General features: G+C 43.6%; 5 protein-coding genes and 1 pseudogene across 6 annotated transcripts; 5 read left to right on the plus strand and 1 right to left on the minus strand.

Moving 5' to 3' along the window:
- The first annotated feature begins 6,965 nt into the window (after positions 1-6,965).
- LOC133896737 (uncharacterized) lies at positions 6,966-21,297 on the plus strand. Its single transcript, XM_062337341.1, has 18 exons — positions 6,966-7,276; positions 8,326-8,499; positions 8,609-8,790; positions 9,242-9,347; positions 9,467-9,543; positions 9,988-10,075; positions 10,507-10,696; positions 11,666-11,792; positions 11,883-11,963; positions 12,510-12,611; positions 12,747-12,842; positions 12,984-13,058; positions 14,535-14,654; positions 15,095-15,223; positions 19,749-19,826; positions 20,550-20,636; positions 20,791-20,877; positions 20,964-21,297. The coding sequence occupies exons 1-18, from the start codon at positions 7,222-7,224 to the stop codon at positions 21,012-21,014; spliced, it is 1,905 nt and encodes a 634-aa protein (XP_062193325.1). The 5' UTR covers positions 6,966-7,221; the 3' UTR covers positions 21,015-21,297.
- Positions 21,298-27,644: 6,347 nt separating this feature from the next.
- Positions 27,645-38,786, plus strand: LOC133897536 (uncharacterized). Its single transcript, XM_062338296.1, has 18 exons — positions 27,645-28,142; positions 29,806-29,976; positions 30,656-30,837; positions 31,266-31,371; positions 31,724-31,800; positions 32,371-32,458; positions 33,101-33,290; positions 34,050-34,176; positions 34,264-34,344; positions 35,206-35,307; positions 35,458-35,553; positions 35,728-35,802; positions 36,368-36,487; positions 36,822-36,950; positions 37,433-37,510; positions 37,933-38,019; positions 38,187-38,273; positions 38,382-38,786. The coding sequence occupies exons 1-18, from the start codon at positions 28,088-28,090 to the stop codon at positions 38,430-38,432; spliced, it is 1,902 nt and encodes a 633-aa protein (XP_062194280.1). The 5' UTR covers positions 27,645-28,087; the 3' UTR covers positions 38,433-38,786.
- Positions 38,787-41,033: 2,247 nt separating this feature from the next.
- LOC133897978 (cyclin-dependent kinase inhibitor 6-like) lies at positions 41,034-42,544 on the minus strand. The gene is made up of 3 exons (XM_062338822.1): positions 42,345-42,544; positions 42,065-42,163; positions 41,034-41,314 (listed from the first exon to the last, which is right to left on the minus strand). The coding sequence occupies exons 1-3, from the start codon at positions 42,428-42,430 to the stop codon at positions 41,245-41,247; spliced, it is 255 nt and encodes an 84-aa protein (XP_062194806.1). The 5' UTR covers positions 42,431-42,544; the 3' UTR covers positions 41,034-41,244.
- Positions 42,545-57,251: 14,707 nt separating this feature from the next.
- On the plus strand, positions 57,252-59,184 carry LOC133897539 (uncharacterized). 2 transcript variants are annotated; one of them, XM_062338300.1, is made up of 2 exons: positions 57,252-57,668; positions 58,449-59,184. In XM_062338300.1, the coding sequence occupies exon 2, from the start codon at positions 58,465-58,467 to the stop codon at positions 58,987-58,989; it is 525 nt and encodes a 174-aa protein (XP_062194284.1). In that variant the 5' UTR covers positions 57,252-57,668; positions 58,449-58,464; the 3' UTR covers positions 58,990-59,184. The 2 variants fall into 2 exon arrangements, with proteins under 2 accessions (XP_062194284.1, XP_062194285.1); XM_062338301.1 differs by having other exon boundaries at positions 58,457-59,184.
- A 3,542-nt stretch (positions 59,185-62,726) lies between these two features.
- Positions 62,727-63,920, plus strand: LOC133897538 (uncharacterized). The gene is made up of 2 exons (XM_062338299.1): positions 62,727-63,076; positions 63,170-63,920. Exons 1-2 carry the CDS (start codon positions 62,879-62,881, stop codon positions 63,692-63,694), a joined length of 723 nt encoding a protein of 240 aa, XP_062194283.1. The 5' UTR covers positions 62,727-62,878; the 3' UTR covers positions 63,695-63,920.
- A 4,054-nt stretch (positions 63,921-67,974) lies between these two features.
- The window catches only part of LOC133897831 (protein transport protein SEC23 C-like), a 6,638-nt pseudogene continuing 3,844 nt past the window's right edge, over positions 67,975-70,768 (plus strand).

Below are 70,768 nucleotides of genomic sequence, written 5' to 3' on the forward strand. Positions count from 1 at the left end.
GGAGAAAGAGAGAGAGAGCGGGAGCTCGGGCTGCACGGTGGGAGGGAGAGAGAGCTGGGAGAGTGAGGGGGAGAAAGGGAGTTGGTGGGGGATGCTGCCCCAAGAGGAGATGGGGTGGTTGGCCACCCATGTGGGCCCCACATACTAGAGAAAGAAGCATATTTCAACTGCAAATTTATTTTCTCTCTCCTGAATTTCTCTCTCTCATCCAATTGACTTAAAACCATGTGCTCTAATGCTCTGAAAGAAAATTACTCAAAATTAAACCTAATGCTTATGAAGCATAATTAGGCTTAATTACGTAATTATGGCTTTGGGACGTGACAATAGCACTACTTTTTCCTGTCGCCAACATCGACGGACATGAAGTAGTCGGCAACTACCTTTCCTCGCCTCCAAACCTAAAAGAGTATTGTGAGTACGATGATACTCATAAAACTTAATCCATATTGGGTACATATAATAATCTGACTTCAAGGATTATGCAATTGAACCATTAGTAAGGAGTAGGCCATATGGTTAAGTAAATTCATATGCGTAAGCAACCTTAACACCTATGTGTGGGTACTTAGACTTAACTACATATATCTTTCTACCCTGTAACCAACAACATGAGCATAAAGGTAACTGGAACCATAACAGTCATAGCTATGAACATAACCATCTCAACCACAACCCAACGTACCCTACATTCCCAAAGTCGAAACTCTACAACTATTGTAAATGGACAAAAAAATATGCTCATGACCGAGAGCACGACAATTCGAATTATTTTACACCCTACAAGGGGTACTCCTAGACCCACATGACATGAGACTACCGCCCACACAACATGTAAGTTGCGAGTGATGATTCACGTACTAACCATTCACGTATCCACCACGAATCTTTCTTCCCATATCGAGTAATGTGGAGGTCACCTAGATCCCGAGCGTACGACGACTTACCAGACACAATCTCAAGCGCCCCTAACAGCATTCTCGCTCACACCTCGACTCATGGGTCAAATGAACACGATGTCTTATGGTAGTTGGCATACCCATCCCATATCCGGGTATGTGGTAAGTACGTAAAGTGCTTAAGCCAACTGCAACAACGGTCGATGCTTAACCGATGCAAGCGGTCTATGGTATCCGGGCTCCTCTCCCAACCTACCCCTAGCACCGCCCATATCTCGTCTCATTCTCACATCTCATATCTCCCAACATCATAATTAATATTATTGTGAAAAATAAGTAAGCTCTAAGGTCGCGAACAATGGTTGAACTATCGCTTGACTTCTACCGAGGACCTAAGCATTGCTAAGTATTTTGAATAAAACTTGTAGGTTGGAGAACAACATTGCTAACCAGGTTACAAGGATAAGGAGCATCAACAATTCAAGGTGAATGCAATGCATTAATATAGGTCCTACCCATATAATCCGACATTGGATCACTGGCATTCCTAAGCAAAGACTCATCAATTTAGACTCCAAATGATTCAAATTGTAAGGTGCAATATACTTAGATGCTTGTCTTGCTACTCAAGGTGCTTTGCTCATGATCAGAACTGATCCGACGTCAATCTCAACCACAAAGAATGACGGCACGTCACTCTCTAAACAAAATATGAATGCATCGAATAAATAATCAAACGATAAAAAAGTGTGCATATGATGCATGCTTGAACAATAATAGAGCACCATATTTCAAAAACATTTGCAAAAAACCGCCAAAAGATTACAGTTTTAAAGTTTGAAACTCCAAACAATGTAACCTAAGTACATACAGCTTTGAATGGCTAGCAGTCATATCGACGTCAAAGTGGTGGTCTGATCGACAGCCAACAGAGAGTTTTGGCGCCTGGCGGTCTGACCGAAGGCATGGTAGTGGTCAGATCGCCGACCAACGGTCAGACTGACCCTAACTGCGGTCTAACTCTTGTATAGGGGTTTGAACTCGGATGTTCTGGTCATAACTGGCGGCCAGACCGGCCCTAGTGGCGGTCAGACTGGCATACGTTGCCAACAACACCTTTGTGGGTTCGCTAGCGAGGACTCTGGCAAAACCTTTGACGACGAAGGGCACCAAAGTACTCCACAAAACTAGGGGAATGTTTTACGTGGTCGTTCAGATGACATGCACGGTACGAACACGTAAAAACCCAAAATGAGATCTAGATCTAGCTTTCACTAGGGTTTCACGGTGAGAATCACAACGACGATCTCCTAGGCCAAGGAAACGATGGGAAAATGGCAGGGGGACGTTTAACTTAGTGTAGAGGAACTTCCTAGCAGATTGGAATCCTTCAGGAGAGCTTCGATTCACGGATCAGGCTCTCAGAGCGGTGTTGGAGCTCGCAGTGGGAGAACGCCCAAGGAGACGATTTCGGTGGTGAAAAGAGGGGGAAGAACTTAAGGAAGCCTTCAGGAAGCTCGAACAAGTCTTCACCGACGATCTTCGACCTTCAAACGCGACAGACAGACCTCACCTTCTCTCTCTAGGGTTTGGGGAGAAGGGGGAGTGAGAGAGGGAAAATGAGAGAGAGAGAGAGCGAAGAGAGACCGATCAATCCTCTTAAGTGAGCCTCTGTGCTTCTCGTAGTCAAACCACGGAAAACCCTGGTTAGATCGCGAGAACAGTCTTGTGCTGAAAACTTGATTCTATTCCCAAATTTCTATTCTTCTTCATCTCTGAGATATTTAGGGTTTTCCTACAGATATCTAAACTATCTCCAAGTACTTTTGAAACATGTTTAACTCAATTTAACAACCAAATACGTATAAAAATAATGTCATAATGATTATGCATGCTTAATTACGTAATTAACATGTTGGGACATGACATACCTCCCCTCCTTAAAAGAATCTCGACCAGAGATTCGGCAAACTCAGAGAAAATATGATGGTGATGAAGTTAAAGGGAATCTCCCACAAATGGAAAAGAACTCTTGTTGAATTTCATCGATGGTCAGACCACCGCTAGGCTTGGTCAGACCGTGGCTCGGTTAGATCGCGAAAATGGCGGTTGGACCAAAATCTATATAGAGAGTTTTGGGTTCTGGCGATTGAACCAAAAGATAGCGGGGAACCTTCACATGAGCTGGCGGTCAGACCGCAGCTACGCTTGGTCAGACCGCGGCTCGGTTAAATCATGAAAATGACGGTTGGACCAAAATCTATATAGAGAGTTTTGGATTCTCGCGATTGAACCAAAAGATAGCGGGGAACCTTCACATGAGCTGGCGGTCAGACCACGGCTCGGTTAGAACACGAAAATGACAGTTGGACCGAAATCTATACAGAGAGTTTTGGGTTCTGGAGGTCGGACAAACGTTATGCCGACGGTCAGACCGCCGACCAACGGTTAGACCGCATGCCTCGGGCGGTCAGACTGCCCGAGAACATAGAGCTTTTGGGTTCTAAGCAGCTCTGGCGGTCAGACCGGCAAACCAACAGCGGTCAAACTGCCCAGAGTATGGTTCTCCCGGTTGGATGGTTTCTAAGTGTAATCCTTTGGGAGCAAACTTTTCATTCAACATGGTGATAACTATAGACATGTGAGATGCTCCAATTGTGCAAAATTACAATGATATTCACAAGTTCTAAAAAAGTTCGGGATATTCGGAGTGGATTTGATCCTCACGCTTCCAAGTCGCTTTGTCTTTTGAGTGATTGCTCCATTGGACTTTGATAAACTTAATAGAATATCGTCGAGTTTTGCACTCGATTTCATCCAAAATCCGTGTTGGTCGCTCACAATAAGAAAGATCCAGTTGTAACCCTTGATTTGCAATCTCGGTGACTTTAGTTGGAACTCGAAGTCACTTCTTCAGTTGTGAGACGTGGAAAACATTATGAATGGCGGAGAGGGACAAATGCAAGTCCAATTGATAGCCCACCTCTTCACGTCGAGCAATGATTTGGAATGGTCACACATATCGAGGTGCTAGCTTCTCTTTAACTTGAAAGCGTCGAACTCCATTGAGTGGGGAGACTTTGAGATACACAAAATCTCCAATGGTGAATATAAGCTCTCGGTGGTGGTGATCCATATAGCTCTTCTGTTGGGACCGAGCCGTGAGGAGACACTTTCGAATAGTCAAAACATGCTCTTATGTGACCTTAACCAAATCCGGACCTAGAAAAGATCTTTCACCGGATTCAGACCAATTCAACGAGGTCCAGCATCTTCGGCCATAGAGATCTTCAAACGACGACATTTCAATACTTGATTGATAGTTGTTGTTGTAGAATAATTCCGTAAACGGCAAGCAAATCCCCACTTCTTCACATACGTGAGCGCACAAGCTCGGATCGTATCTTCCAAAATTTGATGCACCCTTTCGGTTTGACCATCAGTCTGAGGGTGGTAGATGGTACTGTGAAAGAGCTGAGTTCCCATGGCTCATTAAGGCTCTTCCAGAAATGAGAGACAAAGACGGAGCCACAGTCAGAGACGATCTTCACCGGAACACCATGAAGACAAACAACTCGTGTGAAGTATAGCTCTACATACTGCTTGACCGAGTATGTGGTTTTGACCAGAAAGAAATGAGTGGACTTCATCAACCGATCCACAATGACCCAAATCGAGTCATAGCCTTGAGAAGTCTTGCGTAACCTAGTGATAAAATCCATACCGGTCTCCTCCCACTTCCATGAGGGGATAGGTAGAGGCTGAAGTGTAACGACCGATTTGAAGTGTTCGGCCTTCACCCTCCGGCAAACATCACACTCGGCGACATACCTAGTGACTTCTCGCTTCATGCGAGTCCACCAAAATCTCTGCTTCAGATCTTGATACATCTTCGTGCTCCCGTGATAGATGGATAGCAATGAATCATAAGCTTCATCTAGAATATTCTTTGTCAACTCCAGAACTTTATGAACCACTAGTCTCTTCATGAACCATAAGACACCCTCATCATCCAGAGTAAAGCATCTAGCTTGCCCCTCCTTGAGCTTGTTACGGATCCTTTCCATGCCTCTATCTTTCTTTTGAGCTTCCTTGATTTGGTCGAGGAGGGCAGATCTTATCTCTAAGTTGGAAAGATAACCCCCCGGAACCATCTCGAGTTCAAGCCTCCGAAAATCATCACACAAATTGGAACTCGCGGGCGAAACTAAAAGACAACTGCATTGAGCCTTTCGGGTCAAGGCATCGGCGACAACGTTCGCCTTGCTCAGATGGTAATGGACCTCCAACTCATAGTCCTTGGTCAACTCAAGCTATCTCCTTTGTCTCATGTTGAGATCGCTTTGGGTGAAGATATATTTGAGGCTCTTGTGGTCGGTGTAGATGTTACAAATATTCCCGAGGAGATAGTGATAGGACAATGATATCACCTACAGCGGGTTGAATATGCGTTTTTAATAAAATTCACTCCTTTTACCGTTGGCCTAAACTTGCAGCGGAAAATAAACTAATAGATTTTTCATAAGTAAAAATTCTAAATATAGTAGGCTCAACTAGTGCACAATCATCCTAAATAAGTGTAAAAGTTACAATTTTAAGGTGACAAATATTATTCAAAACTAGCAAAAGATATGCAAGAAAACGTTAGTTGAAAATCCTAAAAATACTGTTCACCGAAGGCTCCGGGTTGACCCAGATACTTTGGGTTCAGATCTGATTTTACAATTTCCGGAGTTTCCGGGTTAAATTCAGAAGCTCCGAATTCAACATTGAATGAACTGAAAACTGAAATTAAATGACGCATGAGGAGTTCTAGCTCAAACCAAATGAAGTCTTATGTTCCAAATGATGATTCCAAGTAGATTCACGAAGAACATACAATCAATTTCACACGAGCAAGTAGATCGAGCAATATGCATAAATATTGAGCAAGAACTCAAGAACAAGAAAATAAGAGAGGAGACACAAGATTTATTTCTCGAAGTTCGAACACCTCCTCTAGAGATTCTTATGTCTCCGTTGAGAAGCTCGATCACACTTGAGTTTGGGTTTCCAGTCTTGATTTCGTCCCTTCTGGAGCAAAATCAAAGCATTCACAAACTTTCCACGGTACACCACAACCTTGAGTGCTCGTTGACGCCACCTAGCCACCTAGGAGCTTCATGCTCCAAGAGTAACAAATGTTTTGCGAACTTCTTATCGATGAACTCCAGTGCTTAAAATGGGAGTTTAGCTCACTTGTACTTAAACTTGCAACCTCTCAACCTAACTTCTCAAATCACACACTAAATTAGCGTGTGAGTGAGTTCTTTTGGTTCTAGAAGGTTTTTATTTAGCCGCAAACATTTTAATAATGGTTATACATTGATAAAAAATTTAAGTCATCAGGAACTAATTAGGTTTTAAGATGATAGAGTGCGGTAGTGACTAAGTACGAAAAGACTCATAAAATATGAATAGTATATTGAGCTAGAATATATTAAGTAATTTTAAAATTTTAACGACTACTGACATCTACGACTATTATATATGATATGTAGTCAACTTTTTGCAAAAAAATATCATTGTCCGGCACCGGATGAGCCTATAACTAACTAGTTACTTCCTCCACTCACAACTACTTTTCGTTTCGGACAAGATCTGATCAAAGTGATTTTTTTATTAATAATTTTTAAAATATTTAGTTTGAAAATAAAAAATCACTTATAAGTGTATATTTGTCTCGAAATACACTTTCAGAATCTCATAAAATTATTGAAGTTTATAAAACTATTTGAATAAAAAATAGTGACCAAATATAATATACTGCATAACGAGTGCCAATATGTGATTTTGCCGTTAAAAAAATGTCATTTTCTTATGTCGCACATGAGATCAAATTTGCTCATGAAATTTTACATGGATCCATAACATAAGCTCACTTATATTAGTGCATTTTTTGTCAATTTTTTTGAAAGCTCACTTATATTCCGTGTTACCCAACAGCACATAACCTATCCGCATCGAAGTCCTTGAAAAGTAGTTGGAGCACGCTGTCATGCGCTCGCTAATCATCCGGTGCGTGCTTCGGCCTTCGGCTTCCGAGATCGAGCTGTCACGCCGAGGCGACGCGAATCGGACGGAAACCAGCACAGCGACGCGAACACACAACGCAGATAAACACAAGAGGCGGGGGCGCCGAAGATCCACCTCGTCCTTCCCCTCGGTAGTTCCGCGTGCCGTCCTCCCTCGTCTCGTCTCGCTCCGCATCTCTCTCCGACTCTCGCCTTCGCCCTCGGCAGACGCTCTTCGGCGGCCTCTCCCCTTCCCCGGCTCCGGCGAGATGGAGCTAAAGCCCGGCATGTCGGCGCTCGTCACCGGCGGCGCCTCCGGCATAGGTAAGGAGCGCCCCTTCTCTCTCCGCGTCCGCGCGCGGACGCCCGCGAATGCTGAGTTGAGTCCTGATGCCCCGTGCCGCTTGCTTTTACCTGTACGAAGGGGGGAGATTCCTGCGAGCCGGGAGATGCTTGTTTCTGCGTTGACTCGTGGGCTGATTTGGTTTTTTTTTTTCTCGTGAGTTGAGAGCTTCGTGTGGGAAATGGGAGGGTTGGCCTAATTATGCGTTGTAGCACTTGAACTGGAGGCGAAATTAACGAGGGCGGGGCATGTTATTGCGGTTGAGCACCGCTTATGGTACGGTAATGGGTTAAAATTGTTTCAGGCAGAGCTAAAAGTGAAGTTTAAGCATCACACGGACACCATTCTTAACTTGTGAATGATTGTTGTGCCCGTACACAATAACAACGAGCTCAAGAGTATTGTTAGAAGAGAGTACTGTAGCAGGAACCAGTACCCATCCCCACCTTTAACGAAGTCCAGCACATGCACTTTTCGAGTTGTATCTGGATTTGGTGCCTGGCAATTATTCTGTATCAAAATGATCTGCTGACAATCGGAGCAGTTTGCAAACTACAGTAGCATATAGCTGATGGGAGAAGCTTTACTGGGGAGGTGCACACTTCAAACTGAAGGTTTGCTTGAAACGAAGTTGTGTACTAGAGTCATTACATAACGTGAAACCATGCAGGAATCTCTGTCTATAACAAATCTTGGCGAGGTTGCAACTGCAAGCAGAGGATAGTTTAAAAGCAACTGAAAGTTGAGGAGTACAAGCAAAATTAGATTAAACTAGCCACCATATTCTCAAGCTGACCATGGAATCAGACTGTACTCTCTTATACTGAGCTTATAATAGTGAATAAATAGGCTCGCTATTACTCTGATATGATGTAGATTGTAGACCGTGAGTTTAATGCGAGGAAAATTTTATGGTAGCTTCTACTCCCTTGAGTGTATGGGAGTATGGATTAAATCTACCCCTTTATTTCAATAGGATAATATAGATTCCTTCCAATGTATCAACTGACAATTCTTTTCTGTTTTTCAGGGAAAGCACTTTGCATTGCTTTTGCACAGAAGGGTTTATTTGTGACTGTTGTTGATTTCTCTGAGGAAAATGGAAGAGAAGTTGCTACATTAGTTCAAAAGGAAAACAACAAATTTCTTGGAGATCTTAGAGTCCCATCTGCTATATTTGTTAAGTGTGATGTTAGTAATGCAGGTATGATCTTTATGTTTAGGTTTTTGACTTTTAAATGTTAACTGAAAGCACAACTTTGCTTAAGCTCCAGGTTTGCCATGATCTTAAAGCCACACTATTTGATATGTAGATGATCTTGCTGCTTCTTTTGAGAAACATGTACGCATGTATGGTGGACTAGATATCTGCATTAATTGTGCTGGAATTGCCAACAAAACACTAGTTTATGATGATACATCTGATGGAACTAGAACATGGAGGCATGCTGTAAATGTGAACCTTGCTGCTGTTATTGATGGTACTCGCATTGCAGTAAGTCTATTGTTATTTGTTGGAATGAATCTATCAAGTTGATCTTTCAGTATCTCAAACTGTTAATTTGTAGTAACGCACAGCTTTGGCCACCAGTAAAAAATATAATATTATGAATTTGTCGAGACAAATCTTCATATGCAGCTTTTGTATGTCCAATTAAATATTCATAGAGATATTCTGCTAAAAATATTGATTTTCACAATTTACAAAGTTTGACTGCATGCATTTCAAAACATCACTTATGTTTTATTCCAGGAAGTAATAGTTTTGTCAGTATGTAGCATGTCCTTAAGGTTTCCTTGAGAGCAAGAAGTAGGATAGTATTTCAGATCAATTACAATAGACAGATGAGGCTTGCATTATTGATGGAGTTTGAATTCTTCATTTCTGTATCACTGTTGCCAATGCCACATGTACGCTACTTATGGTTTGATTTTTTAATCACCAGAGTCAAATAATGCGATCCCAAAAGAAGCCTGGTGTCATAATAAATATTGGTTCAGCAGCAGGCCTTTATCCTATGTTCTTCGATCCCATATATAGTGGGACAAAAGGTGCATATATGATCCCATATGTTCTTCTGGGCACCAGATTGCGATTTTGTAATATACAGCCAGTTCAAATATATTGATTTGTGTAAAATAATATGACCATAAAACTTCATTTTTGGCAGGGGGCGTGGTTATGTTTACAAGGTCACTTGCTCCATTGAAACGCCAAGGTGTTCGTGTCAATGTGCTCTGCCCTGAGGTATTACAAAATTACATGCCTGGATGCAAATCTTTATTTATTTTCTATCATTTGCTTACTTGCATTTGCTGTAATATTGTACATATATTTTTTAACCTTGTGAGAATTTGCTAGTGTTATATTTCAAAATATTAACTTGACAATAGTACAGTAGAGCACATTGTATTCTCCATTAGATAAATCCGTATTAATAGATAGTTCAACACAGGTGTGGACATGTACTTGAGATAAATTATTAAATCAAGATGGGGGCCAGAATTGTTGATAATTCAATCCAAGAAAGTCTGTGGATAATGGGCAAGAATTGATATCCACAGTTTTAGAAACTAGCGTATCATTTTGTCTGATGAATCATGATTAATTGCTGGTAGGAACAAAGGTGGCGTCGATATTTTATTATTATTATTATTTAGCTTGACCTATGTAATGGACTAATTTGTGCAGTTTGTTCAAACAAATCTGGCGGAACAAATCAATCGCAAAATTGTAGATGCAACTGGTGGATATTTGAAGATGGAGGATGTTGTTAATGGTATATCATTTCTCACATTGCTGAGCTGTAATTAACTGTTTAACACTTTCAGCTTTTTACCATAATTTTATGTGGGGACCAAAAATACTACATATTACTGCAAGCCTATGATGAGCTGTTCTAATATTATGTTGGGATGGGGTGTTTTAAATGATCTAATTGAAGACAAAATTATGTGTACATTTTTTTCTATGTAAAACACAGGTGAATCTGTTGCTACAAATTGAATTAAGTACATGTAGGTTACTAAACTTGCATGAATATGTCACTTGGATCTCTGAGCTTGAGAACTGTTGCGAATGATAGTGGGCCCATACCCTATCTGCCTGGTAAAGATGGTCTAGGCACATATCAATAATTTATCTCTTGCATATGATGTTTTATATTTCTCTTGTAATGTTATCTTTGAAGAACCATTTTATTTGGCTCAGGCGCATTTGAGCTTATAAAGGATGAGAGCAAGGCTGGTGCTTGCCTTTGGATAACGAAACGAAGAGGGATGGAATATTGGCCAACGCCAGAAGAACAAAGAAAGTATATACTGAATCCAAGCAAGTCAAAAAGGATGCTGACAAACAACATATATCCCAGTTTCCAAACACCTGAATTCTTTGAGAAGATGTAAGTACTAGGTAGTCCTGTCCTGCTCTGTTATATTTTTAGTTCTTAAGATGTGCTAGTCTTGCTCCCTAGCACTTTAGCTGGCTGTTCTTTTTCAAGCACTTCCCTAACATGGGTTAGGTCACTGATTCGACCACTAAAACAGAAAGTGAACAACATTAGGTCCCATGTTTCTCAATAGCGCTGCAACATTTGCTAGCAGGAAAGATGTCTGTACTGTATACACCAGCTGACATATTGCTTATTTTGATCTTATGAGATTTACCGTCCTATTAGAAAAATCTTTTGAATATTATGTTCTACATTCAACATCAATATAAACAGGTTCTTGCTATTTGTTATTTGCATCCGATAAAAACAGAGCTCTTCCAAGTTCTGTATTTTCTATGTGAGGGAATGAATATTTCAGATTCTTTTCCTTGGTGTTCTTTTGTTCTTCACTTGTCATTTTATAGAAGGTTATTTGATAAAATGGCAGAGCTTAGACTCTATTGCCTGTCAGTTATCATGTTTCACATGAAAAAATTGATGATTTGCCACCCAAAACTTTGGCCCCTTCGATTATAATGCCACCCAAGTCAATGACATATGGGACCGTCTGAGTGTATGACTGTGGACCAGAGTGGCAAATAAGCGAAGCCCATTTTTAGCGGTGGCAAATCATCAATTGGCCCGTTTCACACACCAGAAAGTTCCTCTGATGGCAATAGCCTGCCAGTTATATCTCACATAGGAACTGAGCTTGGCTTAGTTGGTTGGAGGTGTGGGTGTACACACTCACCACTCAGGTTCAAGTCCTCTTTGGCTTGAATCTGGGTGTCTATTTCTTCTTAATATGCAAAGTTTCCTAGTTCCTCTTAGGTGATTGATATTTTTTTGTTATTATATCTCACATGCTGGAAAATTCATCGGGGTATTCAAAATTGCATTTACTTTATTAATGATTGTCTCTTAATGATGTTTGTGTAGAGTTGTTCATACACTCAGCCATAATTTCCGCAATGCTACAAGACTTGACCGTGTGCGATTGAGATTGCCTATTGAACCACACAGTGCTCTGGTTAAAATAATATACGCTGGTGTAAATGCTAGTGATGTAAGTCTTTGGTTCTGTATTTCCAATTGCTTTCTTCTGATTGCCCTGTGCCCATTATTAACCTTTGGACAATTTAATGGTCTTGTGCAGGTAAACTTCAGCTCTGGGCGCTATTTCAGCGGTAATGCTAAAGAAGTTGCCACACGCCTTCCATTTGATGCTGGTTTTGAGGTAATTGATGTTCTCACACGTCCATGTTAATAGCATGCTCAGTGTTGGATAATGCTTTTAAGATGTATTACTCTGTAGCAACTTGCATTGTCATTCTTATACCATAAATTCCCAAGCATAACAATGTTACTGATAGTTCGATGGAGAAAGTTAATCATAGCAGTGAGCTCGCTAACAGCAGCAGGATCAGCAGACTTTTGTTGTCATCGTTCCACATGACACAATAGGAAAAACGGACGAAGTATGGTCATAACTCTGATTCATCAAATGCATCATGACATAAACTATAGTTGGTCCACTAAAAGAAAAACAGGAGACTCCATGGCATACAACATACTTATATCAATACCTGATTGCACATTCTATAATTCCATATGCATAGGCATTACGATATATAATTGAGTTACTGCATAGCCCTCCAGAGAAGTCAGAATTATTTCTGTACAAATTGCATTACAACTTTCTTTCTGGTCACCTGGGATGCTTTGACTTTCCTCATTAATTTTCCTTACCTTTTTTTCTCATGAGGAATCTTAATATATGCAGGGTGTGGGAATTGTTGCTTCTGTTGGAAATTCAGTGAATCATATCAAAGTTGGCACTCCGGTGGCCCTTATGACTTTTGGAAGCTATGCTGAATTCTCTCTGGTGCTGCGTTTTATGTCCATTTGTTACACATTAAATTACCTGCTAGCTCATGTCCTCCTTGAAATGAAAATCCCCAGCCTTTTGAATTCTCTGTCTGTCAGTAATGATTTTTCGCTTCACATCTTTCTTATGAAGGTTCTAGCCAAACATCTTCTTCCAGTGCCAAGACCAGACCCGGAGGTTGTTGCTATGCTGACATCAGGACTGACTGCTTCAATTGGTCTTGAAAAGGTTAAATTGATACACACACACACACACACACACATATATGTTTGTTTTCATTGCCTCCTGTATGGTCAACCAAACTTTTGTGCACTGAAATATTTATTTTGCATCCTATTCTGATGTGGTTGAATTTTTTGCTGGCTTTAGGCAGGCCAAATGACATCTGGGCAAGTTGTTTTAGTTACAGCAGCTGCTGGTGGAACAGGACAATTCGCTGTTCAGGTCAGCCGATGCCATTTTGATAACATTATTATGTCTTATTTGTTTGATGTAATGCTCAATTGCTCATAGTCATATATTTGTATATATTGCAAGGAGTCCAAACTTTAAAACCGTTTATTTAACTCCCCGAACTTTAAATACTAGATCACATAACCCCCTGAAGTGGTTTGCAACAGTAGTTTTGATGACGTGGCGGAGGTTTTGGTGATGTGGCTGCCATGTCACCTGTTTTTGATGACGCGGCTACCACGTTTTGAATCCCCTAGTGGCTGGAACTTTTTACACCGACCGTATTCTGGCCATTGAAGCAGATAGTGGGACCGGATGGTTTGACCAGGTCAAAATTGACCATGGGCTGTGGTTGCACAGGGTAGCCACGGCAGCAGTTCAGCGCAAGCTCGCTGCTGACGGCTTGGGTGACGGTGCAGCCGGGGGAAGGCGGCACAAGCGTCGGCATGAACTTGCGAATCCATTTGAAGGGTTTTCGGCCAGAGGGTCCGATCGGAGCCTAGCCGGCGATGTGCAGCAGGCGACGACAACGCTCGACGCATGCAGATAGCCACACTGGTGTCGGGCTGACTGCACCGCAACGCGCACACAAGATGTGTGATGGCCCCTCGAAGTTCACCTTGGTCACCAATAGAAGGAACGAGGCTCAGCAGGAAGGTGTCGATGGCAAGGGGCGGAGAAGACGTCAGACTTAGGGAAGAAGGCGCGCTGCTTGTTGATTTGCTCGGGGAAGGGGCGGATTGGCGCGAAGGAAGGCTGGGAAAGCTTCATGCGACCTCCTGCTTCTCTTCCATGAACTCGGTGTGTGCTGATCTGGCTTGGGTTCACCAGATTTTTCACCGCGGCGGTGTGGATTTGCGGCGGCTGCTTCGTGTATGCGGTGCGCTGTTGCTGCTGGCTCTCGGTTCGTGGCTCAATGGGAGGAGAGGGAGCAGGGAAAGGAGTGGAGGGGTGGCGCGGGAGGGGCACGCACGACGGTTGCGGCGTGGGAGGGGCACACATGGCCACGTGTGCACTGCCATGTCAGCGAAAATGATATCGTGGGCAGCCACGTCATCAAAACCGCTGCTGCAAACCACTCTAGGGGGTTATGTGATCCGATATTTATAGTTCAGGGGGGGTGTTAAATAAACGGTTTTAAAGTTCGAGGGGTTATCTAGACAACAAGAATAGTTCAGGGGAGTAATTTGGACTTTTTCCTAAATATAATGTTTTATATTATTTTTTGGAACTTGAACAGGATAACCATTCCTTGTAAGTTGGATAACTAGCTCTTAGGGCCATGCTTTAATCACTAAATGCACTTTTTGCTGCATCGAGCAATGAGCATGATATTCTAGGGTATGGGGATGACCATCTTTTGTTCTGTGTACATGTTATTCTATTTTGTTAATCATTTGCTATTGTTTTTTTAACCCTGGACCATATCCTTATATTCTGAATTGTTTCTTTACATATCTTCACTAGCTGGCAAAACTAGCAGGCAACAAGGTTGTTGCGACATGTGGAGGTGAAAGTAAGGCTGCACTTCTGGCTTCCTTAGGAGTTGATCGTGTCATCAATTACAGAAATGAAAGAATCAAAGATGTATGTTTTTGTTTCAGTTTTCCAGATTTACGTTCTGTACATTTACTGCACAGAATGCAATTTTACTATGTAATGTTTTATGCGTCATCAATTTTACTGTACATCACCTTAGGAGTCAGCTTGATAGCATATTCTTGTGTTGGCATAAATGTGCTACGTTTATTTTGTAGTCTATTATAGGTTTCTGTTATTGAGTTTTGTCCTACCTCTTGTGTTACCCTTACACTAGTGTAACCTTTCATGTAGCATGCATAATGCTAATGCAAAATGTTTGATGCACATGCTTGAATTACACTCATGTTGTGATGTGTCTGTAGAAAATGTTTAGTCACTAGTAGTATTGCTGAAATTATCAGTTCTAACTTTCAAGTGACTGTAAACTATTTAAACCGATCCCTTATTTGTGTTTTTCTCAATGCGTTTATTATGTTTGAATTCAGGTTCTGAAGGAAGAGTTCCCAAGAGGTTTAGACATCATATATGAATCTGTAGGTGGGGAAATGTTTGGCTTGTGCTTAAATGCACTCGCAATCCATGGGCGACTCATTGTAATTGGTATGATATCTCAGGTAATGTTGGCAGACCTCGAAACTCATGTCTTTTATTTATTATATTGTGAGTGGCAACATCCGAGGGGGGATATCCGGATATGTAAAAATTGTTTCGCGCTCCACCAAAATGAACATCCAGACTTTTAAGACAAATGATAAGTTTGTTAGACATATGTAGTTGGATGTTATTAGCCCTTAGTATAGGGGGTTCTTTGTATATGTACACAACTGTACATAGCCCTTTGAGGTCCTGGAATACAATATGAGTTGTTCATTTCTATCATGGTAGCAGAGCTTTAGGGATGTTCTCGATCCACACCGGACCTTCCATCCCTGCCACCGACGTGCCGCCAGCGAGTCGCCGGTGAGCCTCCGTCGGCTGTGGTCAAGCAACTCCACCTTCTTCCCTCTTCCCTTTCCTTGTTCCTCTCATTCCCCACCCGATCCCATACCCTTCCGCGCGGGCGCCACCATTGCCGCTGAGGCGTGCTTGCTCGAGCTCGCCGTCGCCTTCCGCTCCCGTGTCCGCTCGCGGTCCGCCGCTACATACGCCCAAGGAGGCTGAGAAGCTGGACCCCATCAAGCTTGTGTTAGCCTACGCCGCCACCTACAAGGAGAGGGACAGCCCGGTGCCGGCCCCGCCTTTGCGATGTGCGTGACGATGACGAGAGCCGCCACCCCTCCTTCGACCCATGTTGTGTGCTCGATCTGCTTAGGGCCGCTCCTGCTATGCCCCACCTCCCCATGGGACGTCGTCACCCAATCTATGCTCCCCTTCTCTCCTGCTGCTGATGTGTGCTGTTGTTGCTGCTGATGGTGTGCTGTGTGCATTGCGTTGTGTTGTGTAGTAAAGACACTAGTGGAGGAACACGCACCAGCGAGCATGGCTACTCCTCCGCTTCCCTCGCAGACCACCCCTATCGTCAAGTTGGATGAGACCAACTATCAGGAGTGGGCGGCACACATGTGGGTCATCCTCGATAGCTATCACCTACTGGGACACGTCACAGGTACGAGGCCCTATCCTCCGATGCCCGTCCTGCCGACGTCATCGGCGACACCATCTCCTGTCATGATGGATGAAGACAAGGTTGCTACATAGGCGACTAATGATGCCTTTGCCATTGACATTGCGGATGCTGAGGAGGCTTATCAGGCTGCCCTCGATGCTCTAGAGCAGTGGCATGCCGATGAGGCTCGAGTGAAGGCCATGCTCGTTCACAGTGTCAGCCGTGACATTTCCATGGAGATCATCAAGCTCCCTAGCTCGTGGGCAATCTGGATGTACCTTGAAGAGCACTATCACTAGGGTGGTGAGGCTCTCTACTAGTTGGGGCAGCTTGTGAGCTTTCGGCAGGGTGACTCCACTGTGGACGCATTCTACTGGCAGTTCACTTGTCTGTGGCGTCAAATCGACGATACGGATCATCCACTCTACTCCAGCTGCTCCACTTGCTGGCGGATGCAACAAGCTCAGCGTGACAGGCGGCGCATGTACGACTTCCTTATGTGACTTCGGCCTGAGTTTGAGCCCGTCCGTGCTTAGCTTGTGAGCATATCGCCGACCACTGTGGAGGTGCTTATTGCTCTTCGAGCCGAGGAGACACGGCTCTGAGCAACCATTAGTAGTTGTTCTGGCTGCGTCTACTGCTGCTTCGCAGCCTCTCTGAGCAACCATTAGTAGTTGTTCTGGCTGCATCTACTGCTGCTTCGCCTTCGGCTTCCACTTCGATGACTCGAGCTACGACTTCGTCTTCTGCCTCTACACCGACAACAGCTTTTGCACCTGCCTCTACTTTTAGAGACATCCAGTGCACCTACTGTAAGAAGTGGGGGCACTCTCGCTAGGAGTGTAGGATCCAGATGAAGGAGCTTCAGGCCCGCAGTGGTGGTGGTCCCTCCAAAGGGGGTCATCAAGTGGCTCCTCAAAAAGGGGGTCCCCAGGTGGTTCCTTTCAAGGGGGCACCACACTGTCACCGAGTGACATTGCTCAGCGTGTCTCCATTCTTCAGCGTCTCACTCACCCATCCTCGTCGGGATCTGTTGGCATTGCTCAATCTTCTCCAGGTATTTGGATCCTGGACTCTGGTGCCTCATTTCACATGACACCAGATTCTTCCTCTCTCACTTCTACATGGCCTCCTGCTATTCCTATCTCTGTTCAGATAGCTAATGGCACGGCTATGCTAGTCACCTGTCAAGGCACTCTTGTCACACCTCATGTTATTGTTCCTGATGTGTCTCATGTTACTAAGCTTTCTATGCAACTTCTTTCTGTGGTCAGCTCATTGACCAGGGTTATCGTGTTAGTTTTGATTCTTCCTCTTGTTTTGTTCAGGACTGTTAGACCAAGGCAATAGTTGGGACTGGCTGCCGTCGTAGAGACCATCAAGGCCTCTACATCCTCGATCATCTTCATCTACCATCCACTACTTCCGCCACATCGTCATTGATGTCTTCTGCCGCTGCTTCCACCATCGCTTCATCAGTTTGTTTTGCTCAGTGACATCATCATTTAGGTCATTTGTGTCGATCTCGCTTGTCATCTTTAGTGAGTTAGGGTTTTCCTCAGTCCCAGCAGCCTCCTCGCCTTCGAGCCGATTTTCTCTCTTCGGCTCCTGAGCTGTCTCCTCAGGCTCTTCTTGCAGTTGAGCCTGGCTCGTATCGTGAGGCTGCTTCTCATCCTAAGTGGCAGCTTACTATGGCAGAGGAGCTCGCTGCCCTTTAGCGCACTAGTACTTGGGACCTTGTTCCCCTGCCTCCTCATGCTTGGCTCATCACTTGCAAGTGGGTCTACAAGATTAAGACCCGCTCAGATGGCACCATTGAGTGTTACAAGACTCGTTTGGTTGCTCGTGGTTTCCAACAGGAGCATGGTCGTGATTATGATAAGACATTGCTCCTGTCACTCACATGACCATTGTTCCTTTGCTCATTGTTGTTGCTTTAGTTCGTCAGTGGTCCATCTCCCAGCTTAATGTCAAGAATGCATTTCTCAATGGAGGTTTACATGAGGAGGTATACATGTATCCACCTCCAGGTTATTTTGCTCCAGCTAGGCATGTTTGCCGTCTAAAACGTGCCCTCTATGGACTCAAACAAGCACCTCGTGCTTGGTTTGAGCGCTTCACCTATGTCATCAATGTTGCTGGATTCTCTTTTAGTGCTCATGATCCAGCACTCTTCGTTCACACTTCCTCTCGCGGAAGGACGCTTCTCCTTTATGTTGATGACATGCTCATCACTTGGGATGATTCTCAGCACATCTCCTTTGTGAAGAAGCGTCTTAGCAGTTCATGATGTCTGATTTGGGACTACTACGGTACTTCTTGGGGATTGAGGTCACCTCCATGCCTGATGGCTACTACCTCTCCCAGCAGAAGTACATTCAGGATAACTTGGATCGTTCTGGGCTCACATATCATTGCATTGCTAAGACTCCTATGGAGCTCAATCTTCACCTTCGTGCTACTGACGGTGAGCCTCTTGAGGATCCAACTCGCTCTCATCATCTTGTTGGGAGCCTGGTTTATCTCGGTATCACTCGTCCTGACATTTCTCATGCAGTTCATATTCTCAGCCAGTTCGTGTGTTCCCCCACTCAACTTCACTGCAATCATCTTCTCCGTGTTCTTCGCTATCTACGAGGAACCATCTCACGTCGCCTATTCTTTCCACGCTCTAGCTCACTGCAGTGTCAGGTGTATTCTGATGCGACCTGGGCTAGTGATCCCCCTGATCGTCTATCTCTTTCTGCCTATTGTGTTTTCCTTGGCTTCTCTCTCATTGCCTAGAAGACTAAGAAGCAGACTACAATATCCCGTTAGAGCACCGAGGCTGAGTTGAGAGCTATTGCGTTGGTGACAGCGATCACTTGGTTGAGATGGCTTCTAGCTGATCTTGGTGTTTCTACTCCGGGTTCTACTCCCCTATTGTCGGACAGAACTGAAGCGATTAGCATTGCCCGTGATCCAGTAAAACATGAGCTTACAAAACACATTGGAGTTGATGCTTCTTATACACGCTCTCAAGTGCAAGAACATGTTGTCACCCTTCAGTATGTGCCTTCAGCTTTGCAGCGAACTGATTTCTTCACCAAGTCGTAGACCAGGGCATGTCATATGTTTTATCTTTCCAAACTTGTTTCTGACTCACCATGAGTTTGAGGGGGGGGGGGGGGTGTTAGATATATATGTAGTTGGATGTTATTAGCCCTTAGTATAGGGGGTTCTTTGTATATGTACACAGTTGTACATTAGCCCTTTGAGGTCCTGGAATACAATCTGAGTTGTTCATTTCTATCAAAGTTGAGGACTTGAGGCTTATGATTCTGGCACTTTTCATTTGGTGGAAGAATCAACTCCCTCGGAATACTTTGCAGACTTGGAATTTACCTTGGAAAGATTTTTTGATCTATTATGGTTCTGTTGACACCTATCTGAATAGTTTTTGTTATTACCCTGTTTTCCTTGTAATTGTTTTTTAGCAAGATGCTATAGCTTATACCTGAATTGATACCAATTTGTTGATTTGGTGTTTTCAGTATCAAGGAGAAGATGGATGGAAGCCACAGAATTACACTGGACTATGTGAGAAGATTCTAGCTAAAAGTCAAAGTGTGGTATGTGTGCAGCTGAATACCTAACTTCTTCAGTTGGCATATAATGCATTTATATTCAATGTTCATCTACTAAATTAGTTAGGAGAATGCATCTAGCATACTAATAAAGTTTATCCCAGAGTTTGGGTTCTCATTGAGCCATGACATCAAACAAATTTTAGATGTTATGAAGAAATAACGGTCTCTATGTTTGGTTAAATGGCTCATAATTAGGAGAGAATAACTATATTCATTTTATGCACACCTATGAGAGGTTAAACTTTCTATATGATGGTCATTTACGGTCTGCGTGTACATCAGCATCAACATGTCAGGCATCCAGCTAGTTCCGACTATAGTTGAAACTTGAATCTGAATGTGCAGCTGCAGTGTTAAAACTGTGATGTCGAATTGTCCATTTAGCCCATTGGAAATTAGATCCAACATGACATAAGTTTGCTTTTCATTGGTACGTTTGCAAATTCAGGATACCATAGCAACAGACAAGCATCAACCTTTAGATAGGAGAGAAGTATCTCCACCTATAGGTTTAGAATTATAACTTTTAATAAAAAATACCAAACTTTTGGTAGCTATGAACCACTTCTACTTGCTCAAAGTTATATGTATAGTTCAGAAAATGTATGGGACAGCCATTGAGCCACATAGATAGGTGTTCGATTCAAAAGAATTCTTATGTAGTGTACTCCTTAAAACTTTGAACTCTTTCCGTTTTAATTGCAGGCTGGATTTTTCCTTGTTCAATATGCTCACCTGTGGCAAGATCATCTTGACAAACTTTTTGACCTCTATGCCTCTGGAAAGCTAAAGGTATGCTTCATAATGACACAGTGCCTGTGGATGTTCGATAAAATGGAAATAATCAGACAGCTGTTTCACTCCCAAAGATTTCGCCCTGCAATGGTTCATAACTTCTTGATAAATACTAAAGTTATACTTGGTTTCGCTATACTGCATATAACAGGTTTCCCTTGACCCCAAGAAATTCGTGGGTGTTGCTTCCGTGCCGGATGCAGTAGAATATCTTCATTCTGGCAGGAGTGTTGGCAAGGTACCACTGCTTCTATAAAAACATACGAGCATGTTCCTTCCTGTCTACTCAAGGCGACTTACAAATTTCGTTTGGATCATTTTCAGGTTGTTGTGTGCATTGATCCAGCGTACAGTCAGACTCTTGCCAAGTTATAGCTTGCGGACATATGATCAGCATCATCTTTCACGATCTCAAAGTAGGTTATACTGTTATAGGTACAGCCCTGACCGAGGTTCTTCTTCCTCGGTTATTTCTTGCCTGCCTGGGTGAATCAAACACAGGGCCATATTTTCCCAGCGGGTAAGAAATGAATAATTACATATTGTTGTATAGCTCAGTTTTCTGAATAGCTTACAAGATGCATATGAAGGGCAAGTGTGGACATGGAAATCGAGTAAGTTTTTAATCCCAGAGACTAGGATCCTATTGGACATCGTTTCACGTTCTGTGACATCGTTTGATCGTGACATTGTTTCACGTTCTGTGTAAAAGAACTTGTCTTATGCTCCGTTTCGTATGGTTCTGGATTCTCTAAAAACGTTTTGGAGTTGAAATTTTTTTCTACAGTAAATCAGAATTAATTTGTGCAATCATTTGTTTAGTTCAATAGATTTGGATTCTTGAAGATTGTATGCGAGAGGGAGAGATGATTTTAGTGAGAAATAACATTTTAAGTGATTCTCCTGCTAGTAAAAAAAAAATAGAAATGCTTCTTTTAGTTTCTTGTAAGAATAAAAAATCATATTTGTTTGGCAGGGATTCTTCTGTTTTTGGTAAGAATCAGAGCGGTTTCTCGCTGCTAAACACACCCTTAATAAAACGAGTCTTTGCTTGATTGTGGGATCATCTAAGCACTCATAAGGAGGTGCTGTTGCATCGGATGACAAATTCCGAAATTGATGTTTGGCAGCGTTCTAAATAAGTTGCCATCCCAAAATTTCCTGCCCGAAGAAAATTCATTTTGCTGCGGCGGTTCCGGCGTGCCCCGCGGACCGCCGGGCAGAGGGAGACGGCATAATACAGTGCGATTCGGCGCGTGAAGAGGGACGACGTGGAGATGCGGAGGGGAGCAGCGCGCAATTCGGCCGCCACTCTTGCGCCACGCTCCAAATTCGAACCAACAATTCAAACGGAGCTTGCACTGTGTCGGCAGTTTATCACTACGATTACAATAGCAGTAAATTAAATTAAACCAGGTTACATCAAACAGAAAAATATCAACAACACAAAGAGCAGCCCGACAAATACATGTCATGTTTAGATCATCCTTCACCCACATCTGTTCCATCTTCACTTTCACATGACCCGGTTGCGCGTATATCCAACTGTTGCGCTGCCCCTGTCGTAGGAGGAAGAGGTGAGACTACCCACAGGGGCAAAAGTCGTATTGAACGGGGTCCGACTCCTTCACCAACGAATTGATCATCCACCACCATACAAATAGTAAAATCATACTAGTGACACAGATAGTTTTTTAAAGATCTATCGCTAACAAAATATTTAGAAACTGTTGCTAAGTAGATATGTTTGTAACATGACCGGCTGCCTAGATGTGTCAGAACTAACAAACAGTTTTATAAATATATTTGTTTATATCATATAGATACAGACAGAGTTTAGAAAAATCCACCTATGATATTATCATAAACAGTTTCTTGTAAGATCCATTTATATATGTATAAGACACAAATGGATTTTTCTAAAAAAAACGGTCTATAGTTAAAGACTCAGGTCATATTTAAATTTGATCTCTCGCTCTTCACTTCTCACTACCCGTATAGACACAAACCACTCGCATCTCTCACTAAAGCGACGAGAAGTTTATCTCCCCTGCTCTTCTCATTGCCATCTGATCCCCTCCTGCAACTAAATTTTTTAGGGTTTGTTTTTACGAGGGAGGTTCGAGATCTAGGCTCCGAATTTCCTTCCATGCACTAAACTGAGTAGGGTTTGTATCATGGTTTTGTTAGGGTTTGATTCGATTTGTGTGTTGAGTGTAATTTTGTTGTTGTTATACGTTCTAGATCTGCATAGAATATATCTTTGTTCACTGCTATCAAGTGTTGGGATGATGGGATTGTTCCTATGGCTACTTCCACAGTCAGGATGCTTGGCGCCGATTTTGATCATATGGAATATGTGTTCTTCGCTGCTGTGAAGAGCATCACCGTGGACCCACTTTATGTTGTGAATCGTATTTTATTGTCTTTTATTCCTGATGGAAAAATTTCTAATGGTGTTCGTCACAATGGAGATATTTTCGTGAATTGTAAGACTGATTTAAACCATCATCTCTTAACAAGGGCAAGAGATTTGAAAGTAATATTGTTTGGTTATGGTGCATGTCTCAGTTAGTCTGGATGGAGTCTGATTCAGATAATAGCGAGATGATGTATAAAGAAAAATACTTTTATCGAGATTGTGGTGAAACGCATGTGTCTTGTTAAAGCTCAGTCCTTGAAGACCAGACGATATAATTAGGGATTGTGTATAGGTTTATGTTTTGAACAATGTGTGCCACTAATATTATGTATAGGACAATATATTTTTATGTGCTATATATCTATTTGATGTTCTTATATGATGCATGTGATATTCTTATATGCATGTGATGTTCTTATTTATGTGATACATATTATTGTGTGATGTATGTCATATCATGAGGGCAGCTAGTAAGCAAAATTGTTTTTCAAGGGGAAAGGGGCACACAGATGGTTTTAAAAAAAAAATCTGTCTGTGACACTTTATACAGTTGAATTTCAACAAAATCCGTATATGCCCTTAATATGCATAGATGATTTTTCAGAAAAATCCATATGTGTGTATTACGAAATTGATATGTATGTAGCTATTACAGACACGTCTTATTTAGAACCGTTTATGTGTAACTCTATTATAGACGGAGTTATAATCGTCGATAATAAGCTCGATATCACAGACAAATTTGCAGAGACGAAACTCACAATAGTATTTAAAATCCGTATATGATAAACCATTTTTTTAGTCTTTGCATACTTACCTCGTGATCCTCTTTTGAAGGTAGCGTACACACAGAGGCAGTAGCCGAAAAGCCCAGAGAGAACTAGATTTGCAATTCACGTCATGACCATGGCCTGATGGCCGTGACGTCGCCCATAAGGCCATAACCACTGAGATGAGTAGGCGCAACGCTATGAAGACCATGGTGAGCCAGCCGAAGCCTTCCGGACCGACGAACCGCCCCCGCAATTGCATCATGTCCACGTAGAGGATGCCAAACAGAGACGCGGCCGAGAGCGGGAAGAGGATGAGCAACACGTACGAGCTCCTCCGCGCCGTAGTCCGCCGCGTGCCACGCCATGCACCCACGCCACTCCGGCGGTGATCGCCAGCGCGGGCACGGAAAGAATGACCCCAGCGGTGATCCCGAGTACGCGCAGTCCACTCGGCTCTTCCTTGTTGGCCATGACGAGGACAGTGGCAGGGGACCACTCGGCGAGCGCGTAGCCCAGCAGGCCGGCGGCGACGAAGTGGGTGTTGAGGTGCACGACGAGCACCCAGGTCGCGGGGCTCACTGCCATGTCGGCGCAGAAGGCAAGCGCGATGCCGTTGGAGATGTAGACCAAGACCGTGCGCGCGCCCATGCATGGTCTCCGTGAGGAAGTTGGTCCACAAGGACGAGACGAAGCAGAGCACGTACGAGAGCTGCCACGCGACGAGCAGCGGCTGGTCGCGGGAGCAGGACCGGTCTTGACCTTTTGGAGGCCCCGGGGCGAGACAAGATTATAGACCTTATATTTGAATACGAGTAGTAATAAATTTATTGTGTTAAAATTATAAAGTAATACTGAAAATATCAGAAGAACACGAACTCAGTAATTATTTGCAACCTAATTGTTTATAAATGTTAGTAGGTCTGAGGAAACAATTCTAGGGTAGGTGAGAAGGAAAAAAAACAAAAACATGTAATGAACCACATATGCAACGGTTATATGTGAGGTTTTTTAATGTAAATGGATGAAATTAGACTATCAGAGATGGATTAAATTGAAACACTCGAGATTAAACCTTTGCCTTCCGCTAACTGCGGCAAAAGCTGACCCAACAGGCAATGTTGCCTTCTTTTGAGGAGAGGAGGGGAATGAGAATATGGCATGACTTCAAACTTCGTGGGACAGCAATGGAAAGAATGAGAGTAAAATGAAGTAATGTGATTTAGGGTCTAGCCTTTCCTAAATTTTGACTAGTGGTTGACCAATAAATGCTCATATGGGTGGGGGGGCCTGAGTTTTGAGGGCTCAGGGCGATCACCCCTCTGCCCTGTCCTCAGGGCCGGCCCTGCATGGGAGCACCGCTGGGCGACCGACGTGACCACAACAAGCAGCAAGGAGATGAGGATGAGGTTTCTCTGCTTGGCCTCCTCCATGTCCAACCACTTGCGACGGCTCCCTTGCGAGGTGTGGGCGTGTCATGTGTGGCTCCTGCCCTCGATCTCGCCGGTGGGGTAGGCGACGTGTGTCTCCTTGCTCTTGTACAGGGAGTGGTTCCCGTCATCGACCTCGCTAGAGGGGTTGGCTAAGGACGGACGCAACCCAAAAATTGAGTGGAGGCATAACAGTGACCGAGTCTTTGCAACTTCATGAAAAAAATTCTAAATTTACTGAAGTCCAAAAAATAAGAATTTAAGCGAGGAATGTATCCTTGTTGGGCCTCTCCTGGGGTTGGCACCCGTGATGGGCACACCCTTGGGGTCAGTGTCGATGAGCGCATCTTCTTTTCCATCTCAGCCCTAGCAGGGCACTGGTAGGCGGTGGCCGGCAGGTGAGCTTCAACGTAGGATGGGCCATTAATGGCCTGGCACGGTCTAGCAATAAAGGTAAGTTTTTTTTCCTTTATGGTTTTTTTTTCGTTACTAATTGATTTTTTTATTAATTTATGATTTTGTGGTTCTTATATGCCATCAACATTTAGAAATACTTGGGTCAACACTTTGCAAAACTTTCTCAACATTTTAAAAACACTAGTTCAACATTTTATATGAAAATATTGAAATAGTATATTCAAAATGTTAAACTAGTACATTCAAAATGACGTTTTCTTTTTAAAAAGTTCAAAATAAGAAAAATATTTACCTGCTCCTGCTCAGGTACTCCTGTCCAGCCCTGGCTAGCCACATGCAGTGATTGGTTGATGGTGATAATTGAAAAGGCATGTTATTAAACAGTACGATGGCGGCAATTGAAAAGGCATGTTATTAAATCGGAGCACTTGGAGTAAAATCAAACCTGGCCATATTGTACTCATCTTCCATGTTTTATGATAAGATCACACGCTACTTTGGATGAATTATCAATTCATGTACATTTCGATACGACAATCAGTCTTGAGGGGTTTTGTTTCGTAACTTCTTTAGATTTGTACATTTATGTTTTATTACAGCTTTTATTGTAAATTTCTATTTTTTTCGTGAGCCAGGACCATGTCGTCGAAGCCCGACGAGCAGTAGTGGGCACATCCATGACCATGAATGAGTTCCTGCTTTGTATGTGATTGTTGCATCTGCACATCCATGATCATGAGTTCCTGCTTTGTATGCGATTGTTGCATCTGCTTTTCTTCTTGCCGCAGATGTTTTATAAATTTGTTGCAGTGCAACTTCTTGTGTGCTGCAACATGTTTCGTTGCACAATGTTCTTATTTGTTGCAAGAAGTATTTTCAGTAGTTTCATTTACTGCCCTCCACTGACCCTTGCACTATCGGTTTCTGGGCATGAGCCAAACCTTGGGCTTGATCATTTACTGCCCTCACTAGAGGCAGAAGCTCGATTATTGCATCGATTGCAATTTTTGTAATGTTTCAAATCTATTTTGCATTTATACTTTTGTGCTAGGTCCTCAAGCGCTTTTTTTTTGTGTGAACCGGATCAAAAGATTTTAGCCATGAGAATGTTATTTTTCTCAATTTTTTATACTCGCTATGTTGCATACGATTCCTATCGGATCTGGGCGCTAGCATTGTCAAGTTATATGCATAGTTCAGAAACTTCGCCTCACAACAATTGACCCATATAGATAGATGTTGGATCTAATAGAGTTATTTTGTTGTGCATTAATAAAAATTTTGGTGTGGTAGTGGAGGCGTGAGTGTTTTCAGCGGTTTATTTATAGATGTGCGACAGAAAATATATTCACGAGTGTGTTCGAGTAGTAAAAAAATGTTGTAAACCGACATCCCTAGGATGCATTTTGTTGCTTGCATATGACTTAGTCTGACCTGTGGGATATAGGTAGTAGATATTTTGTTGGCTACATGCTATCTTGAGTTTGGCTCCCTATATGCAAAAGAGGATTCTCAACTTGGCTTTGCAGAAATATGGAATTTGGCTCGTAGGATGAAAATTGAGCCCAACTAATGATGTTACTAGTGTATGATTAGCGTATATCGATATTAATGTATTTCAAAGGATATTAAGGTTTAATAAAATAGACTAAGGACGAAAAATGTAAAATAAATATCATAATTATATTTGTTTGGATACTTTTATCTCATACAACATGTCTTCGTGCGGGCAATCAAACACCATCACTCTCAATCAGATTCATAAATACTGACCAAGCTAAGCATGCGGGCAACCAAACGGCCTCAGTTCTTTTCAGTAAGCCACCATGTTCTTTATTTTTCTGTAGTTTCAAACTGGCTTAATCTAGCAAATGGCTTTTATACTGAGATTGCTTGTACAATGACCCTTCAAGTGAAGAACAGGCCAAACACATGTATTTGTTGCAAAGCTAGTGGTTGGAATAATTTTGCAAAGCACCCACACAGCCAGGCCCCAACTCAGCCTGGTTGATCCATACGGGCCAGGCTAGGCGGAGCCGAGCAACCAAATGCACCCGGCCGACCAGCCTACTCACGCGCCACGCTCCAAATTGGAACCCATGCCCACGATCCAAACGGAGATCATCAGATAAAGAGAGCGCGAGATGCCGAGGTGCCGGCGATAGACACGAGGAGGAGGTCGAGGCGGGGCGGGCAAACCCATGCACGCTGCTTGCCTCCCTCGTTGGCATCGTTTGTCCCCATCGCTGCAGCTCCAACGGCCGGCCGGGTCGTGTTTACTACGCTCGTCTTCTCCGTTCTGCGCTTGCAGCGTCGTCTCACACTCTCACTCCGCGCCTCTCTCGAGAGTCTGGCTCACCTCCTCGGCTCCTCCGTCACCTTCGATTCCCCGCCAGAGGCTCGGGCGGAATGGAGCTGAAGCCCGACTTGTCGGCCCTCGTCACCGGCGGCGCCTCCGGCATCGGTGAGCAAGAGCAACGCCCCCCCGTCTTTCTATGCGTCCCCGATTCACGCGCGGTTGGCTCCTGGTGTAATTAGGTTGGGCCTGGACGGATGGGCGAGGATTCGCTTATCCGTTTACGTTGGCGGGCTACGTAGCCTGGCCCAATCAGTGCACGACCTGGGTCACGGGCTCACGGACTGCTTGGAGCTCCAAAACCCTCCTCTTTCTAAGCGTGGCCACGGATTGAGTCAGGACCGGTGGAGCGAGAGCGTACCCTATCTAAAAACCGAAAAATCAAATCCAACACGACTCCAAAATTACTCTTGGCCTGGCGACGACTTGAGACCTGATAGGGACCTGAAACCTAATATCAGAGATGGTCAAATGAGCCTATCGAGCTGGCTCAGCACAAGCTCGGCTAGGCACGACCCAACTATGATACAACCCGAATAGGCCCGGTGAGTATCACGGGTCATGTCGTGCTGGGTGACGACCCGTGAAGCACAGTGTTGTGCCGGATTGGCACAGGCACAACTGCGACATAGCGGGTCGTGCCGGGTGGGGTGGTCAGGCGCAGGGCAGCGACATGGCCGGTCAGGGCGAGGCGAGGTGGTCGAGCGAAGCGGTGCGGGGCGGCCAGGGTGGGGATGGTGTGGGGCAAGGGCGCCGTGGTGGGGGCAACGCGTGGGCGGTAGGGGGGCAGGATGCGAACAGGCGGCCAGGCAGCCGAGGCGGGCCATGCCCGTGCCGACCCGTCTAGATTAGGTCGTGTCGTGCTGACCCACCGTACCAAGATGTCGGCCCAGGAACGACCCGACCCATCTACCCTCATGCTTGGATCTTGCCTACAGTACTGTGCATCGGCCCAACCCAGTAGACATGGCCTAGTTAGCCATGTTTACCTAATGTGTCAGGTTGGTGGGTGCTCGAGTCTCAGTCTAAGACGTTGCCAGCCTCCTCGGTGGTGGGGTACAAAGGGTAGGGATGTAGCCACCACAACCTGATCGCTTCTTGCACTTCTCTAACAACAACGCCCACATAGGTTGTGGCACAAACGACGACTCTTGTGCAGAGGAGGCGATGACACCTTACTTCACGCTTTTTGACGATGACGAAAGCGTACGCTTCTTCGGCAAAGATGGTGGCCATGGACAAGAGGGAATCGGGGAGAGGGGAGGCTGAATGCTTAGACCGCTGGAGCAGGAGGAGCTGCAGTTCTTTGCTAACCGCCCCTAGGCCTTCGACCTTATTGGGCTGCATTGGGCCTTGGGCACCCGTGGGTGTAGATACCCTGACCCTAGACCCGATCCAATGGCTCCACGGGTTTGAAACCTGTGGGGCCCTACCTGGCCTACTGCCATCCTTGCTTCACCTCCCGTCCTCCCCTCTTGGTGCTCCGGTGATGTGGTCGTTGCCATCGCCACAATCGGTGGCTGGAAGCGGGATCTCCTAGTCATGGATTCTATTTTCTCTCCATCCACCATCGCAAAGCCTGCAATGGCGTACCCATATTTCACCTAGTGCCGCTTCAGGTGAGGCAGAGGCACACTTCGGCGAGGGACGGGATCATAGCTCACAAGCACGAGTTCGTTCCGTTCTCGATTTGCTTGATATTGTGCAGGGCAGCGGTTTTAGTAGACTCCTTGTAATGTATTGGCTGACAGTTCCTTTTTTGTTTTTCAAGGGAAAGCGCTCTGCTTCGCTCTTGCACGGAAGGGTCTATTTGTGACTGTTATCGATTTCTCTGAAGAAAATGGGAGAGAAGTTGCTTCATTAGTTCAAAAGGAAAACAAACATAATGGAGATACTAGAGTTCTCTCTGCCATATTCATCAAGTGTGATGTTACCAATGGAGGTAAGTTTTTTTTTTTGGTGGAAACAGGCAATGAAGATTAATCTTGTGTACTTACCTTTTCCAAACCACTCGTTTAGCTATTTTGTTGATACTAAATTTGGAAACAACAGTGAACATAACGTGACAGCTAAGTAACTGCATCTGACATCACATAGACCAGTCAACTCTTAAGCGTGATCGTCCTTTGATATCCAACTGCAATTCTAATCATGCAGTATATTTTCCCTGAAATATTCATTCTCAATAAAGTATAATTTTAGATCATACCGTTGTAAACATCATATATTTAATCTTTTAATTTGGAAGTACTGACTGAAAATCCACTGTGAAATAAGTTAGCAAATAGCAAGCGTCCCTGATGTTTTTCAGAAACACATTTAGCATCTAGGATTTTCGGATCATAATGGATTCGTGTGTGTATTACTTTCGAGGAGCTATCAAATTGCATGCAGGAGGGATCTATTCGCACCTTTTGTGTCAGAGCGTTGAATTCTGTTTCCTAAAATATTGTTAATTTGGGGCTAAGGTCATCTTTTCGTTGTGGTCACTATTTGGTTTTATTGTTGTCATTGGATATTGAATTACTTGCTTTATGATTCCAGCAGTTCGCTGAAACTGTAATTTCTCTTGCCCTCCATATTTGCTATGACCTTAAAAGATACATTTGTTTGACATGCAGATGCTCTTGCTGCTGCTTTTCGGAAACATGTGGACACGTTTGGTGGACTAGATATCTGCATCAACTGTGCTGGATTTGTCAATAAATCATTAGTTTATGATGATAGATCTGATGGAACTTCCACTTGGAGGCATGCTGTAAATGTGAATCTTGTTGCTGTTATTGATGGTACTCGCATTGCAGTAAGTCCCTCATTAAGTGTTAGAATAGAGTTGCAGTAACAGTGAGTGCTGCTCCTTTACCCTTTATTATTTCAGATTAATGATTTGGAAATGCCTATATATTTCATTTTCTGTTGATACAATTGTTTAAGAAAAAAGTTGTTAAATTTTTCCTTTACTATTGTCATTATTGGAGGAAGTCAAGATGTAATAGTTTTTTTACATAATATAGCCTGTCCTTGTAGTCCCTTGAGAGCAAGAGGTAGGATATAATTTTGGATCGATGACAATCGAGAATTAGCAATAGTCTTGCATTATTTGTGAATTTTGAATTATTCATTTCTGCGCTAATTCAAAATGTAACATCAATTGCCAGACAGGTTATATGTATATATTTCCTGCCAACAGAAAACATGTACTCTACTTATGATTGGATTTATTCACCACAGACTCAAGTAATGCAATCCCAGAAGAAGCCTGGTGTCATAATAAATATTGGTTCAGTTGCTGGCCTATATCCTATGAGCTATGAACCTGTGTATAGTGGGACAAAAGGTTCGTTCATTATGCTGATAGATTTACTATCTATATGCTGATTGTTTTGGCAGCATAGCAGTTGCAACACAAAACCAGTTTTGGTTTATCTCAGACTATTGATTCGTGGAAAATAGTACGCACACTGATTAGTGTTCAATCTGGTCCGAATTACTTGCACTGTTGCACATACATTTACATTTTTGTCATGTAAATGCTCTACGCTAAAATCAGTTGAATTTCACTGTATTAACTACGCGGTCCTTTTGTAGGAGTATTTGTAAAATCTGTTGGGTGTTAAGTTTTTTTTCCTTAAAAAATAATCTGTTTGGCGCATGTGTACACTATGTGACCTCAAACTTCATTTTTTCAGGTGGTGTAGTTATGTTTACAAGATCACTTGCTCCATTGAAGCGGCATGGCATTCGTGTCAATGTACTATGTCCTGAGGTATTAAGATTTTGCGTGACTAGAGGCATATATGGCTCGTTATTTCTTTCACGTGTTGACTTTGCATTCATCGTAGTTACGTTGAAACTGTTCCTACATTTTTTCAAAACTTCTGAAAAAGTTACTGATATGTTTTGCAATATTCAAGATATTAACCTCACATAAAACCCTATGGGCAGTTAAAAAGACTTACCAAATTGACCAGACAGTGTGATTTCTCACTATATCGACTCTTAAGGGCCTAGGGCAATTACTCGAGTTAAACCTGTATGGACATGAACTTGAACTAACTTGTAAAATGAATGAAGTGAACCAACTTCTTTGATGACTCCATCTCAGAACATCAGTGGGTATCAGCGATAGTGTATATCCCACATTTTGTAGCTGCAACAGTGGAGACCATAGTTTACAGTCTGCAAGCCGCAGTAACTTAAAATTAAATTTATCCCAAACAGACTAGCTTATCATTTTGTCCCACGACTAGTGGCTGGAAAGGACAAGAGCAATGATGATAATGATATTTCAAGAGTATTATTTATCCTGACTTATATCTAGGACTGATATATGCAGTTTGTCCAAACTAATATGGGAGAACAAGTAAATCGTATACTAGTGGATGCACTTGGTGGGTTTTTGGAGGTGAAGGATGTTGTCAATGGTAAGCTATTTTTCACTTGATTAAGTTGCTATTATTTATTTCATTTGATTGTCTACATTTTTGCCATAATTGGCATGCCATGATTACAACTGGTTACCATTGAGCCTTAGATGAATCGTTCCAATGTTCAGTTGAGATAGGTTGCTTTAAATGATGAAATCGAATATGGACATTCGTGAGCGTTATGTGAAACATGTATCCATTATTATAATTGCCTCCTGTATTGCGTCGGTTTGGTCCCCGAATTTGAACTGTAGATTTAACTATTTTGCAATCAGTAAAGAATCGGACTGTTAAGTTAGATATATTTTCTTGCCAAAATGGGTCAATCTGGCTATGCCAACCATCCATTCCAGGTAGGTATGTTTTCGACCTGCCTTTGAATTTCCTTGTACAACTGCAGCCCTCAAATTCATGGACCCAAGCGACACACATATGCAAGTTTAGGAACCTGTCTTGTACTTTAATATTTTAGGGACCTTATTGATATATATATATATATATATATATATATATATATATATATATATATATATATATATATATATATATATATATATATATATATATCTTGCATATGATGTTTGTCTTTCTCTTCCTTCCCATGTTATCTGAAAAGAACCCCTTTTTTATTTGGACTAGGTGCATTTGAGCTTATAGAAGATGAGAGCAAGGCTGGTGCTTGCCTTTGGATATCTAAACGAAAAGGGATGGTTTACTGGCCAACATCAGAAGAAGAAAAAAATTACCTGGTTTATTCCTCGAAATCAAAACGGAAATTAGCAAAGAATAGATTTCCTAGCATCCAAATACCTGAATTCTTTGAGAAGATGTATGTAGTCCTGCTATGTTGCATTTGTATTTTTCCAAGGGCTTGCTGAGTATACCCGTTCATAAACAACAATTGCTTCTCACTCAGGTCTTTCCCTAAAATGGTTAAAGTCATTGACCATTGTCCATAAGCAGAAAGCTTAGGTTGCACCTTTTCACAGCATTGCAGCATTTACTAAAAGAAATGATGTGTTTACATTGTATATGCCAGCTGAATTATTGATGGTTATGACCTGACAAGACTTGCCGTCCATATTTAGAAGAGTTTATGAGTCATTGTGTTCTACCCCTGAGAAGTCAAGATCTTGCTAGTATTGTGGGTGATGGGATTACTCTGATGTTCTGATTTCTGTTCCTTTTCATGCTAGAAGATTTCCCAGTTTCTGTTCTTTTACATTTTTTCTAGTTCTTGGGTGCTTGACAGTTACTAGTAGAATATCTGGCTAAATAGCTGAACGTTTTTTTCCACTGCTACTTCATTTTGTCATATTATACAGAAAAACATGGATTTTCCATGGAAGTTTAGTTCTTGGACACGATATTTTTTCAAGAACATTGAACGTGATATGAATGTAGTTTTGGAAATCTATGTTATGTATTGCCTGTAATAACTCAATATTATAGGTTTAAGAGGTAGTAGAGCACCAACAGTTGGTCCAAAAGTCATTTCATACTATAGGAGCTAGTTGAAATATATTCCTCTAATAGAAACGGTTAATGGCCTGTCAGTTTTTATCATATCTTTATGGTGCTTCTGTAGGGTTGTTCGCACACTCAGCCATAATTTCCGCAATGCTACAAGACTTGAGCATGTGCGCCTGAGATTTCCCATCGAACCGCACAACTCTCTAGTTAAAATAATATATGCTGGTGTCAATGCTAGTGATGTAAGTCCTTGCATTTGTATTTTCAATTGTTTTTCCTTTTGTTCCCCAACTGCATAACCATCGGAGGATGTTAATGATATGTTTCAGGTGAACTTCAGTTCTGGACGTTATTTCAGTGGCAATGCTAAAGAAGCTGCTGCACACCTTCCATTTGATGCTGGTTTTGAGGTTACTGATGCTTTCATATTTTCATCTCATTGTTGGATAATGTTTTTATATGATGTTCTGTACCATTTTTCTGATTTGTTGAATTCGCAAGCATTCTATTGCCTCTGGTAGTTCAATGGAGAAATTCGATCATAGAAAAAAAAACGAACTTGCAGACAACAGCAGGGTTGTCAGCTTTGTCATCAACACTCCGCATGTTGTGAAAAAATAAAGTACATCCACAACTCCTTGGGATCAACTGCATCATGGCATAAAGTATATATGTTAATTCTATATGCTTGCGTGGGTAAGGACCCAAAGGGCAAGGGTAACACACTTGCCCTTGATCTTTCAGCTGGGAGACTCTGCCTTCTGGGGTCAGACAAGGCTATGACGCTGCTTGTGGAGAAAAAGATAGAGGGCAAGGCTTCTTTCCTTTCTTGCTTAGACCCCAGAAGAAGATGACAATTCCTCCTTATCAATGAGTTCCAAACAATAGCACCTCTCACAATATGGAAGCCAACTTATAGAATATGGAATAGCTAATAACAAAGCTCTCATAACTTGACAACAGAGAACTCAGCGGCATTCCTATGTTTACATAGAAACCAAATTGCACTTGCTAATTTCTATGATTTAATACAGTTTTACCGTGTAGTTTTTATGAATACTGGTATTTAATTGGATTGCTGCATGCTAACTCAGAGAATTTTGTTTTTGTTCTTGTTACCACATTGACACATTTAAATCTGCATAATTGCAGCATGGGAATCTAGGGTGGATTATTCTTCTGTGCAAAATGGTCTTATGACATTTGATCATAATTTTTCTTACCTTTTTAACATGATAAGTTTTACCAGATTTTATCCATAAAAAATGCAGGCTGTGGGAATTGTTGCTTCTGTTGGAGATTCGGTGGAACATATCAAAGTTGGCTCTCCTGTGGCCCTTATGACTTTTGGGAGCTATGCTGAATTCATGCTGGTACTGCATTCTATATCTCTTTTGTTACACAATAAATTACCTACCGACCTCTATCTTCCGTGGAATGAAATCATCTCTATCCTCTTGCTTTTTGGATACTGTTACCTCTGACAGTAACATATTTTTTGCTTTATGTCTTTCCGATGGAAGGTTCCAGCCAAGCGTCTTCTTCCAGTGCCAAGACCAGACCCAGAGGTGGTTGCTATGCTAACATCAGGATTGACTGCTTCAATCGCTCTTGAAAAGGTTCTCTTTATCTTCAGTTTTGTTTATTTTATTTGCCATTTGAGTGTTTAACATATACCATGTATTTTCGACTCTATATTTTGTTCAGGTAAGATTCAAATTCCAAGTTGGAAGATATATAAATTTCTTCCTGGTCTGATGCGGACTTGCTTTATTCTGCATTTGTGCCATTAGGCTGGCCAAATGACGTCTGGGCAGGTTGTTTTAGTCACAGCTGCTGCTGGTGGAACAGGACAATTTGCTGTTCAGGTGAGGTGATGCCATTTCCGTATTATGACTATGCCTTTTTTAATGTAATGCTCGATTGCCTGTCTACTTCTATAGTTTTTATAAAGGTGGTGTAATTACAGTGCTTCAAATTATCTTTTGAATTTGTACACGAAGACTATCTCATGAAAGTTGGAACGCATATATTTCCTGGTTAATTTTTTTTTCACAAAGGAGGTCCCCACCCCCAGCCACAAAGGGGCTGAGGAGCACCTCTGGGGTGAGCACACGGGCCCACCGGAGAGCTGGCTTTCAGAGCACACGGGCTCACCAACTATCCATATTCGCGTGCAGAACGGGAGTTCGAGCTCCCGTCAGCCAGCTCCACAACCGGGAGCTCAACCACTGCGCTACTACGCCGTCTGCATGCAATTAGGATAATGTTTTGGCACTTGCATGCACTTTTATCTGCATGCAACACGATATTTCCAGGATATTGGCAACTTCATCTTCTTTTGATCTTTTCTTTTGTTTCTATGTTACTCTATTTTTAAAGAAACTGTTATAGGCTTTTAACTCTGAATGTCCGTTTGTTCTGAATATACAGCTTGCGAAATTAGCAGGCAACAAGGTTGTTGCCACATGTGGAGGTGAAAGTAAATCTGCGCTTCTGACTTCCTTAGGAGTTGATCGAGTTATCAACTACAGGAATGAAAAGATCAAAGATGTGAGTTTTTTGTTTCAGCCTTTTGTATTTATCTTTCATACTTCTGCTGTTTATAATGCAGTTTTGTTTTAGTTTGTTGCTTATGTGTCAGATGTTTAAGCTTCATTACGTCTCTTTTGCTTGCTTTTTATGCTGACATAAGTGTTTCGTATTTATTGTGTAGTCCAATGTATGTTTCTGTTGTCTAGTTGTGTCTCTACTTACAATTCACGAGGATAGAATATTTACTGTCAGAGTATTGCTGAAGCTACCAGTCTAAGCCATGTTGCATTGATCTATTATATATTCTTGTCAATGACTGGTAAATAAGGATTGTTCTAATGTTCGATTCCAGATTCTGAAGAAAGAGTTTCCAAGAGGTGTGGATATCATATATGAATCTGTGGGTGGAAAAATGTTTGATTTGTGTTTGAATGCCCTAGCAGTCCACGGGCGTCTCATTGTAATTGGTATGATCTCTCAGGTATATTTTTTACAGCCTCTGAACCTTGCATTCATCGATTTATTATATGCTCTGAGTGATGACTCCAGTGGGTGATACAGAATACATGAAAACTGTTCTGTGCTTCACCAAAGAAAAGATTTCATATATTAAAGCAATGAGTTGACGGGTTGATCTGCATAAAGTCATTAGTGACTACAGGTGCTTTAGGAAGTGTACAATTTTCATTTGGTGGAGCAAATAAGCATGCTTTGGGAATATTCTGAAGTGCTATTGCGAACTGTTCATATCAAACCTGTCCATTGTGCATCTGCATGAACAGTTGGAAGACTTGGAATATACTATTGCGGTTCGGTTCCTAGGAATGATCATTGATCTATTGTGATTACGCTTTCGGTTTCATGAACTTGTGGCCGTAGGTATCCTAAATAGTTACTAGGATATTGTACCTTGTAGCAGAAAATGCATCGGTTGGTAGTGAACACTATTTTATATGTTTTCAGTATCAAGGACAGGATGGATGGAAGCCACAGAATTACACCGGATTATGCGAGAAGATTCTTTCGAAAAGCCAAACTGTGGTATGTGTGCAGCAGAGCACTAGAACTTCTCAATACGCATGCACTGCGTTTAATTTGTTATTTAATATTGTTCTGAACAAAGTGTCACTGCAGTTTTAAAAATGTATTGTTCGTTAGTCATAATGATTTGTGTACCACTTTGACTTGCTCAAAATTACATGCATACTTCACACGCTGTTATGGGACAGTCATTGAGCCATACAGATAGATTCATAGATGTCACACCCGGTAGTCCTTTCGTAGTGTACTTCTCAAGGGCCAGTTTGTGGTAGCTGCGTTGCACTCCAAAATCTTAGTTTGTCACGCATCCTAAAAAGATGCTTCTAACCAATTGCCACATCCAGATATAGAAAAAAGGCTTTTGAAAAGCCAGGGCAATGCTAAACAGACCGTAAAAATTGTGAGCTCCTTTCCAATTTCAGGCTGGATTTTTCCTTATTCAATACGCTCACCTGTGGCAAGATCATCTTGAGAAACTTTTCGACCTGTATGCCTCTGGAAAGCTAAAGGTATACTCCATACTGCGTGTTCGCTGTTTGGCTTCTTTCCACTGATTATTTCAGTATGGGAAATGCTAATCTTTGTGCCTTCCTCTCCACAACCAGCAATGGTTCTTGATGCCAAAAAAAAAAAAAACATTCACTCTATGTATTCTTTTTCCTCTTTCATACAACAGGTTTCCCTTGACCCCAAGAAATTCTTGGGCGTTGCTTCCGTGGCAGATGCAGTAGAACATCTTCACTCTGGCAGGAGTGTTGGCAAGGTGACCGTTGCTATAAGCCTATAATAAATAACAGACGATCCTGTTTCGGTATTCCTATTCTTGTCTGCTGCGATGCATCTTACAGTTTTTAGTGTTTCATCTTTTCAGGTCGTTGTTTCCATCGATCCATCATACAGTGAGACCCTTGCTAAGCTATAGTGTGTACTGTGTAAACATATGAGCTGCATCATCTTCAGAAAATTTGTTGTCTGTCTGGATGAACCATACAAACGGCTACAATATTTCCTCGGCACTGATGCAGAGTTATGTCATGTGTTAGTACATAGCTCGCTTGTCCAATTAGTTGGCAAGGGACGAGGAGTGTATGGAAGGGAGAACATTGACCAGGCAATTGAATAAGCTTCTAGGCCGGGAGACTATTTAAATTGTTGGTATATAGTATAGTATACGTAATGATCTGATTATTATGATAGGCTAAGATTAGTCTTCATTTTATCTCTAGAGTCGCTTAATATTCAAGTCATATGTACTTTACATATTCCGTCATTGAGATTCAATACAATATTCTGTCATTGAGATTCAATACAATATATCGACCGCATAAACTAATCCTCATATTCCTTTACGATACCAGAGAGTTTAGGTTTTAATCTTAGGACAAAAACATTAGCTACCCACTAGCTTCTGCACCACGCGTCCTGAGGGGAGATCGATCTCTATGATCTCCGTCAGGGATAGCGCTGTTCGTACCTAGGGTTCACGGTGTCAATCGTGTCGATCGGCCGCTCTAGAGAGTCTTTTATTGATCCGTTGATCAGATTTTTCTCTCTCATTAGTCGTTGATCGATGTTTCTATTTGGTTTTTCGATCCAAGATTGGTTTGCGTTGCTCGCTGCCGGTCGTCATCGCACATCTACTCCGACCTTGGCTTCAACACTGGTTGGCCACTCCTCTTATTTGACCGCGCAGCATAGCTGGGCACACGGCGCTCCAGGGGACGCCCTCCTAATTCGCGCCTTGCCACTCTGTCTGCATAGCCTCGAATCGGCCTCAGGTCGTCGCCCCTCTTCATGCATCAACATCTCCATGCGCCTTTGATCAGTTGACCCCGTGCTCCCGACATCTTCACACGTCTCTAGTCGGTCGCCTCCACATCTCTCACTAGGGTTGGCAATGGGACGGGCCGGGTCAGGTCCCTGCAAGTTTTACACCCAACGGGGGTGGGGTTGGGTTTTTGCTCGTGGGGGTCGTGGGTCAGGGCCCCGATTGATGACGAGATCGACAAAAATAAGTACAAATGGAGATCAACAAATCTAGAGATTAAGGAATTTTTATGAAGAACAAAACTTCAGATTAGATGGGACAAGATCTGTGGTCTGCAGGCACCATTAGAAATATAGGACCTCCGTGACAATTAGAATCATCAAGTAGTAGAAGTCTTTCTTTTCTTCTTTCTTAATTTTTTTTCTCTTCCATATCTAAAAATCAAAAATAGGATTTTAGGACTCCCACATGCACTAGGAGGCTTGAGTGCTCTCCACCCACGGAAAAACAAATTCTACAAAAACATATTCAAAAAGATCATCGTGGGATCATATCCACGTTATTCATCGATCTAATAGTTGAGCTGAAAAGTAGAGAGAGTAAGTGAACATGTGTCATCAAAGGAGATAGCGTCTTTTGTAAGATATGATTATAATTTACTTCCCCCACGGTGGATCCATCCCTGCAGGAGCTGCTCTGCCCAACCGTGAACCTTTTTCAAGGATGCTCAGTAGTTAACAGTATATTTATTCATGTTCCTACTGCATGGGCTTATAATGGGCTGAATTTGGTCCGATTAAACTGAATTATGCGGCTGATTAAACGGAAAATGGGCAATTAGTCGACATACACGGGAAGTTTAATCGTTCAGACGGACGGGCTGCCGACTCCGCACACTGAAATGAGAAGAAGGTAGGAGACGAGAGCGATGGAGGCGGACGCGGCGGCGGCCACGGAGCTCCAGGCACTACGAATGGCGTTCGTGCCAAAGTGTCCAACGGCTCCACGGCCGGTGCGCTCCACCCGCTCCCCTCGGTGGGGATTCGGTCGGTTGCCACGCCGCGCGCGAGGTTCTCCGACGGAGTAGTCAATCAGGGGCGGACGGGCGCTGGGGGTGCAGCCGTGGCGCGACGGCGTGGAGGCGGCAGCGGCGGCCATCTGCTGGCGATTCCGAGGCGTTCCGGACCGTAGAGCACGTGCGAATGGTATGGAGCTCCTGCCTCTGGGCTCTGGCCCCCTCTGTGAAATGCTTGCGCCTGTTTACTGGTCGTGTGAAATTACACTGCAGTGAAACTGAAATCTGGGTACCTGTATTCTGAACAACAAATGCCTGAATTCCTCTGTTTCAGTTTGACATGCTCTTTCGACAAACACGCCCTACGATGAGCTATGAACAAACACCGGCATTCAGAGCTGAACCAATGAAAAGAGTTTTTTTGGGGGGTATTGTATCATGTCATGTATGAAAACAAAATGCAGAAGACATGAATGAGTTCACTGAGAAAATAAGCACCCGAGGAGAACTGTAAGACAATGTACAGAACTCCTTGGATAAAAAAAATTCAGAGTATTTTCTGACTCCTGTTGTCCTGCTATACGGGCAGAAGATAGAAGGACCCGTCTTACTCGTCCGAGTCTTTTCTGATATCAGAAAAGAAAGTATCCTTTTGTACAGTTCGGTAGATGAAATGTAGCCTTGTAGGCCTGATTATACTGTGACGAGCTTTGGTTGAGATGAAACGGAGAACAAACAAATGGAACGCACAACGACAAGTTAAGCACATACGAAGTTACAAGTGGAACATCCACTGACGTGCAATCTACAGTGTGAATCCTTCACATGATTAGCCATCTCGTGAGCATAATTACAGCCAAAGCATTTCACGGAAACTACAAGAGAAAGATGGAAGAGGACACAAGCGGTCGGTCTATTGGATCTGACAGTTGACTGGCTGTTGCGGCATTGTCATGGGCTTACCCGAACCCACTCGTATCGGCCGTCCATTGGAGCGTCCTTGACAACGTCATAGTTGTACCTTGAACAACCAAAAGATCCAAAGGTTACAACACTGATGATAGCACTGCCAGCATGCGAGCAGTTTCTTCAGATTTGCCAAACAGGAAGGCCAAAGTTGAACTGAAATTGGGTTTTGAAAAGAAAAGGAAGGAAGAAGAAAAATGGACCATACGGCTTGTGGAGAGCTTCACAGCCTGTGCCAACCTCGCAGGCTATCCTAGCTGTACCTTTTTTTTTTCCAAAAGAAAAGCCCGGTGGGAAATGCCATTTCCTATTGTAGCCATCACACATGACATGTTCCCCTAGACTGCAGATCTTTTTACGGCCCCAGAACCAGAGGATAGACTTCCAAGCCGTAAGGTAATTTTGCTTACTTCTAGACTAGCAAACACTCTTTTCAAGTTTCAACAAAAAGAGAGAGAGAAATTATAAAAAAGTAGAGTACTAGTAGTAGTAGAAAAAAATAGAGAGAGCAGGCCACGTGTTGCTCTAGTGCAGTTTACAAGCTAGTGGTACAGTAACTTCGTTTCTCAGTTTTTACTGTCTGCAAGTGCAAGTGTGCAGCACCACACTGACAATTTCAGAGCTTGAGGAGCAGGGTCCTGTTGCTTCAACGGAGTTTACAGACCCACCGCTGTGCATGCTGCTTCTGCTTCTGCTAGCTAGCTACTATAAATAATGGAAGTATGGAAGCTTGAGAGGACAGGGGCCAAGCCTCGCAGCTCGCACAGAGAAGGAGCTGGAGCTCAGACGCATGCCCTATACTCACTTGGTCGCGAAGCGCCATGCAACACCGCTCTCCGCGGCGGCGAGGAACGCCTCGACCTCCTCATCCGGCGGCGACCTCCCCCTCTTCACCTTGTTCGTCCTGCGCGCAACAACAACCGTCCCACACAAAGGAAGGGTAACGGAGAGGAGAATTAATTAGCCACGGCGCCGAGCAGAGAGTTCTTTAAGCAGGAGCGCAGCATACACAGCTTCGAAGCTCAGCTGCTTCCTTGAGGAGGAGGAGGAGGAGGAAGGCGAAGAAGGCAGGGAGGGAGACTGACATGCCGGCGCCCACGTTGTCGCTCTCGCGCTTGCTGCAGCTCGGCACCGCCGCCGTCACGGTGGCGGCCGCGGTCGCGGCAGCCATGCCTTTTTTTTTTTATTCTTCTCCCCTGTTCTTTGTTTTTCCCTCTCGGCCGTGGCGCGGCCTGTGTGGGTGTGTGTAGTCTGTTGGGTGTTACGGGGCCGGGTTGGGTGGGGGTGGGAAGGGATAACGATTGGATTAGCTGGGAAACGGTGGAGGAGCCGTGGTTACTTATGCTCATCACGGGTGGGCGACCAACAGCAAAAATAATCTTATAAGATCTCGTCTATTTAGATTATATATCTAATTTATAATATAACGTGTAATAAAATTTATAATATAAATAATTAATAATTAATAATAAAATAAAAAATAATTAATAAAAAAATAAAAAATAAATTATTACATGTCACATTATAAATTAGATATAGACCTTAAATACATAAAATCAGGTCTATTATTAACAGCAGCCGCCTACCGCGCCACAGAGAGAATGGTGGGCGGATCGGAGCAGCGTGCACGTGGGGGCTGCTGCGCTGTCCCACCTCGTCGCCTACTTATACTTGTCTTGTGAGTTGTGACCGTGTAGTTGCCGATGCCTGATAGGTGCCGGTGTGCCACCCGTCGAGTAGGGTGGGGTGGGCGCCGAGATGCGGATGGAAACGGGGAAGGGTATGTGCACGCCGGTTGTGTGGTTCGGGGCACTCGTGGGGCTCGCTCTGTTGCTCGCTCGCACGACATGTGCTGCAGGAGATGGGCAGGGAGCCTTGTCGGCGCACGACGAAGTGAAGGTGCGTGGAATCATTTGTGTCGAAGATTAGTTCCCGACAATATATCCGTAAATTGACTAGGTACCTTTGAGGGTAGGGATTAATCACGAAGCGAGATAAAATGATGTATACAGGTTCGAGCTTTCGATTGGAGTACTACCCTATATCATGTAGGGGTGTTGCTACCTTGTATTGATGATTTTGAGTACAAGCAAGGTGGCTAAGACTATTACAATGAGTTGATTGGATCTAATCTGCCATAGGGTTAAAGTCATCTATTAACTCCTCTATTGTTGCCTTTCGTGTTGCTCATAGTTCCTTATTCCTTGTTCTCCCCACGGCCTTTTCGCCTTATATAGAGGTGAGGTACCGAATCCTATCCAGCTGTAGTCGATAGGGAGTTGTCTTTCTTAACGTCTAAGTAGATAGATCTGTTTTGAATACAGGTCGTATTGGTTTGGGTAACCAATCTAAACATTCTCGGTATATACTTCCTTGATTCCGGGTGTATCAGGTACCGCTGATTCGGTTCCGTGATATCTGGAGTTGCCGAATATGCGTCGTATATACCTTGTATGTATATGATGTACTCCTTATACACATATACCACATAGTTAGATATTCGACAGTAGCCCCCTAACTCTACTTCGGAGAAGAGGTTTCCATAAGCATCCACTCGAGTACTGCCAAGTTTAAGCTTGGTCAAGTAAAGTGGATCAGGCTCATAGTCGAAAGAATTGAGTGTGGACGGATCCTTCCTCGAGTATCGAGTGGAAGCTTAGTCGGGTCGAGTGCCCTATGGCTAACCGCACTCGAGACTTGAAGAGAAAGATTTAAAGAACTCAACTGATCAATATCCGACTCCGAGTAGAATTAAAAAACCTTTCGAAATTTAAAACGACAGGTATGGGTGCGTTGTAAAGGTGGGAGTGGTTGAAACGGCGGTAACTTTTCGGTTTTTACCTGTAAGACCCGGACTTGTAGCGGCCATTCTTCGTCCTTTGCCATCAATCTTCCTATACAATACTCTCAGCTTTCTCTGCCTTAGCAAGCACCACCGCCAGAAAGAAGTTTAGATCCATGGATCCCAACTCTTCCTCGATGATTCTGACTTCCTCCTCACCGGAGAAGCAGTCGGACGCAGCAGCGGCCGGCGCCTCGCCCGATCAGTATGATGAGGCAAGGTTCATGATTGAGGCCTGGACACCCTCAGCTATGCAAGAAACTCGGCTGGTGGAACTTGAAGCGAAAGGAGTGGTGCCGTTGCGCAGCCTGGTCGAATGGAGGACGGCATCGGGTGAGAGATTCCCTTCCTAAAAGATCAAGCATGAGTTCGTAATTTTTGAGTCTTTCTTCCATTGTGGTTTTAACATCCTTCCTTCCAAGTTCCTTCTCAATATGCTCGATCAATACCAGATTGAACTTCATCACCTGAACCCCAATTCGATCACCATGTTGAGTATTTTTGTTCATCTTTGTGAGGCTTTCCTTGGCATCGAGCTAAGTTTGAACCTTTTTCAGTATTTTTATAAACTGAAAAGGATTACCGAAAATAAATGTGTCAGGGGATATGGTTTCCAGTTGAGGAGTTGGATGAGAAACTCCTATATCTTAGTTCCCCTAACTTCCTCTTGGTCGAAGGATTGGAAGAAACTTTGATTTTACGTCTCCAATCCCAACCCGATCGATTTTCCTTTAGTGTATAGAGGTATTTTTCCCATCCAAAATCCTTCTTGGACGCAAGAGCATTGAGAGTCCAGCTACACCACCTACTTCGCCAACAAGATTGGCATGGTGAGGCAATTTGGCCTTACTGGGTGGCATGTGGTCAGAGACTTTATTAGTAAGAAATTGAGTCCCTTGAAGGCGCGAATGTGCCTGACTTGGGAGTACAGTGGGGATGAGGATGCTTCTAGGGATGCGACCGGATGTAAGGCTTAGTTAGCACTTTGCCATTTTCGTTTGGCTATGATCTTTGAGCTTTATCGAGTAAACCTTTCTTTTCTTTTTTAGCCCTGCCTGCCCAGGACGTCACCGCCCGGCTAAACAAGATTTTTTCTTCTGGCGCACCGGAGTGTGGCATTGCGCCTTACTCCTTAGTGAATCCTCGACCAGACGTAAGGATTTTCTCATGGAACAGTAAGACATGTTATTGTCTATTTGTTCTAACTTGTCTGTGTGACTGCAGGCTCCAGTTTTCCGTGAAGAACATATCCTTTCGAGCGAGGTCTTTGATCTCGACGGTGCTACTTCCGCCAATGCCGCCGACAAGGGGGAAGGATCGACCAATAAGGAGGCCCAGGGATCTCTTCGATCAAAGAGATCATCCCCATCTTCTGATCTGTTGTCGGATCCTTGCCCTCTCAAGCGCAAGCGAAGGAGCCCTTAGTTATGCTGATTAAAGTTTTTATTATCTTCTTATTTCCTTTCAAATTATCAAGTAGATACCTGAATGCATTTGGTTTGGATGAGTGGCCTTTTGTTAGGAAACGGCGAGCGTACCAGCCTAATTGCCTCCTCGAGCAACCGCCACTCTCGATGACCCGGCTGAAAAGGTAACTCTTCTCGAGTTATCGATTTTCTTTCGGTCATTCTATTAATGACGGGTTGCATGGATGGCTCTTTTTTAGGGATGTCTGGCGTGTCCTCGCAATTGCCAACTCGAGGGACTGACATGCCTGATGATTTGACTAGAGAGGTAATTTCAGTCAAATTATCGCTCTTTAGTTGGTCATACTTTCACTCGATAATGTATTTTTATTATCTGGTTCTTTGCAGGCTACTGATGCCTTGACTTTGCCTGGTCCATGTGTAACTCCTCCACCAGCTTTGTCTGCCAGACCAAGAACAAAGAAGGTGACCACAAAAAGGCAAAAGTCAAGGATCATTTCACACTTTCCGATTTCAAAGAGGTTTGTCCTGGATTCTGATCTCGGCTGACCGGTCCTTTCTTTTCCTCTTCTCTTATTTTTTTGATTGCAGACTATCGACTGAGACGCAAACCAAGGTTGCCAGCGTCTCGACCAGCCATCCGGGGCTAACTTCCCCGGTTGACTCGTCCTTGGCTCCAATTAGAGATCCTGCCTCGAGTGCTCCCGAAGAAGACCTGCAGCTCAAGGGAAGTGAAACTTCAATATCAATCCCGACTGATGATGTGTGGGCAGCGATAAAAACTCTTCTCCAGGTTACAAGCGCTCAGGTAGCTGCCGCCGAGGCCAACCATCACAAGGAGCTCGAAGCAAAGAGGGAGAAAATTGAACGTAAGCCTATTCTTGATCACAAGTGCGTGATTCGATTATTGGGTGACTAGCAAAGAATTATTATTCGATTTACCTTTTTTTAGGCCTTAAGTCCTCCTGCAATAACAAGGAAAAGCTTCTTGCTGACGCAATGAAGAAGGTTGATGACGATGTCAAGTTTCGGGGGAGACTCAGGAATCAAATGAACACCGCTTGAGCTGAAAAGAAGGCGATGATATCTGAAAGGGATGCTGATGTCCCGGCTCTTCAAGAGCTGAAGGAGCAGACCCTCGACCTCATGTCCCAAGCAGCCTATGCAAGCGCTGCCACATTGCTAGGTATTCTCAAGAGCTATAACCCTACGCTCGATACCTTATTGGTTACAGTCAAGTTTAATGGCACTAGCGAGGAGGCTGCAAAGCTTGTAGAAAGTGTCCAGTCGGTAATTCCAGCTTTTGTCGAGTCATTGAGGCTCAGTTTTCCTAGTGACGATAGTGAGGGGAGTCCCTGGGACGGATGGTCCATCCTGTTTTGGCACTTGTAAGACATATTTTATGATCTGAGAATGCATGCAGCAAGGTTAAATTTTGCCAATCTATTATGCTTTTGTCATCTATTTCCTTGTCGATAAAATAGGATTATCATAAGTAGATGCAATAACTGGTATATTGTCATCGTTCTCAAGACCATACGATTATGCATCTATCAACACCTGAAATCTTAACTAAATAAGGCATTAGACGGCCCTCGAGTACTCGAGAAGACCGTAATAGTGAGGAAAAGACTAATACCAAGCGTTATGATTTTGACTGCAATATGATTATCGAGTGAACTCGAACCACCAGGCAGGTGGGCATTAAAAGATCCCACTCTCATTTGTACTCGTTTTCACCGCAATATTGATCTGACGCGTCATAATGGCTGCCTATCCCTATTTGCAGAGATGAGATAAGCCATAACGCCATCATGACTTCCACCAAACGTGCTACGCGCCTGAGGCGACACCATTATTTCAGATCTTGACGGCTACGTTTGCACAATAAGACCCATTTCCCCTGCTATAAATAGAGGGAATTCGAAGCCGTTTGTCTGTTGTCTCCTTTGTTTCCTTTGCCCATTGCCTCCTAAGACTCGTAGAGCTTGAAGCCATGACCACCACTCCATCTCTGCCTCTTGAGCCAATCCAAGAAGTCCTCTCCCCTAGGCCTCTCGCCATGATACTTCCTGAAGTCATTATCATCACGTCCTCCAATGACGAGGACTCGAGTAGCGGGCCTCAGAAGGAGAGGGAAGAAGCATCCACCATAGATCATCACTGTCCCCTCACTCAACGTGTTCACCGTTACATCAAGACATATGCCTCAGCGCAGCGCTCTGCACCGAAGAGGAATGAGGATGGTGGTGATATCGACCGGATCATCGACCAAGCCGCCATTGAGGTCTTCAGCGGTGGAGCCCCCGAGTCATCACCGGCGAAGGAGGCACGGTCGCTTTCTCCGTCGACAACCGCCAGATCACCTTTGCGCCAGGTAGAAGACCACTCGGCATCACCAACGCCGGTCAGCAGCTCCAGCAGGGCCTTCGCCTTGTCCACTTTTCCTGGCCCTTATGTTGGTCGGCGACCGATTCCTAGGGTGATCAGCTACCGCCCGAGGGAGGAGTATAAAAGGTTCCTTGACTCGTTCAAGGGCGAATGATGGTCCATACGCTTCCAAACTTTCGGAGGTGGTGGATCTTCACTATTTGCCAGAGCTAGGCGGATTATTTCTGCTAATTTTGCACTAGCCACACGGATTAGAGGAAAAGGGAAAGATTATGTAATCAAGTAGCTAACCGAATCAAATGTAATAGACTTACCTGTAACCTACCTTTTCTATGAATAAAACTTTCGGAGCTGGTCGATGTTCCACGAGTGCTCGAGTATCTCGTCATTCGGAGTAGATAGCCGTACTGACCCAGGTCGAGTGATTTCGACTACTATGTGAGGTCTTTCCCACTTAGGTGGTAACTTGTGGTGTCGAGCCTATTTCTGCACTTTTCGTAGGACGAGGTCCTGAGCAGCGAGTTCTCTGGGTTGAATTATCTGGATTTGATATCTACGCAATGTCTACTGATACTTAGCCGCTCGAATAGATGCTCGATCTCGGTAATCCTCGAGTAAATTTATGTAATCCGCTCGTAGTTGCTCCTGCCCTTCTTCAGATTAATGTTCCACTCGAGGTGATCCGAACTGTAACTTAGTCGGGAGCATCACTTCCGCTCCATAAACCAAGAAGAACGGAGTTTCACCAGTGGCTCTATTAGTTGAAGTACGAACGGCCCATAGTACTAAGGGAAGTTCTTTTACCCAGCGTTTCAAGTAAGCTTTTAGCATGTCGAAGACCCGAGTTTTGATGCCATGTAAGACTATTCCATTAGCACGTTCAACTTGACCGTTACTCTGCGGGTGAGCTACTGAGGCGAAACGAGTTTTGATACCGAATTCTTTGTAGAACGCAATAAAGGTCCCGCTTCTGAACTGGCTACCGTTATCTATAATAATCCAATGCGGAATGCTGAATCGAGTAATTATGCTCCTGATGAACTTCTTGGCCGCTTTTGCTGTTATCTTTCCTACGGGTTCGGCCTCGATCCACTTGGTGCACGTGTCGATAGCCACAAATTGAAACTTGTAACCACCTTGGGCCCTTGGGAACGGTTCCAAAATATTCAAGCCTCAGATGGAGAAAGGCCAAGAAAGAGGAATTGTTTGCAGAGCTTGGGCTTGGATTTACAAGCAATTTTCTCTGCAGACGCATCATCCAAGTCAGGTGGCGTTCAAGTAGTGCAGCATCCATTTCTGCGGGTTCTGCCTCGCTGACCTAGTCAGACTGCTGGTCGGGTTGGGCAGCATCCGTTCGCCAAACTGTCGGGACAGATGGTTTAAGGAGTTTCTCAACGAAGACTCCTACAGGTACCGGTGCTCGAGAAGAAGCAAGTCTAGCAAGTTCATCCGCACCAGAGTTATCATTCCTTCTGATATGCGTCACTTCTAGTCCTTCGAACTTTTGCTCAAGCTTTTGTACCTCGAGTAAATAAGCCACCATGTTGTCGTCTGAGCACTGGTACTCCTTTTGAACTTGGTTTATGACTAGTTGTGAGTCCTCTTTCAAAAAAAGGTCATTTAATTCCAAGCGACGTAGGTATGCGGAGCCCGTTTACCAGTCCTTCATATTCTGCAACATTGTTGGAGGCTTTAAAATCTAATTAAACAACATACCTGAGTTCGTCGCCCGTTGGAGATTTGAGCATAATGCCAGCCCCCGCGCCCTGGAGCCTGAGCGATCCATCAAAGAAGAGCGTCTAGTGATCTTCGACCATGTTTGGCCTTACTTCTTCAACGCTTGTCCATTCAGCGATGAAGTCCGCTAACACTCCGGATTTCACGATCGTGCGTGGTGCGTAGATTACGTCGAACTCATTTAGTTCTACCGCCCATTGCATGATTCGTCCAGTAGCTTCCCGATTGCCGTAATTTTCGGGAAGACATCAAGACTGCATATATCAGCTTCTGTACTTGCGAGTACCGTAGCTTTGCATCGTGTAGAACCTCGCTCACATAGTAAACAGGTTTCTGAACCTTGGCCTTTCTCTCGAGACACTCCTGTTCGACCACCAGTACCGTGCTTACAACTTGTGGGGTAGCTGCAATATAAAAAAGAGCTCCTCTTTTTCATTAGGCGGTGTAAGGATTAATGGAGACAATAAGTACCTTTTTAAGTCCTGGAAGGCACGCTCCACTTCTTTTGTCCACTCAAACCGATTTTGTTTCTTCAACAGCTTGAAGAAAGGCATCCCACGCTTGCCCATCTTGGAAATGAATCAACTAAGAACAACAATGCAATATGTTAGTTTCTGGACCTCTTTCAGTGTTCGAGGTGACCGCATCTAGTCGAGAGTCTCAATTTTGCGTAGGTTGGCCTCAATGCCTCAACTCGACACCAGAAAGCTGAGAAGCTTGCTGGACGGCACGCCAAACATGCACTTTTCGGGGTTAAGCATCATGCGATACTTTCTGAGGTTGTCGAACGTCGAACGTTTCTTTGAGATCGTCAACCAATGCATTTTTGGTTTTCGGTTTGACTACAACATCATCGACATACGCTTCTACATTGCGCCCGATTTGGGGTTGCAGACAGTTTTGAATACACCTTCGATACGTAGCACCAACATTTTTTAAATCGAAAGACATCTTTACATAACAAAATACACCTAAAAAGAGTAGTAAAAGCAGTTTTCTCCTCATCCTCTAATCCCATGCTAATTTGGTGTTACCCCGAATAGGCATCTAGAAAACATAACAACTCGTAACCTGCCGTAGAGTCGACAATCTGGTCGATACGCGGGAGAGGAAAAGAGTTGACACATATTCTCCATCTGCCATTGGCCTTCTTGACGAGGACGGGATTCGCAAACCATGTAGGATGATGTACTTCTCAAATGAAGCCCGCCTTTAGGAGCTTATCGACCTCCTCCTGGATGGCACGCTTCCTGTCTTCCGCAAATCATCGCTGCTTCTGCACCACAGGTTTGGCATCAAGTTTAACAGCCAGTCTATGCTCGATCACCTCCCTGGGGATCCCAGGCATATCGAACGGTTGCAATGAGAACACATCTTGGTTTTCCTGGAGGAAGGTGACGAGCTCGAGTTCCTATTTGGGGTCAAGGTTGGCCCCAACTTTAACCGTCTTGGATGGTTCAAGCGGGTCGAGGGGCACTGCCTTGACGCAACCATCGATCTTTGTGTTACTGACGCTGTCATAGGCCTTGCCTTTGGCGTCGTCGGATTTGGTAGTACCAGCAAGACTTACGAGCCTGGAGTCTTTGGCCTCAACAACACCTTGCTGCCTTTGATGCTTAGAATTTGCGTCCTTAGGAGCGATGGCCACTCGATTGAAGTATTCGACCATATCCACGCTTTGTTTGTCGCATCTGACTGCTACACGCTAATCTCCTTTAACCGTAATGGCCCCATTGGGACACGGGATCTTAAGCGCTTGATAGTTATAGTGAACCACCACCATGAACTTGCCTAGCAATGGGCGGCCTAGGATCACATTGTACGCTGTCTTGAAATCCGCAACATCAAAGGTCAGCTTTTCTATACGGAAGTTGTCTGGCGTGCCAAACGTTATCGACAGCTCGATCTGGCCGAGAGGCACGATCGATGAGTTGGGAGTTATGCCGTGGAAAGGCATGACTCCAGTTTTAAGCTCTGACATCTGGATTCCCATCTTGTCCAAGGTTTTGGAGAAAATGAGGTTGAGTGAACTACCTCCATCGATCAGAGTTCTGGAAACCTTGATGTTGAGTATGGTCAGTTGAACTACGACCGAGTATCGACCAGGATGTGGTATAACGACCGGATGGTCGGTTTGATCAAAGGTGATCGGCTGTTCCGATCACTTGAGATACAGAGTGGGCCTAGTTAGGGCCAGGTTAAATTCTCGCTCGATCGCCTTATACTGTCTCTTGGACTCATATGTGGTAGATCCTTTGAAGATGTGCGCCAAGCTGTGGTCAGCCTCGTGGAACTAGGGCTTGTCATCCTCAACATTAGGCTTAACCTACTTAATACCACGCTCAGCATTTGCCTTGATCTTCTCATCAAGTTTCTTCTTGAACACAAAGCACTCGTCAAAGTCATGCTGGTTGCTCCGATGGATGGGGCACCACTTTCCACCACCTCGACTGAGGACTTTGTTGTCCCCAGTGTTGCGCGATTTGCTCCTGTCGACAACGGCTACAGTCGTATCGGGACCCTTGCGCTTGTCACCAGGTTTGTTCTTCTTTCCTTCGTTCTTCGAGGATTTGGGTTTGTCCTTGCCAGGTTGGAGGTTTTTAGCGCGCATCAGCACTTCCGCTCATTTCACACACTTGTCGGCCAACTCAAAAAGCTCTACACCACCGGCTGCTCGAATTACGGTGGTGTAGATCTGCAACCACTCGTTGGGATTGATCTTCCCATCGTATTTCTAGATCGGGTCCCCTTTGACATTCTTGGGCCACCGAATAGACCGAAGTTCGCGTACGAAAGCCTCGTAGCCCCCGTCGAACTCTTCAGTAGGAGGTGGTGGAGAACCGCCACGCCTATCTCTCCGAGCGAAGGAGTCATATCGACGATCTCGTCGTGTAGATCTGCGGTCGTAGTAGCGGCGATCGTCTTCATAGAGTTCCTCACGACGGTTTTCGATCGTCATACGTAGGTCACGCCGGTTGTGAGGAATATGATTCCTCAGATCTTCCTGATGCCCACGTCTATGGATAGGGCAGCTACAGTTTGACCCACAGTATCATTTTTGGGCTCGACCACATGAGCTTCTCGTCTGGTATTCCCCTACTCGAGAGCGTTCTCACCCACGGCTCCTCAAGCTGGGACAGTTCCGACTAGGGGACCTGGAGTTGCGAGGATTATTTGCTCGAGCGACTTGGTTCTGAGCCGCATCGAGTAGGATCTTGACTTGATTGACCATAGGAGTCAGTGGATTCGTCGAATCCAATTCTGGAAGGAATATGAGAATAAGATGAGCTCCTTGTATGTTAGCATCCGGAGTACTGAATATGTCGCCACCGAGGCTCGGTTACGGTCGAGCCGATGAAGCCTCACGATGACTGTTTGGAGGGAGCTTGTTCCTTAAGCCGTGGGTTGTCACAGGTGTAGGTACACCCACCGGAAGTCGTCGAGAGAGGCCAGGAGGCATCTGCCTTCCCGTGGTCTGCCGGTGGAGGGCCATGTCGGGTGCATGTACGGCTCCAGATGCAGATGTTTCGAGTGGTAACTTGGAGCCAGTACCGTCGGCAACGACTGTTGTCGTTGGATCTCCAAGAATTTCCACGCCGTTATCGACCACGACGTTTGGATCTACTGCCATTAGGTCAGCTGATGGGGGTCGTCGCCTCTAGCCATAAACACAAATCGATCTGTTCGGCTGCTCTGGCTAGCGTTAGAGTCACTGTCGCCACCCTCATCGCTATCGGTGTCCATGCAGTGGAAAACATTAGGCTCTGCGGGATCCCACTCGAGATGTCCCACCTCGTGGTACGCATACAATGCTATGGATTCGAGGGTACCGGTGTGGATCAGTCCACTTTGATCGTCCCAACAGAAAACCATAGTTCCGAAGATGATTTTTGAGTCGACGAAAGGGGACTTGAAGACGTCTGTCGTTGACTCGTAGTAGTAATAGAAGCCAGTGTCAGAAAATCCGACGTAAGAGTGAGTCTGTGTCGGTGTATCAGGAACCGGGGGTCCCTGAGGTCCGAGGCCAGGCCAGCCGTCGGCCACGTGTCACCATCCCGCGAGGTCCCTCCCGCGGGATGAGGAAAATCTAAGTTCCGGGAGAAGGTGCTCGGGGCCACAGCCTCTGGTCCCCGAGCACCCCAGTTCCCCGATGACCCGCAGAGTCCAAGTACCGGGAAGAAAGTGCTCAGGAGAGGTGCCCGGTCACCCCCGAGCACCCTAGTCCCCCGACGATCAGAAGAGCTAAGTCCCGGGAGAGAGCGCTCGGGGGGCTGCGTGCGACAGCCCCCGAGCGCCCGGTTCCCCGAGGGTCAGTGCAAAAGTGCTCGGGGTTGCACGTGGCAGCCCCCGAGCACTCGGTTCCCCGAAGGTTCGTGCGAGAGTGCTCGGGAGAGAGTGCTCGGGGAGGTGAACAGTGCCCCCGAGCACTCGGTGCCCCGACGACCCAGAAGGGCCCCCGAGGGGCCCGCCGATGAGGTGTCAGCCAGTCAGAGGTCCGAGGCCGCATTTAATGGGCGTGCGCGACCTGACAATCCCAACTGCTCCCGCCGCAGTGTCAGTCCCTGCCATGCTTTGGCAGAGAGGCGTGGGGTCATTAATTGCACGGGTCCCGTCTCGTATCATCCGGTATGTCTCGGGATAACATCGCTAGGATCAAGGCGTTCCGCCTGCTGCCCTGCCGTGGCAGATGAACAAGACAGGGCGGGCACGCCGGGTGCCTCTGTGGCTGCCCGGTGGGCCCTCCCAACAGCGCCCGTCGCCAGGGCGCCCACAGTGACAAGTGACCGGGCGAGCGCCGCGTTTTTTTCACCGCCCCAGTCACTTCGCCCAGAGGAAATGATAACGCCTTTCTCAATCGTGGCGTCTTGGAACTTATGCCCCTTCCTTCCCGTTCGGGGTATGTCGTGGCCGGCGAGTGCATAAAAGGATCGGCATACAGAGAGAGAAAAGAGAGGCCCAGGCAGTCAACCGAGACACCCAGACGAAAAAAAGAGGAGCCCCACGACGAACCAAGCAAGCAAACAGAGACATTGTGAACAGGCTTGAGCATAGCTCCAGCCGAAAAACAAGGAGCCTTAAGCTCTTAGATAGATCATCTTTCTTGTAACCAGAGACATCCTTGAGGGATCCCCCTCAAGATAAGTTATTGCATCCATACAGGAGTAGGGTATTACGCCCCCGTGCGGCCCGAACCTGTCTAAACTCCAGTGCATTTACTTCCCTTTGCACTAGGTCGATCATCCCCCACCACCGGCCGTTGCATTTACTTCCACTTCCATTTATTTCTCCGACGAACTTATTCAGGATCATCCCCCCGGCCGAATCTCTAAAAAGGGGTCTCTCGGGATCCCTGCGACATGAGTTAATCCTCCGACAGTCTGAGACATGATTAATTCTACAAAACAGAAGAAGATCCCCTACCTGATGCGCCAGTTGCCGAAGATTAGTTCCTGATACTATGTCTATAAATTAACTAGGTACCTTCGAAGGGATTAATCATGAAACGAGATAAAATAATATATACAGGTTCGGGCCTTCGATTGGAGTAATATCCTACATCCTATGAGGGTGTTGCTGCCTTGTATTGATGATCTCAAGTACAAGCAAGGTGGTTAAGATTATTACAAGAAGTTGATTGGATATAATCTGTCATAGGGCTAAAGTCGTCGAGTAACTCCTCTGTTGTTTCCTTTCGTGTTGCTTGTAGTTTCTTGTTCTCCCCCTAGTCTTTCCGTCTTATATAGGGGTGAGGTATCGACTTCTATCTAGCTGTAGTTGATATGGAGTTATCTTCCTTGATGTCAAAGTAGATATATCTGTTTTGAATACAGATCGTATTGGTTTGGGTAACCAATCTAAACCTTCTCGGTATGTACTTCCTTGATTCCAGGTGTATCAGGTACCGGTGATTCGGTTCTGTGATATCTAGAGTTATCGAATATACATCGTATATACCTTGTCTATATATGATGTACTCCTTATGCGTATATAAACAATAGTTAGATATTCGACAATTTGTGTACTGCAAATGAACATATCTTCGTCCCCGCCGAGACATGGTTACTAGACTTGTTTGGTTGGTGCTCAAATCAGTCCTATAAACAAATCGGTTAGACAATATTGGGGAAGATTTTGGTTGTCCAGTTTACCCGATGAAAAAAAGCAAAATAGTGAAATGTGGCCAACTAGGCATTTGTTTTGCTACAATTTTGGTAGCTTAAGGAACCGAGACTCATTTGGTGGGAGATGTGGTGTATACCCCATCTCCTAAGTTTCTAGGTACCTTCAACTCGAATTTGATTGCATATTTGTTCTTAATGAAAAACTACTTAGTTCCTCTTATGGTTAATCCCGTTTTACAATTTTGGTAGATAAAGAAAATGAAATATGGCTAGCTAGTCATTGGTTTGCTACAATTCTGGTACTATAAAAAAAATATTTGGGCTAAGTTTGGTTTGGCAAGGTACGTAACATTTTTTTTACGAACACAAGCATTTGGCAATATATCTACTTATGCCAAACAAACCCACAAAATGTAAAAATGCTTTCTCGCATACATTGTGAGGCACTCGGTGTATAAATGAGGCTCGCCTGGGTTGCCTACTGAGCTTAGAGGTGAGTTCAATTTTGGCTCAAACAAAGCTTAAGTGGGCTCAAGCATGGCTAATTACACTTGTTAATAGAGAAACTACACGGAGGCAAAGAAGAAGAAGAACGTCATGTACATCACTCAAAGGATGGAGAAGTCAAAGCACGTCAAGGATTTTATGCGGCGGTCAAGCTGATGATGAAGACGACAAGTCCACTATGATTCGAGAAGGCCTCACGAGGCCACCATCCTCACGTTATACGTTATGGGGGAAGGCTCCAAGGCGACGCTGGCACGACAGCATAAGGCTCACGAATCACGTTATGGGAAAATTTTACAAACGTGGGAAAATTTTACAAATCTGGCGAGATATTTTTGGACGGTATGAAAGAGCTCTTCTGATCTAAATTTTATAGAAAAAATAATTATATGGTAAAAATAATTCTCTAGAATTTTAGGTAGAAAGTGAATAAAGGAAACTGATTTTTTTTAGCTCTTAATATCTCATTTATTTTAAGAAATTACTCATACGAAATTAATTTGAAAGCTGAAAATTGTAAACCGCTGTTTAGCAAACTCTCACTTACTAACCTCTGTTTCAGAATAATTGATAACTTCAATTTTTATTGTACAAGCTTTGACTAACCATATCTGTTTAAATATTTAGCTAAGTAAAATGAGAAAAGTATCACTAGATTTGTTTTGTTATTAAATGTACTTTAAGCATGCCATATACTCTAACTATTTGATTAAATATTTATAGATTAGATGAACAGTCAAACATTAAATAGTAAAATCAAAGTTGTCAGTTATGATAAAACGGAGGTTAGTATTTTTACTCTAAAAGCTGGTTAAGAGCTCTGTTAAAGAGGACCCAACTCATCTAGTAAAAATCAATGAGCTTGATGAGCTCGGCTGGGCTTCTAGAGTGGAGAGAGCCTGGATTCGAGCAGCCTGTCCAACCGAGCTCCCAGCCATTTGCCCCTGGACTTATTGGTATTTACCTCGTTTTGCCATCGGCCAACACCAATGGAATCGCGCACCACCAGCACAGCCGCGGCCGGCGTTTCCCTTCCCTTCTATCTCGAACGAGCGGCTCCTGGAGAGAAGCCCTAGCGCCGCCGCCGGTCTCCGCCGCCCGGAGTCCTCGTATCCAGTGCTGCACCGCTGCGCGCCCGGAGATCACTCACCGCCGAGCATCCGGAGCCTCTCGTCTTCATCTTCCTTTCCCTTTCCCTCTCGGCCGCGAGGCGAGGCCACCAGTCGACGCGCCTCTTGCCTGATTCCTCCCGGCGGCCCGTTTCTCTCGAAGCCTCACGCTAACCTCGAACCCTCCGCGTCCTTCTTCGGAAGCGAAGCACGCCGCCTTTTCTGGACTGGCGCGGAGTGGAGATCCATCCGGACCTTGATTTTTCTCTTCTTGGTAAGGAAGCCCTAGCTTACTTTGTTGCTCTGGAGGAGTGTGAAATCATTATAACCTTACATGTTGAGATGGATGCTCCGATCTGTCCGGTTTGTTCCAGATTTGTTTGCTGTGTGCTGGGGGTACAATTTTGGGGGTTGAATTAAACGTTTGGGCAAATGGTTGCTGAAACGTGCCTCATGATAAGTCAATCCTCGATCTCAGCAAATGTATCTGTTGAAGCTGAAATCTTAAAATCCAATAGCTTGCCCTTGTAGACCAAGTCATTTTCAATTTTTCATATTAGTCGTATGGTGATTTAGATGAAAATATGAGTGTACATTTGTGTTCATAAAATCGAATCCACAGAGTCGAACTGTTCGACGGTTTATTGTGCCCTTCAATAGGTTCCCAAGATAGCAATTTTCAAATTTGAATTCTGCGAAAGATATATTCACTACTTTCGTCACTTGTGCTGTTGATAATTGATATGTAAGCTTGAACGTCTGTGTTGTGAGAGTGAGGAGGGGGCAGTGGATGTTGGAGTGTTAGTGATTTGAACTGTTTGCTGTTTAGTGTCTACCAATTGTATTTTGGGAGTGTTGGCGATTCTGACTATTTGCTATTTCTTAACTAAAGAAAGTTGCATCCCTCTTTGTAACAATAATCTGCAATAGCAGATATAAATTGTTACGTAGTAGTGCTAGTGTTGATGTCACGTAGAAGTTTATAGACAAATGATAAATTATGTACAAGATTCCTTGTTCTGTTTAGTACTTACTCATTTCCTTTTACATACATTGGTCCAGCTTTCTCCATGGTTCTTGGCAGCAAGATTTTCCGCCAGAAAACCTTGTACGAGGTTCTATCGGTAAGTGAAGATGCGTCTTATGATGAAATCCGTGCAGCATACAAGTCTGCTGCTCTAAATACACATCCGGACAAAGCACACACAACTCTTGAGTCATCTGTGCCTTCCAATGAGCAACAGGAATTTCTGAGCGTCCAGAAAGCATGGGAAATCCTACGCAGTTCTAAATCTAGAGCCGACTATGATAAGCAGCTGCAATCATCCAGACAGAACATTGAGATCATTGCATCCGAAATCGAAGTTGGGGATATGATCATCGAGAGCACTGCTGATTCTATGGAGCTGTTGTACCCATGCAGGTGTGGCGATTATTTTTCAATCACTTCATGTGAACTGGGTGATATGGGAATTTTGGTCACTGATGATGGAGAAGTAGATCCGCAGGCGTCCAATCCTGCATCGGCTTCTGTTGTTCTGGGCTGTGGCTCATGTTCTCTAAAAACACGATTGGTTATAGATAAAACTTCATGATATATTTCTACCTCCAGTTGTATGTTGTTCATCAATGATCAGTTTAAACAAATGACCACATATTTTTCAAGAATATAGCAGCAATTGTCTTGAAAATACTGCACTGAAAGCTTGCTTGTTCTTTCTTTTGCGAGGATGTATTGTAAGACCCTGATGATTGCATTGTGACAAGTGATGTTTTGAGCGTTGTAATCAGCTGCTGACCACCTCTGTCAATTCCAACCGCTGGGAATTGAATACATTTACGAGGTGGTTTTTTGGGCCAAAATCTAAAATTAGACAATATACGCGATCGTATTTACCGAAATAGACAACATGTTAGCGTATTTACAATTTTAGCATCTGTATTCGGCACACCGTGTGTCGAATATGGCACTGTAGCTCATATTCGGCACACGATGTGCCGAAAATGACACTGTAGCACAATTTTCGGTACACCGTGTGCCGAAAATGGACTGTAGCACAGTATTTCGGCACACGGTATGCCGAAAATGGACTGTAGCACCATAGTTCGGCACACCGAAATACGGCGCTACAGTCCATTTTCGGCACACCACACTCCGAAAATGAACAGTACCGCGCGTGAACAGTAACAGCAGTGCGTTTGAATTTCGCTTTTCCTCTTTTCCAAAACGGTGGTCTTCTGTTACTCCAAAAATGTTAAAACTTTTTTTACATATTCCATAATCCATGTGCAACCTATTTTAGTTGGATTCACCGAAAAATCCTTTGTATATTTAAAACTAAAATTCTTCAAAAAAGACTACTTTTATAACTTGTAATAATTTTTAGTGTCTCAAATAAATTCCCAAAAATTTAGAAAAATTCACTAATATTCTTATTATGTGATGGACTAATTTCCAAAATTATTTTTAGCCCTATTTTATATGATGAAAAAGTGAGTTCTTTTGTAATGCTTCATTTATATGTATTTTTATCATTTCATGTAAATGAAGCATTACAAAGTAACTCATTTTTTCATCATATAAACTAGAGCTGAAAATAATTTTAGAAATTAGTTCATCACATAATAAGAATATTAGTGAATTTTTCTAGATTTTTGGGAGTTTATTTGAGACACTAAAAATTATTACAAGTTATAAAAGTAGTCTTTTTTGAATAATTTTAGTTTTAAATATACAAAGGATTTTTTGGTGAATCCAATTAAAATGGGTTGCACATGGATTATGGAATATGTAAAAAAAGTTTTAACATTTTTGGAGTAACAGAAGACCACTGTTTTGAAAAAGAGGAAAAACGAAATTCAAACGCACTGCTGTTACTGTTCACACGCGGTACTGTTCATTTTCGGAGTGTGGTGCGCCGAAAATGGACTGTAGCACCGTATTTCGGCACACCGTATGCCGAAATACTGTGCTACAGTCCATATTCGGCACACCGTGTGCTGAAATACTGTGCTACAGTCCATTTTCGGCACATGGTGTGCCGAAAATTGTGCTACAGTGTCATTTTCGGCACACCGTGTGCCGAATATGAGCTACAGTGCCATATTCGACACACGGTGTGCCGAATACGGATGCTAAAATTATAAATACGCTAACATGTTGTCTATTTCGGTAAATACGGTCACGTATATTATCTAATTTTGGATTTTTGCCGGTTTTTTGGTACTACACTTCTGTTGGTTAATGTTGTTTATTGATAGATTAAATGCTCGCACGGTCACTCTTTCACCTATCCAGCAGCTAAAATGAAGGCTCACTGTTCTTAATTACTAGTAGTTCCTTGACAAGATGTCCAAGTTAGTTGCGGCCGTTGCTGTATTCAATAAAGTTGATAGTTCAGCAGGCTCTGGATCTCCTCATATAAGCATATTGTGAATTTGCGTCCGTATCTGTACTGCTAAGCAAGGACAGCATCCCAAGTAGAAGCAGAACGGCTGGGTATCTCAATGATAATGGATGATCTATCAGCATTTGATGTTTGTAAACTAATGCCTGCCGTTACTGGCGAGTCATTTGTACACGACAATGAGGTCACATCGACCATTCGTTCTACTTCTACTTCAACCACCCCCCCCCCCCACCCCTTTTTTTTTGCGGTTTTCATATGCATTTACATGTTCTCTGTCAAGAGCTGCTTGCCATCCACGGCAAAGAAGCTGTACAAGATTCCTGAAAAACAATTGCAAAATACAAATTGCTCGTCTTGTTTATCCTTTTCCTTGAGCGCAATCATTTGAGAATTCTCTGTCCAGCATCCAGCATTTCATTTCCAGAACCGGATCTCACCTTCGTATCGCTTAGGTTTTGTTTCAGATTGTAAAAGCTGGATTATGATAAAAATACAAAAATTGAAACAAACAGCTAGATTGTGATCATAATCCAAAAACTGAAATAAACAGTTGATTGTAAAAACTGAATTGTTACAATCCACCACTCAGATTATAACAATCCAGCAATCCGTCTTTCACCAGATTATAACAATCCACAATCCAACTTTTACAATCCAGATTTTACAATCCAGCTTCTTATAATCCGCAATCTGTAAACTGCTTTTCACACTCTACAACTGAAACAAACATGACACATAGACAAAAGAAATCTTTGCGCATCCTGATCTTTAATTCCCCATGCCCCTGAAAGCTAGATCAAACCAATATCAGAAATGCCACCCTGAAATATCTCTCTCTCTCTCTCTCTCTCGAGTCGAGAGAGAGAGAGAGAAGCTTGCACAGGTTATCTACACTCAGTGGTTGATGAATCATGACCTCATCATCTTTGAGAACCTACTCGCTCGGTCTGTGGGTGAGAGGTTGGCTTAGCGTTTGCTTTAAGAGAGGCTTGAAATCAACGGCCACCACGACGAGGGAACGCATCCCGCCGCGCGGCGAGCACGGCATCTTCAAACTGTTGTGCATTGACGAGCACGCTGCACGGTTAGTCCTCGCATGGATTCAGTGCGTGCTGGCCGGTTGAGTGTAGTCAAGACGGCGAATTCATCCGAGCCGCGACGTTTCACCGGAAAAGCGTATCGGTTTGGTACCTCGGGATCAAGAACCGTGCGGATTACAGAACAAGTGTCGTAACTGTAACTCCTGCTCTTGTTGAAGCACTATCAGTGATTAATGATGATGTTTTACCCGGCCTGCAGTAGCTTCTCAAATTGCGCTGGTGCAAGCGTTACCTCCGTTCTCAAATACAGTCAAACTTTAAATACATTAACCATTAAAATATATAAAACTATTAAAATTCAACACATAAAAATTATAAAAAATATTTTGATATCATCTACTCTCTCTGATTGCAAATATAGGTTATTTTAGTCTCATCAACTATTCTCTAAATATAAGTCATTCTCGAACTTCTATGCACTTTTTTCTTTTTTTCCCCTTCTTACCCTTGTTTAATAAATACTACCACTTTCATAAATGAATGCGTTATCTTTTCCAATACAGAATAAATAAAGGACAACAAGATCATTTGATCTACTTTCTTAATCTCTGTGCATAAATCTAAAACGATCTACATTTGCAATCGGAGGGAGTAATTTTTATCAACTTTTACCGAGAAATAGTTATAAAAGTAATAGTTAAACGTATTTATTAGAGATTATATCGATATCCTAAATGATAAGTAAAAGAGAAAAAAAGTTAGCACTTAGCCTTCAAGCCAAAGGATTGTAAATTCCACAAACTTCGATACGCTCACTAGCCTCTCTTTAAGTTGCAGGGCACTTATCATGCACGTCCACATCCCTCCTCTACAAACCCATTCTCCAATCTCCACACGCCAAGCTCCGCATTTATATCCACCACTCCTCATCGGATCACGAGCACCCTCGATCGTATGAACGCCGCACGAGACTAGCAACTGGATCGATCGGTGGCTGCATAAATCATCCCTTGCGCTCGACCAATCAAGGAGCAATGCCTTGCTTGGCGCAAGAGTACCACGACAAGCTACCCGCCGCCAATCACTACTGCAAGTCCCTGTCCTCCCTCATCCGGGAGACCTACGCGCACTGCCATGTACCCTGCGTCAGGATCCCCGCCGGCGCCGGGTGGAGCTCCGGCCAGGACAGCGACGACGACAGCGCCCTCGACGACGCGCTCGACACCAAGCAGGTAACGGTTGCAGCAGCGCATGGCGTCCGAGTTCTTGATCCGTTCGGGGAAGTACGTAAGCGTGTGGCACGTGCTGTGTTGATGCTGCTGCAGGTGATCCTCAACGAGATGAGGAACCGGCAGATGAAGAGGCGGTCCAGGTGCAGCGTCGACTCGCCGACGCTGTCGAGCGCCTTCGCCTGGTCGTATACCCCGCTCGACCCGAGAACCGTTCTTGAGAAGGTGTCAAGTCCCAAGAAGTGCTCCGTGGTGGCCGAGGAGGAGAAGGAGCAGGATGAGGCAGCCGGTGACGGCGGCGACTGCGACGCGGACGACGAGAGCGAGGCGTTCTTCTCGGTGAAGAGCTTCTTCACGCGCAGCACGAGCCGGGCGGCGACCGTGGCGTCGTCGGCGGGCGTGGACCCGCTGCCACCGCTGCTGCGATCGCCGGAGACGTGGGAGGGATTCCGGGACTGCCAGGGGTGGCCGTTCGGGCTGTGCCGCCGGCCCGCCGTCCTCCCGCTGCCGCCGCTGCCCAGCACGCCGGTCGACTCGTGGAAATGGCGCAAGAGCGTCAGCAGCCTCGCCGCGAGCCCAGCTCCTGCTTACAGCTACAAAACTACTACTAACACTTGTTAACAACGCTGTCCGTGTTAGCAACGCTGCTGATATGTGACGACGTTTACAAGTTTTCAGGTCTGAAAATACATCTTCTATTCTCGTTGTTTCCTCTGTGGATGGATTTCTAGGTGTCCGTATTCTGAATAATCAACTCACATGTACTTTCAGACCTTAAAAATTTAGGTCGTTTGAAATGTTCTTTTTTTTGTCGAGAACGTATTTGGAATGTTGGAATTTCTTGGAATCCTGCTTGAAATGTTTGAAATGCTTCAATCGAAATTCATGTAAAATTGCAGCGTCCCAAAAAGAAGGCCTGAGAATGTTTGTTGGCTTATTATTTTTTCTGAAAATGGCTTTCTGTGGAAGCAGTTCTTTGCTCCGTTTGGATGGGTAAAGACAACTTTGCGCTACGACATTTTTTTCAAAGCAGAATAAAGTGCAGAGGAGGAGCGCACGGTTGGTTAACTTTACTCGACGACGTGCCAACTGATATGACCAAAAGGAAAAGAAAATGCTACTACTCAAGCAGTGGGCAGCATCATCTGCAGAATCGCTTGTCGGGGCCGGGCACTCCACTGCACTACTACTACAGTCTACAGCTCTGATTCTGAATTCTTCTGATAGGGGCCAGCTCTGTGCAAATTGAGAGGCCAAGATTCAGAAACGCAGAGAATTTATGATGGGAAGCCAACTGCCTCATCTATCAGCCCGAAATAGTGAGCAGATTGGTCAGGGCCTCAGCTTTGATTTGGTGTTCAGTCAGGGAGAGATTTGGTGTGGTGCAGCACTGCAGCTCAGTCATCAGTGCCTGATCTCGTTTGCCTTCGAAACGCTAGACTGAGTTTTGGAACCATACGTGGCAATGGAAAATACAGCGCCGACATTGCCGATGTCTTGAGTGCACAAGTTTAGACCACACACTGATGACTGAATTGAAGACTCAGGTGGTAGCACGCCATGGTGCCGGTGCACATGGATACATGATATTCATATGCTAAGCTTTACTAAGGATGAACTGGTCTTTGGAGGCTCTAAATAAAGCGCTTCCCGGCTAGCTCAATGATGAGCTTTGCTTGCAAAAGCTCATACAAATCAGAACATAATCTGGGCTTCAGAACAAAATGTAACACCCCGGCCATCATGGCCCCCGAGGCGCTACTACAACCACTAACACACCTTAAACAAAACACAAATAAAAAAGCGACAAGAGATACAAGACAAATATGACACCACGATTAAATAAAAGATGTTCACTATGAATTAACAAATAATCGGCAAGTACTACTTATTTAAATCTCACGCAAACAAAGATAAATTGTTTTATAAAGAAAGTAACAAATTTAGCCATAAGCAACTAAACTCATGTTCTTATTTATTCAAAGATAGATGGGAGATATATATCTAGAAGTGACGTTGGTGTTGGAAAAGTGCAATCTAATTCCATAGCCTATCATGCACGTCTCTCTTTTATCAATGCCACACCTGAAAGTGATAAAAGTGGGGTGAGATATAAAATCTCAGCAAGCAACGGTTATGAAATCGTCATATCTCACATTAAAGTTTATTATGAGATTTAGAATAAACCAAGCAACTCGATGCCAAATAAATAACGCCTTAGACTCTATTATCACTAACTCCAAAAATATTGCAATAATGCAAGAATGCACTTGTTCATGCCATGAACACCAAGAGTTTTTATGGATAGCATCTAAGCTCTTTTGCAAACTTCATTACACCGGTACGAGATTGTGGCTAATTGTGACAACCTGGTATTTTCTCCATATGCATGCATATGCAATGACATGGATGCAACATGATGCACCATTAATCATAGATCACATCATAAGACACGACACACCATTAAACTCATCGAGTTAATAACATATCACATCATGACAACGACGACTCTGCATAGTAATGGTTGAAAGACCGCATCCCATGGTTCACAAGTACGCACAATCAAGTTGATGTTGCCGGTTGTAATATCACATATTTTAGTGTATAACAATGTAAGACATAAAAGCTCTATAACATAAGCCACATCCCTACGTTACTTACCTTTTACCGATGAACTTTGATGACAAAGCTTAAGGACGGTTGGGAATAGAACTTCCTGTTAAAAAAAAAAACCAAAACCTTTCAATACAATGGGAATCTTGTAGCAAAAGAATAACAAGGGTCGCTACGCTCAAACGCATTATTTCATGCCATACAAGTTGAATGGCTTGCTATCCTCGTGAAATAAAAAATATAAAACTTGCACGCAAAATGTATAATCATAGGTGACAAGTTATATACATAACCATACTTAATATACCATATTTTCTAGCTAGAAAGTATTGTGAATATTAAACTAATTCATATTACAAAACAGTCATGACACTAATACATCCATACAGTCCAATCATCTTGTTATTTTCATACTATTTTTATACAGCCGGAAATACGATAGATAAGCACACTAAAATTATCTATGGAAAATTTCCTATAATTTTTGTATTCACCATAAAATTTAATTCTAGAGTTTACTATGGCTAAACTGAGACACAAATTAATCGCGCAGTTTTCCTGCTAGTCTGCAAACAGCCTGACTTCAAAAATTCAAAGCTCCCGATCTATTAATCGAAAATCAGTGCTAAAATACTCTATGGTAAGATGATGAAATTATCTACAACTTTTTAGTACATCGCTTGATCAGATTCTGCCTAAAGGGCTCCAAAAGCTCACTAGATCCAAACTGCGCAAGTTCTGGAACAATTCTGCAGCCTAACGCTCACGGCAACAACACACCCTGCGGGATTTAGCCCTAATTTCGAGTAATAAACCAATTCTACACGCCAAAACCACAAGCAATCAGATTGGGTGAGTACATATCATAGAGGATCAGATCACGTTCGTTTTTTCTCTGCCCTTCCCATTCTACTTCCCTCGTTCATCTCTTATCCTTGCTGTGATCAACCTATAGTGCATCAATACGTTTAACCACCGAAAACCGTCCACAAGTGGTAAGCACGATAACCGTATAGTAATTTGGTTGAATTCGGTGAAAACCAGACGGATTTTATCAATTTTTTATTTTTTAATTTTAAATTTGAGTTTGATAAAAAAAAATCCGATCAACTTATAAATACAGTACGAACCGAATCGACCGATAACAAGGTAACAAGTCATTGAGGTACCAATAATTTTTCGAACCCTGACCAACCCTGCGTGCACCTCCCTTTACTGTAGCAGCAAGGACGAGAGCCACCGATGGCCACAGCAACAGCAAAGATTCCCTTGCCTAATCTATTTTTTTGGTGCTGGTATGTGAGGAGGTCGCGTATGACCTGATAATTGGTTATATTTCCAGTATTCTGTGTTACCAGCATTCTATCCACTTGTTTTGTATCAGGATTTGAGAAAGGTCTATACGGGATGATGTATTCAGCTTGTGTTTGAATTATTTTCCGCATACAAGAGCAGGGGAGCAATGATGGGACACCTTGTGACAAGGGTAATACCACATGAGCACTCCATGACTTATAACTTTTACCATTTGCACTGCTCCTAACAAGCGTAGTACCACATGGCCTTGTTTGAATTTTGAATTAATGAGAGAGAATCAGGACGTGTGTGTTAGACACTCATGTCTTTTAATAGTTACTCCACAACTCTCTTTTTAAGTGTAATATACAATATCTATTATAGTTTTGAAGTTTGAATTTTTGGACACTTGTGAGATCTTTCATACAGAATCTTGTATTTGAAAATGTTCTAGCATGTATAGTGATGGTCCAGGTTTTATTGCTTTAAAATGTACTAACGATATGCGCGGATATAATTCCTGGATGTAAGGGTTTTTTATTCTCAACTATGTATTATACATGTGCTCTTTCTTTGTGTTTAATTGTCAAAATATATGTGAGTATTTTTTTTACTCACATGTGATTGTCAAAATACATGTGTTTAATACATTCAGATATGTCATATTGGCTATACAAATCCTATATATACTATACATTGTAATACTCATTCAAGTATACCTTATATTTATTTTCTTGCATTTTAATGCTTCCCAAGGTAACCGAATACATGTGATCCACATATCTTGTTTTATATCTATTTGTCTAGATTTAATTGGACTCATTTAGACCTTCATTGCTTCTTAAAAAGCCACGATGGCTAGTGTGACTGTGTGAGTGCTCTGAGTGATATGTAAATCTACGTACTTATAAAAATTTATCCTAGTAAAAATAATGAATATCTTCAAAACACAATCTTAAAACTACCACAGTAAGTATGGCTTGCACAGAATATGCATTCGTATCCGAATCCGTGCAATATCCGCTCGGACCCCGAATCCCCAAAAAATGGATGTGATAGCCGTCCGAATCCGACTCCTGAGTCGGCTCCTGACTCCTCTCCCGATCGCATCGCGAGCACTCACGTTTCGCCTCGATCGCCTCGTCTTCCGACTCCAGCAGCCGCCGCCGCCGCTCACGACGCCGGTGGGGTGGAACTAGCAGGTGGGTGGCCTCCGGTGCTTCTGCCGTACGCTGGTATTCGCAGGCGAGCCGCCTTCTCTCTCCTCTTACTCATCACCTCCGCTTGCTGCTCGGCTTACTCGAGGTGATGTTTTACGAGATCTAGATTTGTCATGTTTTGGTACGATTTTTTCGTGGTGGGGGTGCGGAGAGACTGCTGGAATCGTTGCCGTTTCGAGTATTTTTGCCGGTCAGTTTATTATAGAACACATTTGTTTTTTCTCGAGAACGCAGTACATAACACGTTGTAGGAAGCCCTCGCTGTTTTTTAAGGCGTAAATTAAGCTCTTATCTCTTAAAACTGCTGCGAATTTTGAGCTTTTTATTTGTTTCCTTAGTGCGTTTTTGTGCTGCGGTTCAATGTATTTGATAATTCGTTCGAATGGGTTTGTTGTTCTTTGCGGTAATTGAGATGATTGAATTGTGGCTGGCATCCCCTCAAAAGAAAAGAAGAAGAAAGAGAATTGCGGCTGGCGTCCACTGGGAGCGTATTCTCTGTTGTTTTTGTTTTGGCTGTCTATTTTGAATTTCCTGCTCGTGGCCACCAATTTTCACATGCATTATTTTGATATTTGCAGGCTAGACATCCTTTGACCGACTTGTGGACGCCTCGTAGAATTATCATACGAGGCTACCGAATTGAAGATGTCTGAGTTCCTTGACCTTGAGGCACAAGATGGGATAAGGATGCCCTGGAATGTTATTCCGGGCACAAAGCAGGACGCTGTGAACTGTGATATCCCAGTTTCTGCCATCTATACACCTTTGAAGTCAATTCCTGATATCCCAGTTCTCCCATATTCCCCACTTTGCTGTCGCATTTGCCGTTCCATCCTCAACCCTTTCGCCATTGTTGACTATGTCGCTAAGATCTGGGTCTGTCCATTCTGCTTTCAACGCAATCAATTCCCTCAACACTACTCCTCAATCTCAGAAAATAACCTCCCTGCAGAACTCTTTCCTCAGTATACCACCGTTGAGTATATATCCTCTGTTGAAACTGGTCCTGCAGTACCACCAGTTTTCATTTTTGTTGTAGATACTTGCATGATTGAAGAAATTGGTTATTTGAAATCTGCACTGGCACAAGCTGTTGAGCTATTGCCAGATAATTCCCTTGTTGGATTCATTACTTTCGGTACATATGTGCAGGTAACAGCTCACCGTTCTCTCGCTAATGCTCCACATAGTTGTTTTATTCAATGGTTAATTGGTTAATTTTAGTAACATATTAATTATTGGTGCATGCAGGTTCATGAATTGGGTTTTGGCTTGTTGCCAAAGTCATATGTGTTCAAGGGGACAAAGGAGGTCACCAAGGAACAAATATTGGAACAAATGTGCTTCTTTGCAGGGAAGAAAATGCCCACTGCTGGGTTGATCGCTGGTACTAGGGATGGTCTTTCATCTGAGAGCATCTCTAGGTTCCTGTTGCCTGCTTCTGAATGCGAGTTGTGTTGAATTCAGTTAAGAACTAATGGCAATAAAATAGGAAATGATATTGTCCATACAATACAACATATTCTCAATGTTCAATGTTGCAAATCCATGATATGGTTTCACTGTATATGTAGGTTATAGAAGAAATGCAAAAGGACCCTTGGCCTGTTCCGGCTGATCAACGTGCATCAAGATGCACCGGAGCTGCCTTAAGTGTTGCGGTCAATCTCCTGGGGGTTTGTGTCCCTGGATCAGGTGCTAGGATTATGGCATTTGTTGGTGGTCCATCTACAGAGGAACCTGGTTCTGTAAGTCCAAATTCTTCAACGCAATGCCATTTTCTTCTAAAGCTATCTTTTGGTTTATCTATCTACATCAGTGTTTGGTTCAAATGTCATATAGAGGGGCAACTGGAAATGTTCCTTCCCTCATACAACCACCATACTACTATAAAAGTTTCACATAGGGTCCCAGAAGTTCTGGGAATTGTATATTTTTTTATAATTTATTGTGTAATTCTAACATTATATTCTGAAAGCGAATGCAATATGTTCTCATGATCTGGAGTTGTCTGGATCTGTTACTGTAAATTTTGAAAACAAGATTTACCATTCTTTTCAATGCTAAATTACCACTAAAAGCCTAAAGTTTTGCGATCAGTTCATTCAGCTGCATAATTTCACTGCTATGTATGCTCGAATGTTGTTTCTTATTATTTGCTTGGGGACTACTTTGGAGCACCCATAATAATATAATATAAATAGTATGGATTTGTTCATTTGCTATTTGCCACGTGATATAACCATAAGTGATTTAAAAGAATATCGAAACCATCCCTTCATTTCTAGTGTTATACCTGTGTTTTATCAGATGATACTATTGTTTATTTTCTTGAAACAATGAACTCATGTTTATCTCACTATTTTTACTGAATTTACTATAATTATCTTCACACCACTAGGTGATTTACTGATATCATGCAACAACAATATGCCCCGGTTTATTCTGTCAGATACTCAAATTGATCTGACTACAAATATTGATTAAGCTTGAGTGTTAGTGTCAACTATGATTTTCATATCACATAGTTATATAGTTCAGAGATGTTTCTGCAATATGATTTCTT

This window comes from Phragmites australis, chromosome 17 (genome assembly GCF_958298935.1).
Source record: "Phragmites australis chromosome 17, lpPhrAust1.1, whole genome shotgun sequence".
Classification (NCBI taxonomy): Eukaryota; Viridiplantae; Streptophyta; class Magnoliopsida; order Poales; family Poaceae; genus Phragmites; species Phragmites australis.

Coding starts and splice junctions, on each gene's coding strand:
- LOC133897536 (XM_062338296.1), top strand. CDS start 28,088: ATGGAGCTGAAGCCCGACTTGTCGGCCCTCGTCACCGGCGGCGCCTCC. Junction 38,020..38,186: donor ATGCCTCTGGAAAGCTAAAG/GTATACTCCATA, acceptor TTCATACAACAG/GTTTCCCTTGACCCCAAGAA. Junction 38,274..38,381: donor CTGGCAGGAGTGTTGGCAAG/GTGACCGTTGCT, acceptor TCATCTTTTCAG/GTCGTTGTTTCCATCGATCC.
- LOC133896737 (XM_062337341.1), top strand. CDS start 7,222: ATGGAGCTAAAGCCCGGCATGTCGGCGCTCGTCACCGGCGGCGCCTCC. Junction 10,697..11,665: donor CCTGAATTCTTTGAGAAGAT/GTAAGTACTAGG, acceptor ATGTTTGTGTAG/AGTTGTTCATACACTCAGCC. Junction 12,843..12,983: donor CTTCAATTGGTCTTGAAAAG/GTTAAATTGATA, acceptor TGCTGGCTTTAG/GCAGGCCAAATGACATCTGG.
- LOC133897978 (XM_062338822.1), bottom strand. CDS start 42,430: ATGGCTGCCGCGACCGCGGCCGCCACCGTGACGGCGGCGGTGCCGAGC. Junction 42,164..42,344: donor GACAACGTGGGCGCCGGCAT/GTCAGTCTCCCT, acceptor TGTTGCGCGCAG/GACGAACAAGGTGAAGAGGG. Junction 41,315..42,064: donor GCATGGCGCTTCGCGACCAA/GTGAGTATAGGG, acceptor TGGTTGTTCAAG/GTACAACTATGACGTTGTCA.
- LOC133897538 (XM_062338299.1), top strand. CDS start 62,879: ATGCCTTGCTTGGCGCAAGAGTACCACGACAAGCTACCCGCCGCCAAT. Junction 63,077..63,169: donor ACGCGCTCGACACCAAGCAG/GTAACGGTTGCA, acceptor ATGCTGCTGCAG/GTGATCCTCAACGAGATGAG.
- LOC133897539 (XM_062338300.1), top strand. CDS start 58,465: ATGGTTCTTGGCAGCAAGATTTTCCGCCAGAAAACCTTGTACGAGGTT.